The sequence below is a fragment of the Hoplias malabaricus genome, chromosome 9, assembly GCF_029633855.1.
Source record: "Hoplias malabaricus isolate fHopMal1 chromosome 9, fHopMal1.hap1, whole genome shotgun sequence".
NCBI classification, from domain to species: domain Eukaryota; kingdom Metazoa; phylum Chordata; class Actinopteri; order Characiformes; family Erythrinidae; genus Hoplias; species Hoplias malabaricus.
In genome coordinates, this window is record NC_089808.1 from 37,728,863 (window position 1) to 37,800,951 (window position 72,089).

The window sequence follows — 72,089 nt, forward strand, 5'->3', positions numbered from 1 at the left end:
ATACCTGCTGAACACACAGATTTGGAGGTGGACAAAGTACAGTTTTCATGGAGTTATAGCAGGATCTTTCCGTTCATAAAAAGATATTCCACCAACGTGTGAAAGATAATGGTTATCAGAGGGAAGTAATACTCTTAAGCCTCTGATTTAAGTGCAGGGTTCTAGGACTGACTTGATTATGATTCTTTCATGGCCCGGTCATGTGCTCATGTGCATGCACAAATTCAGAAATGGTGTTTATCTGACTGAGTGATTTAATTGTCACATAATGATGCCTACACATTTGTAATGTCACCATGCTTTGTGCCAAATGTGTGATATCAAGGGATATGGAGCCCCAAGCTTTGGGCTGTGGAACAGTGTTCTCTGGTGGTGATTTTATGTGAAATGACCTAGAACTAAATCCGGTAACATCAATACATGATCTAATGGTCTTTTGGCTGAGTGCCATCAAACTCACAGAAATATTGCAGTACATTCCAGGTAAGATACCCCAGTTGAGTGGAAATGGATAACGCTGCAAAGAAGGACTAATTACCTAGTAAATCAAAGAAATATTTTATTAGCTGATGTCACTTTTTGACATTGTAATTATTTCTTGGTCTACCAAGAAACTGGCCAGTTACCTGCGACTTGGACACAGCACACCAAGTAATTTGTGAATGTTTAACAGGTTGTATTTGAAGCAGTGGTTGGAGAAGGCGAAGTTAAGGACATTGCTATTGATGATCTCTCAGTTTTCAATGGGCCCTGCCCCCCTAACGGTAGGATCCATAACTTTATACTTCATTCAATAGTAGAATTTTCATTTACAACACTGCACTAAACAGGCCAGTACAGAATAGGTGACCACTCCTGAAGTAGTTTTACTGTCCAAGTGTAAACACACATTCTTACTGTTGCTTTCCAAATACCTGCATAGAATTGAAAATACAATCCCTAAGTACACTTCACTAAATGTACCTAGATACTAGCCAGCTTTGATCAGCTTAATGCTCGGCAGATGATTTCTAAACTTACTTTTCTTTTCCTTGTTAATGTTAAAAGCATTATTTTTATGTGATGCTCTATATCTGATCTCCAGGGCTGTGTGACTTTGAGATGGACCAGTGTGGCTGGGAGAACAATTTAATTAGTGTCCAAAGCGTGTCCTGGAGCTGGATGTCTGGAGCCAGAGCCACTGGGTTTGCTCCAAAGGTTGACCACACCACCAACTCTGCCATCGGTAATGAATTCAGTTCTGCTGCATGGACCTTTGCAAGGCAGTCATTTATGGCTGATTAACAACTGATTTTCCTCCATGACAAAAAATCTTGCTGTTCCCAGAATACTCTTTTATATGGAAGCCTTGGAGAGGCAGCAGATAAGAAAATGAAAATAAAAAAAACAGCTATTTGGAGGGAAAACTTTGTGGCTACAGCTTCTTCATATTTTTCCGCTATTTAAAACATAACATCGCCCTTTAATTGTGAACACAATTTATTTAATTTTAGCCCAAAATTTATTTATTTGTTTCCACAGTTTATTGGCATTCTCTCATTTATATATTCTTCTTTTTTTTAGGACACTACATGGCCTTTAATTCCAAGTACACCTCTGAGGAGCAGAGAGCTCACCTCCAGAGCGAAATGCTGGAGCCAGTGGAGCGCTCCTGTCTGGAGTTCTGGTGCTACATGGACATGTGGGGAACTGTGGGTAAGCAAGACATTGTCTACAAAGAGTGAAGAATACACTGTTATCTTTCAAACATGAAGTGATTTTGTATTATAAACAATGTTCTCGTGGTAAATTTGCAGGCTGCTAAACGTGAGTGGTCCTTTGCCTCATTAAATCATTCTCCTTATCATGGAAAATCTGCTGTGAAAGTGTAAATTGTAAATCATAAATTGTGCTTTAAAAACATTTTAATATGGTATCATTCAGTCAGAGGACAATGTTTCCTCTTATGAAACAATAAAAATAATATATAACTAATGGCACCACATTGAGGAGGATCTTTAGCTTACTAAACCTAGGTGAGTTACAGTCTCATGAGGTGCTTCACATTGCCACATTAAATGGTTCTTCTCTGTTATCAAAAGCATTTTGGTGAATGTTTTCTTTTAACAATAAATATAAAAAAATTACCCCAATACTGATACAAGTAAACCCTTTTCCAATGCTATATAGAACCCTTTACACTAAATGCATACGCAACTATAGACGACTAAACATTAATTACGATGTTAAACAAGGTACTAAAAATGGTCACCGTCTAAAAAAGCAAGTAACACCAAACCAGTGCTTTTACAGGAGGTGCTGAAAACATTCCTAAATTTTAAAGCAAGTTAAGGTAAATAGATTATATTACAATTCTACTGGACCATCTACACTCTCAGAAAAAAAGGGTACAGTAGATGTACAATACTGGTTACTAAAGGTACAGTGTAGAAGGTACAAAAGTGTTTAAAGGTCCAGTTGTGTTCCCTAAAGGTACATTGAATTGTTTTCTCCAGAAGGAGAGCTGAATATTTTTCATTAAAGTTTTCATTACAGAAATGTGTCAAATAAAAAAAACATAATATAAGTCCTGAAGACGAAATGGGGCGTACAAAATCACAATTTTAAAACCTACAGTTATGATAGAATAAGGTACAGTTATGTTCCCTAATTAAAGATACAAGTATGTACCACCATAGAGACAGCAGACGTACTGATGTGTCCATATTTCCTTTGGATAGGGATTAAACATTAGCTTGATGTTTATGTTCCTTGTTATTGCAGATAAGCTAATACTAACTGTGTATATGAATGAGTCTGGCATGCTCCACTTCCTTTGGAACCAGACTGGGGCACAGGGCAATGTTTGGCACAAAATTACTCTGGATTATAAGGCGTCCAAAAATTACCAGGTGAGGTACCAATTCCACCAATGCGGGTACTCGCAAAATGCACAGGGTTCCACCAGAACCGATGTAATATATCAAAGCATTCTTTAACCGGTATCTGATTAATCTGCTCTGGTTCTCCTTCTTCAGATTGTTTTTGAGGCCAAATGTCCACCTTATGATAAGGGAGTCATTGCATTGGATGATATCTTTATCAGGGAAAATACAGACTGTTCTGACCTCATCCCCACCACACCACCCCCCACTGCCGAGCCAACCACACCCCCTCCATCCTCCATGGTTTGCAGCTTTGAGGAAGGTGAAGAATATGGTCAATATTTATCAGACAATATTATGCATACTGATAATTGACTTTGTACAACAATGATCTAGGTCACGGACTGTACCTGGTAAGTATAAGGGATTTCAGTTAAGTAATGAGTGCAGTACATCCTTACTGATCTACAGTTTTGCTGGTCTTTGTTGTCGGGTGTGGCCATATCTTGTTTTACGCACTCCAGTGGTTTTCAACTCCAGTCCTAGGAATCTACTGCCCCATAGAGATTATGCTACAGCACACCTTATCTAGTAAATCCATTAAATCAACCGTACAGCTTTGTCAGAGTCAGAATTACCTCACTCAGTGGTTGTTAAACTGTGGCTTGTATTGGTCTCCTTGCAGGAGCTGTGATAATTAAGACAGATTTCTGTTTGTAGGGCTGTGTGACTGGTCCCAGGAAATTGGTCAGGGCTTTGCTTGGACCCGGTATCAGGGTCTGGGAATGAACACAAGCACCAAAGGGCCCTTATATGACCACACCATTAAAAACAACTATGGTATTTACTTCATTATCTCCAATTGTCTGTTGTACAATAAGTGTACGGACATTACTCAAACTGTGTTTATTTTGTTTTGACTTTTAGGGTTCTACCTGCATCTAAATATGTCTGGTGCTAAAGAAGATGAGGTAGCAACAATTTCTGCCCCAGTGACCACACAAGGCAGCAGTTTCTGTGTTGAATTCTGGTATTACATGTTAGGAACATCGGTGGCAAACTTGGAGCTCTCTGTTAAAACGGTACCACTGCATTACAGCTATCAGCGCTCAGCTGAGGAAAACTATACTGCCAGTGATTTTTAGATTCAGCCTGGCACATGTGCTATTAAACATTTAAATAACCAGATATGCATAGCATGACTATGAAGAATGAAGCAATTAACCATGAGAAGCCACGATTTACAATGATATTTTACATGGGTAAGGGTGATTGTTAACAGATCTACCACGACCGGGACATTCTTAATCTTGTAAGACGTTTGACTGACATTTTCTTTCACTCTGTTTTGATTTAAATATTTGCCTCTGAAGAGCATCTTAGCTTGCAGAGGGTATTAACTTATGAGTCATTCACTTAAAACACTCTAATGCTGCGGATTTGATGACCACCTTCAGAAAAGAAACTAGATCCTCTTCCTCTGTTTCTCAGGTAACTGCTGAAGCAGTTGTTTGGAAAAGAAAAGGCACAGAAGCTGCTGATTGGTTGAAAGCCCAGGTCACAGTTAACATGAAGGACACACAGAGGGTGAGATGAACATAAATGACCATGACTCAGTGGACAGCAATTCCCATTTCTATTAGCTATACAGGCTGAATAAAACAATTACCTCCTCTAGGTGAAAATCTCTGGTAGCAGAAACACTAACAGCAGTGGTTTCATAGCCATCGATGATGTTAGAGTAACCCCAGGTGCTTGTATAGATCACAGTAAGTTCTCCTCCCCTCTATATACAGCAATCTTCATGTGCACCAAAATGTAGTCACCCGTTATAGCATCAATTATAGACTTTAGCCATATAGACATCAATACCTTACCTTATCGAGGATCACCATAATGTTCCACCCTCTAATCTCAAGGCTCAGAAATACAAGCTGTTACAAGCTCTCCTTTGATCCTATTTACTTAGACTGTACTATGAATTCATTAATTAATAATAATAATAATAATAATAATAATAATAATAATAATAATAATAATAATTCAAATAACTCTGTAACTGCTATTTACAGACACAAAATCTGATTCTGTGGTGAAAGTGAACTAACTCTATCAGTCTGCAACGATTTCTGAAATCCGGAAATTAAAATCCAGCTTCTGGATTTAAACCTCGTCTCATGCAGATCTCTGATGTAGTTAAAATGATATTTGTCTCTGTGTCCAGACCCTTGTGGTTTTGAGGACCCCTCACTATGTGGGTTTGAGAAGGATGTGAGTGACACCATTCACTGGCTCCATGTGAATGGCAGCACTGGACATACTGACCACACTTACCAAACTCAGCAGGGTGAGTGCAACTTTAATAATATATCCTTTGACAGTTTATTAATTTGCATCTCAAATTACATTTAATAGCTGTGGTTCATGTAATGTATTTGCTTTGCATTTCATGTATTCAGATTCACATTTGTTCAATTCCCCCGTCAATTGTCAATAAAACAGCCAAGGTCTGTTGATCAAAATGACATATTTAGAATAAATATTCAAAAGAAAAACCTTACAACTGACTTAGATGTAAATGTGCACTTTACATTTATTCGGTATGCATGCAGCTACGAATATGCCAAGTCCCTGACTCTGTCTCCACCCACCCCTGCAGCTCGAGCTTACCAAACACACAGTTTTATTAGCAACTGTACACAACACAAGGTCAAGTGGTAATACTGGAGTAGTGCAGCCTAATATGTTCTAAAATTAATCAGCAATGATCAATCTACTAAATGAAAAACAATTCAATATGTTTTCAATGTACATGTCAAACTGCTTCACAAAGTTATGTCCGTGTTATTGTAAAGGTTATTTAATGGCTGTTTTTGGAAAGACGCTTGTAAATGGAGGAACCACACATTTGCTTACGCCAGAGTACAGTAAAACTACTGAGGCTTGTCTGCGGTTCTGGTAAGCTACAAAGATTTCAGACCAAATGCACTTCTGAAACCAGTGTGTGAATATCTAAGTGTGGATGATTTTAAACATTTTGCTTAATAAAGAAGTTAGTTCCAACCACACTGTTTAATTGGCTGAGGAGCATTTGTCTAACGCAAGACTGTTATGAGTGTGATTTACTCACCCTTGTGTTGGACCTGTGGCAGAATCATAGCCATGATGTTACAGCAATACAAACCTTCCCTCTGTATGGCTTTATAGACTGTTTGTAAACATATTCAGAAAGAATAAACTAATGCCATGACCAGGGGGTTAGTCCACAAACCCAGATGTCCTAAGTCATAGCCAAGTCTTGGGCTTAATTATGGTGTCTATATGAGGAAAGCCTACTTTGTGGAATACCACACGAGTGATAACTTTCTACTTTGTAGGTATTGGCTATCTGCTGGCCCCTCTGACTCCCTTTCTGTTCATGTTTATGTGAATGGAGAGCTCGGTTCTGGTCTGTGGTCCCTCTCTGGAGCGCCCTCTGGGGGCTGGGAGGTGGCAGAGGTCACTGTGTCCTCACCTTTCAAATATAGAGTGAGTCCTCCAGCTTTTAAAAGCTTACACATAAAAACACAAATTTATTTAATGGAATCCAGTGCTACTATGCTTTGGAAATTTTTGTTTGTCCCATGTATTCCAAGATTCACGTATGTAAACACACACACACACCATATCCCAAACATACCTTTCCCTTCCACACTCCCCAGCTGCTTTTAAATATTAATTTGTGTTGTGAAGTCATAAAGACTAATTTACATACATACACAGATCAACCATGTTATTATGACCGCCTCCTTGTTTCTTCACTCTCTGTCCATTCCCTCAGCTCCACTGACCACACAGGAACATTGGTTGTTCTGTATACTTTATTTTCCCACCTTTCACCCTGTTCTTCTGTGATCAGGACCCACCACAGAACAGGTATGATTTATGTGGTGGATCATTCTCAGCACTGCAGTGACACTGGCGTGGTGGCGGTGTGTTAGTGTGTGTTGTGCTGGTGCGAGTGGATCAGACACAGCAGTGCTGCAAAGTTTTTAAAGCCCTCAGTGCCACTTCTGGACCGCATTGTCCACCAACCAAAAACATCCAGCCGACAGCGTCCTGTGTCACTGATGAAGGAGTAGAGGACAACCGACACACACTGTGCAGCGACAGATGAGCTACTGTCTCTGACTTTACATCTACAGGGTGGACCAACGAGGCAAAGTATGGATTATAATAATTTTACAGTAATTTTAGAAATACAAAGTGCTCCTGTGGTCAGTGGAGCTGAGAGAATGGACAGGGAGTGTAGAATCAAGGAGGGGGTCATAATGTCATGGTTGATCTGTGTATATCTGCCTGCTCATTCCAGATTGTCCATTTACACTGAAGCTATGAGGAAAAGAAAATTACACTGAAGTTATAAGAAGTGCTGCTGCCAGGACTTTAGGAAGCCAGCTATTACTTCTTTTCAAACTGCAGCTAACAGAACAACATAACTGGAGCCTAACACACTTGGGGATCTACTAGGCAACTAATATATGAATTATGCCATGTTGGTTAGCATTGTGCAGGGAGATGGTGGGGGAGACATGTACAACCTTTGAAATGTTGTCTCATCATTTACGTGTAGGTGGCACTCAGAGCAGCTCTAAGCTCCACCCAAGAGTCCTTCATTCTCCTGGACGATGTCTCAATCAGAGACGGAGCCTGCTCTCCCACAGGAAGCTGTGATTTTGAGTCAGGGTTGTGTACATGGGTAAACGCTGCCAACAGAGGTTCAGGGGGTCATGACTGGGTCCACTCAGATGGACAGCCTCTCGGACCGTCTGTCGATCAGACCACACACACTGCATATGGTGAGGACAAAAACACATCACACAAATCTCAAGTGTGGTCTTGTTTTGAAAAAATCCACAAATGCTATCTGTACCTGAAGAAGATTTGCAAAAACAGCACTGGACAGAACATCATGGTTAGAGATAGAGTTTGGTTTGGGCATAGAGACAGGGTTAGGGTTATGGTTTTTTAGTGGCAGGGTAAAAGCTAATCTTTATTGCTTTAATCTTTATGGCATTAGAGTAATTAATATGCAAATCCAAAAAAGGCCAACTATTTTATGTACGTATTGAACAAGGGTAAACTATGTTTTGTACACATTGTATGAATCCGGGTAGTAGTATTTTAACATGAGATAACAAGCTATATATTCATGTATTGTTGGTGTCTAGACAAAACATGTGGTAAACTAAAATGAGAAAAAAATGTATTTTATTTGAAAAATCCCTTCACATTGTGTGTCACGCCATTGTGGAAATATTTCAGGATTGAATCAATAGAAATGCTCCAGAATTGTATTTTTTTTCAATATTTTTTATATATTTATTTTTATTGTTTAATTTTTTACATTGATTTCCATTGAAAGTTAAACTCTTTTACCTTCTCCTCTAAAGTTACTATTTTGGAGATTCAGACCATCACAATATGTATAAAATAATTTTGAGTGTGATTTATATTAACAGTTTAATTCTTCCTATATGCTATAACTCTGCTACTTCATTCACAGAGGTCCTTTAATCAACCACAGTAGAATATATTTCTATATTTAAAATTGCTATGATTTATTTTTTCTATCCTCTATTCCATGTTTTATTCTGCAAACTAAATCTGACCAAAAAGTTAGATACTAGCCCTCCACTGCCCTCTGGTGGAGTAAAGACTTCAGTTTTTTTTATGAGATTCTTATGATTCAAATATTCTGAGCCATCCCTACACTCACCCTAATGTTTTATACCCAGAATCATTTTATTCCCTGAGATGTACCAGCTAGGGTTCCTGTATTCTAAAGGAGAACACTGATCTGGTTTCCAGGCAGGTTTATGCTGAGTCCATATCCAACAGCGGATCCTGGACACCGCAGCAGATCAATGCTTGTCTCTGAGCGGGTTTTACACAAATCAAACTCCTGCTTCTCCTTCTGGTACCACATCACAAACAGGTCAGAGCAAACCATCATCACATTGTTCAGTTGTAACTGGTTTACCTCAGATGTGGTTAACTGAGTTCATTGTGTCTCATTCCTGCAGTGACTCAGGGACATTGCGTGCATTTCTGGAAGCAGAGGGTGGTCGAGAGCTCATATTTGAGACCAGTGAAAATGCACAGAGCTGGACAAACTTTTCTACTACAGTGAATGAGAGCAAGCCTTTTCAGGTTCAGCCAAACTCCCCAAAGCAAACTCTATCACATCCACAGACACACTAACTTCCAAGAAACATTCATCTGTTCATCCAAAATTTCTTCTAAAATGAAGGGTATCAAGAGGATGTTTATTCGTCTTTACAGCTGTGCCATCTCCTAATGTTCCGGGAAGTCGTTATAATTTATATATGAACATTGCTGTGAGGAGCTGATGGCATTCAACTGCATAAACAATAGTGAGGTCAGGCACTAGTGTTGGATGATTAGCTCTAGGGCACAGGCTTTGTTCAGACTCAAAAGGTATTGGATGGAGCTTCACCACTTAAGAGAGCACAGGTCCAATTCTTCACAGTCCAATGCTTTGGGCATTATCTTAGGATCATGTGTGGCTGATTCAGGGCATCCCATTCTTTTGGTCAGCTTTATATATGAAGATTACTGATATTCATCTGGCGGCACGGTGGCGCAGCAGGTAGTGTCACACAGCTCCAGGGGCCTGGAGGTTGTGGGTTCGATTCCTGCTCCGGGTGACTGTCTGTGAGGAGTTGGTGTGTTCTCCCCATGTCCGCGTGGGTTTCCTCCGGGTGCTCCGGTTTCCTCCCACAGTCCAAAAACACACGTTGCAGGTGGATTGGCGACTCGAAAGTGTCCGTAGGTGTGAGTGAATGTGTGTGTGTCTGTGTTGCCCTGTGAAGGACTGGCGTCCCCTCCAGGGTGTATTCCCGCCTTGCGCCCGATGATTCCAGGTAGGCTCTGGACCCCCCGCGACCCTAAATTGGATAAGCGGTTACAGATAATGGATGGATGGATGGATGATATTCATCTGGACACACTTTTAGAAAGTTAGAATATATATATATATATATATATATATATATATATATATATATATATATATATATATATATATTATACAAACACACACAGAGCATTTGAGTTTGTTTATTTTAGGCCTTAATCTTTTCCAGATTCTTCTGGAGGCAGAGTCTGGGAATGGAGGATTCATTGCAGTGGACGACATAACAGTTACAAAAGGGCAGTGTGAAGGTACCGTTTTTTTAGATTCTCTAGATGTGCAGATAATACTGTCTCACCGCAGTCTAGTTCATCACACTCTAGAACAGAAAAAAGATCTGCTGTCATTAAATGCACTGTTACTGTGTGTCTTGTCAATGACTGATGTAGACCTGACTGTGGTCAGTGGGGTGTTTGTGGGATGCCAGTTTGAGAATGACACCTGTGGGTGGAAGGATGTGAGTGTGGGGCAGTTTGCCTGGCAGCGAGATCGCAATGGAACAATTACTGCTAACACCGGCCCCTCTGTGGACCACACTATTGGAACAGAGCTGGGTAACACATACACACACTGCTAGAAATTAACTGCTATCTTGTTTTGTAATACTGTTATGTTATAAACTCACTCCGGACTCACTCTGATCATCTTTAAATGTTCTTAGGTTGGTACATGGTAGTAGAGGCCAGTTACGGAGATGAGAACAGCTATGCAGCTCTGCAGAGTCCAGCCATGAAGGAAGCCAGCGCAGAGTGTGTCCTGGAGTTTTACTACCACATGTATGGAGATGGTAAGACAGCAGAGAACAACAGAACACAGACTTAACAATCAAGGACTGCTGACATGTACACTGTGGATAGACTGGGTATGACTTTTGATGGACTTCAGGTAATCCTTGATTGTTGGGGGGCCAAATGAGTAATTACTGGCCACAGCCACAAACCACACCCCACACCCATCACTGGCCTTGAGTACAGTAAATCATGTTTGGTATTCCCCGCTCTCTGGGCCCTCAGTGTCCCCAATCATGTGCTAGCCTTCACTTTCCCAGCTCGGTAGCAGTGTGTGACTGTGGGACGACGTAGCAAGTGGTGATAAATGAAATTCAATTCAAGAATATTTTAAATAAATAAATAGGGCGGCACGGTAGCGCAGGTAGTGTCGCAGGCAAACAGCTCCAGGGACCTGGAGGTTGTGGGTTCGATTGCCGCTCCGGGTGACTGTCTGTGAGGAGTTGGTGTGTTCTCTCCGTGTCCGCGTGGGTTTCCTCTGGGTGCTCCGGTTTCCTCCCACAGTCCAAAAACACACGTTGGTAGGTGGACTCAAAAGTGACAGTAGGTGTGAGTGTGTGAGTGAATGTGTGTCTGTGTTGCCCTGTGAAGGACTGGTGCCCCCTCCAGGGTGTATTCCTGCCTTGTGCTCAATGATTCCAGGTAGGCTCTGGACCCACCGTGACCCTGAATTGGATAAGTGGTTACAGATAATGAATTAATGAATGAATGAATGAAATAAAACTAAAGAGAGAGTGGGTGTTTGTATGTCGTTCTATACACAGGCATTGGAGAGTTGAAAGTATTCCTCCAGGAAGGCTCAAGAAACACTCTCCTGTGGTGGAAAGCTGGAGATCATGGCGACAAGTGGCTTCAGGCCGAAGTGGCAGTGGGTCGCACTCATCAGGTTTTTACCCTCCTCTTTGAGGCCACCAGAACCTTCAGTGAGCTGGGAGACATTGCCATAGACGACATTGCTTTTTTCAACTGTTCTCTTCCAGGTAGGAAAGCATTCTTTAGCTGTGTTATATTTTTATGGAATACAAATGGACCTGGCCTTTTTACGCTGTTACTCTGCAGCTCATAAGACAGTCTGACAAACTGTGTTTCGACAATACCTGTTTGCAAATGATGTTCAGTTTGAAGCTTGAAAATCATATTCAAAGCCAGGAAATAAATGGGATTTACCTCAATTTAAAATTTGCTACTGCTATTATGTGTATCCATTAGGGGTGGGCGATATGGCCCTAAAATAATATCATGATATTTCAGGGTATTTTGGCGATAACGATATTCTTGATGATATGAAGAAAAACACTGATAAATACTTATATTTATTTCCCGAACACAGCATTGAAACAAATGTTATGTTAATTTTAATTATATCCAATTAATGATATATTTCATTTCTTATTTAAATTATTACATATAACATTATATTTTCATACAAATCGAATGATATCAAATATTCAGAAAGAACAACAAATTAATGTGTAATCACTTGCTTATTTTGTAAACAATCGTAACTTACTAAGGTTGTGACATTGTAAAATATATATATATAGAATATTAATAGGTAACGTTTGAAAGTCTTATTATATTATATGGATTTTTATATTTTACAGATTACAGAGATCTATATATTCATTCATTATTTTTACTGTCACACAGAGCCCATGGAGTCATGTCCAATAGGATCATTCACCTGCTCCAACCTTGCGTGTGTTGAGTCCAGCAAAGTGTGTGACTTCACTGATGACTGTGGAGATGGAAGTGATGAATTAAACTGTGGTAAGAGACTTTGTATTTCACTCAGTGTGAAATAAGTTATATTTCAGCACTGGGAAGGCAGTCGTTCACTTGTGCCAAAAATCTACAGCCCTGCTTTTAGAAGATTTAGCTTGTTTTATGATATTACACTGTGAAACACATTCATTATTTTTTAAAGAATTATTTGACATAGAAGCTATGTATATTCTGTGATATAACCTTTTTCTGTTCTTTTTTTTTTTTTTTTGGTGACTCAATGCAAAGAATCTTTTGAGTCATTCAAGCTTTGTGGGCCAATTAAAGCTGTAAATGCCTGCACCACTAGCTCCACAGGATGAATAAACCTCACACTCTGACCCACACAAGCCCATGTGGTGATTTAAAGCTTGTTAAAGCCAAGCTGTGCTTATATGCTTGCTCTAAAAGCCCTGTCCTCACAAGGCTAAAATAGTGCATCCTTATCAATATAAACTCACTTATTCACTCAAGCTTAAATGTCATAAGCTTCCTCTAGACTGGCCTGTCTGGTAAACAAAGCATGTGTTTAACTGGAATGTGTTGTGTGTGTGTGTGTGTGTACAGATGAGCTGGGTTTTGGTCAACAATGTAGTTTTGAGCAAGGCTTGTGCTCATGGGAGATCAGTAAGGAACACAGTCAGTGGAGACTGGAGAAAGGAGAGTGGGCGTGGCCAGGGCATGGACCACCAAGAGACCACACCCGAAACACAGCTGCAGGTAAATATACACCAAATAGACTAACATCAGTCATACGGTTGTTAATTTGCTGTTTATTATATGACTCCATATAATACAACAATCTGACTTCATGTGGAGCATAACAGACAGGCATGCCAACATATTCAATATTTTGTTTCACATTTTCCAACACTTTCCTATGTTTTAAACAAATCAGAAACAAATTAACATGGAATCTGCGTTAACACATGCACACTCAATATATGATTTGATTATTAAGTACCCAAACTTATGACTAAGGTTTGGATTCCTGGACAAGGATTATGTCTAGCTCTGGACCTACACAGCATTGTGAATGGACATTCTTCATAGAAAGTAAACCACACTAATGGACTACTGTCCCTGCCTGAGACCTGGACCTATACTGTAATGTTCTAAAAAATTGCATTATGTAGTTCATAGATGGTTATGTTTTTGAATCACCCTCCATTGTCATTATGTTATATCTGACAGATCAAATTTGAATAATGAAAAGATAATCAAATAAGTGCAATTATTTTATTTGTCTAATGATTAAAAGCACTATGTTTCAGGTCATTACATTGTCCCTGAGGGTCAGAAAGCAGAGATCCTCTCCAGAACTCTCCTCCCCAGCACCAACTGCAGTGTGAGTCTGATAGATCTAAATACCCTTACAATAGAATAAAAATCACCCCACCCTTACATTTAGAGAAATTTCCAAGGGTGTTCCAAGCAAAGTACACTGTAGTTGTGTAGAATGTGATTCAACTGAAAAAGACTTTGTTCACGCTGCACAGCTGATCAGATTCATTTCTAAACTGTCTTTCCACAGTGCAAGCAAGTGTAGTCACATTTATGATATTCGTACACTACAGAAAACCCATGAAACCAGATATGAGCTGCTAGTGATGGAAAAATGCAAACTAACATTGTAACAATGTATGGTAATCTAAATACTGTGTTAGATATGTAGTGATTATGGTACAGAAGAGAATGTGCTGTGCTTGACCTTGTGTGTACTTTTGAGAAGTGCCTTTGCAGGTAATGCTTAAGTTAGATTTAGGGAAGCTTCATCAAAATGTCAAATATGCATTAAAGGGCAACATAAGAAGAAGTAAGAATTAAGCTTGCAAAATAATATGGAGAAAGTCTAGAACTTGGAGAAGTAATCAGACATAACAAGACAAGTGTATTTGACAAAAACTATATATAAAGTGATGATTGTCCAATTAAACTAGAGATTGGACACTCTGTGTCTTCATTACTCTGGTTTCTCCTCGGATCCGAGCAGAATCTATCTTTCTGGTGGCTAGACTTATTGCCATAACAGCTATATACTTAGTTAAGCAGTAGTCAACTTTGTTTTGAATTCTCTTTTCTTTGCATCACCTCTGATCTTGCAGGTGAGATTCTACTACTTATCCCATGGCAGCAGCTCCCTCTCCACACTGACCACTCAGCTGAGGACGCTCCAGAGTGGGGACGATGACATCACTCTCTGGGGGTGGAGCTCGACTCCTGGTTTCCAGTGGCAGAGAGCGGAGGTCACCTTTTCCTCCTCAGTGAAGGCCAAGGTCTCAGATAAAGCCTCAAACACCAGAAAGACATCTGAGCAGAAGTGTGTGTGTAAGCGATTATGGGTGGTCCTAAGCTTGTACATGTTGTGTGTAGATTGTGTTCCAGTTTGTGCGGAGTGGCGAGAATCATGAGGAGTTCATAGCAGTAGATGATATGTCCTTCTCACCAAGCTGTGCTCATGACCCTGACAACAGTCAGTTGCCAATCATACCTTCAACAGCCCCGCCAACTACCTCAACTGTTACACCCACTACATCCTCAGTCACACCCACAGACCAACCCTGTAAGGTGAGATTCTAATGCTTTCAGCTCTTATACAGTGTTTACTGGTCCATCTACAAATCGCCAGATTCTAAAAACAATTTCAACATTGATTGTGTATTTTATCAAGTCAGCTGACAGAGCCATATTAGATTTATGCACAGAAAGTTGCTTCATTTTTTTCATGTTGCTTAAGTTGCTTCATTGCACACTATATATTGTTTTCACTGAAATTCAAGTCCTCACCAAAATGTTCAAACATCAAGACTGTAACTGAAATGCATTAATACAGAGGTTGTGCTCCAAGGGAGGAAGGTGCCAAATCTTGCCAGAATCTGTTTGGCTGAGTTTTGAAGGCAGCAAAGTATACATCTACACTGCCTTCAAAACTCAGCCGATTTCTAACAGTCCTGTATGTCAATGCATTCCAAAATACTTATCAAAAGATGGTGGCAGAAGCAAGTAGCTGGGATATGGTGGACCCAGCCAACGTTCTGTAGTAAGTTCAGTTATATTTATCTTAATATGTTGTTTCTGAGCAGAAATAGCCAGAGTAAGTAAAGATTTCTGACTTGTATCCTGGCAAAAGTGTGACATATTGCTGCATACAGGGATGTTGCTAGCAGATTTGCGTCGCTGCTTGATTGGACATACATCAGGCTTGTGTACAATCTGCTGATACCTCCGATAATATACTAATTTCTTCTTTGAGCATAATTGTTTTGGTTGAACGACATGTGTGTCCCACGTTGTTTTGCATCATGTTTTGTTTAAACAGAAGTACCTCAACCTGGATATCATCAGTTGTAAATAAACACACTCTGCAACTTCTCCAGTTGTTTAAAAATGTAAAGGACAATGAGGAAAGACTAATTCATGTTTATGTTTGTTTAAAGTTACTCACTCTTAAATATTAAGCTTCTCTTTGGTCGCGGTGGGTCCGGAGCCTACCCGGAATCACTGGGCACAAGGCAGGAACGCCAGTCCTTCACAGTTATATACACCACAGAGAAAAAAAAATATGTTTTTTTTTTTTTATTTGCAAAATTTTATTTTGAAAATATGCTACCATAATTGGCAGCATGTCAGCCAAGGTGGGTCTTTTTCAGCCTTCATTTCACTGGCCTCTCATTCACCTTTTTTTTACCAGCTCTGGGCTTGATGTCAGAAACAAGAGCACAACAGATAACAATGATTGCAGTCTAATTACAGTTATGAAAGTTGCTTCTATATAACGTCTTGTTATGGTAAAAGAGTAAGGGGATGGACAAATGTCAAATTCACTCCTACACCCTTGGCAAATAGGAAGTCCTCAATGTTCCTCTTGACTTCATAAGAAATATTAGGCAAGCAGGGGTCACAAACCTTTCAGAGGGGGGTGGATGATTATTTTTTATTTATTAATTTAGATATTTTTTGCTTTATCAGGAAGGAGAGTTTCACTGCTGGAGGTCAGATGGGGTCAAGTGCATTGCTGGAAGTTCTCAGTGTGATTACATAATAGACTGCCCCCTGGGGGAGGATGAGGAGACCTGTGGTGAGATGCTTCATATGTACTGTTTTTGGGTCTTGGGAAGCAGCTATTAATGTGAATGAGTTAGAGATTTAAAGACTCTTCTGTTCTCTGGGTGTAGGTCCCTGCACGTTTGAGTATGGAATGTGTGACTGGACTGATAAAAGCCTAAACAACAACAAGTGGCAGAGAGTGAGAGCTAGTAACCACACTGAGCCCTCGACTGACCACACCACAGGAACAGGTAATACCATATCTGTAACATAACACAGCAAATAAGAAACTCATTTTTGTAATTATTGCTTTGTATATTGTTGGCACCTTCTTAATGAAATCAATTCTACACTGAAAGGAAATAATGAGTAAAAGTCACAACTTCAAAATAAACTATTCCTCAGGACACTTCATGAATGCGAATTTCAGTTCAGTTCCACCTGAAAGTGAGGCAGTGTTTGAAAGCCCACTGCTGCCCCCCAGCTCACCCTACTGCCAAATACAGTGAGTAATAATAATAATAATAATAATAACAAATTTACAGTGGCATGGTGGTGCTGCAGGTCGTGCTGATGCCACTCTGTTCCAGAATCTCTGGGACATGGGTTTATTCCCTCACTATGGCCTCTGTCTCTAAGGTGTTTGTTGTGACTCTATATCCAAGGTCTGACAACATATGTGTGATTGTGTTCAGGTTTTATTTCCACCTGGGTGATGGAGTTAATGTGAGAAATCTCAGTGTGTTCCTGCAGAACGGAGAAGGGAAGAGGACACAGCTCTGGAGCCGCAACCACAGCACTGCAGCTCCCTGGAGCATCGAGCACTCAGCCATAGGGAAACAACAGCAGTCTTACAAGGTATGTGGGTTCTTTTTAATCTCCAATTTTTGCTCATATGAGAAAAAATATTTTTTGATTACCATGAGTGTGATGATGCACTAGAATTTATTTTCTTATATGAGCAAAAATAAGTTTTTTGTCATAATGTGGCATTGTGTAAGATAATCGGGGAGTGCTTACTGGGAGAACTACCACAGGACTCAAGTAGAGAACAGTTAGATCACAACAGAAAAATTAAAAAACTACCCAAAACCTGTGGACATGGGATTTGAACCTGACACATATATTCTACTGCTCAACCATGGCAGCAGATACAGGGAAAGGTTGAAACAGACTGGTCTGAAATGGCTAGAACCCAACAACAGGTGCTAAATAGGCCACTAACTTGAGAGAGGCAGGACTGCCACAAAATGGAAGAGATGAAAAATACTGCCTGAAAAAACTGGCCACAGAAGAAACAAAGAGGAGCGGGAAAATGGAAGAAACAAAAACCAAAAGGATTTCCTAACTATACATATCAAGATAAAAGGGAGACAGAGTAGAGAAAGCTATAATGATATAGCGTATTCAACTAATTATTATTAAATATAAAATAGGAAAAGCATAATTATGCTCCCTATTGGTGGAGGGGAAAAAGACACAAAGTAGAAAAGAGAAACATCTTGAGTGGAGATTTGTCCTTCTTGTTTAAAAACAAGATAGAGAATCAAAAGATTGAGAAGAGAATAAATGAGGAACTCTCAGCCCTCTACTATTACAGATTGTTTCTTAGTGCTCAAGTTGAGACAAAGACCTAGCACTGAATAGTGTCATTAGAATTTGTATTAGAATCACCTTATTGGCCATTGTGCTTGCACACAGAGGAATTTGTTCGCCGCATTTAACCCAATCCGTGCAGTGAAACAAATATTTACACACACACTAGTGAACACTAGGGCGCAGGGAACACCCATCTGGTGGGCAGCCCTAGCCATAGTACCCGGGAGGCAGTTGGGGGTTAGGTGCCTTGCTCAAGGTCACTTCAGTCATGACCTGCCATCTCTGGTGATTGCTGCAGCAATCTTCCGGTTACAAGCCCAGTTCCCTAACCACCAGGCCGTGGCTGCCCATAAATAATCCTTGGGCTTATACAGCCCTCTGCCCAGGTGTGGGCTGTTGACCTCTGGGGATGGTGCAGGGCCCACTGTAGTGGCTGAAGACGGCCTAGCGCCAGAGCCAACCATTTCATATTGTAAGCCTCTGTTCAATTACACTTTTCCACGAGAGATGTCTCCAAATCCCCAAAAGTTCCACAGTGCAACTTTAAATAACATTTATAAATAATTATTAGGCCTTGATGTCCCATGATTTACTGATTTCTTGTCCAGGGTCTGTTCCTGCCTTGTGGCCCTGGTCCAACCATGATCTTGAACAGATTTAATTAATGCATTTGAAAGCAGATGTGTTCATATTCATTAATTATAACAAAAATAGTGGGCTGTTATACAACTGGTCTGGGGCTGTGGACAGTCAGTCAAGTTCATTCATTCATTGTCTATAACCACTTATTCAGTTAAGGGTTGCCGTGTGTACAGAATCACTGAGCGCAAAGCAGGAACACAACCTGGAGGGGGTGCCACTCCCTCACAGGGCAACACACTCCAGAAAGAGTAAACCAGAGCACCCGGAAGAAACCCACGCAGACACTGAGAGAACACACCTCACAGGTAGTCACTCAGAGTTGGAACTCACAACTTCTAGGTCTCTGGAGCTGTGTGACTGTGACACTACCTGATGAGCCCCAGTAAAACTCAGAAAGAGATAAATCTTGAACTATTTGAAGAATGTTTTATTCCCTTTTCTGAAATCTTAGTGTTTCAGAAGGGGGAAAAGGGTCCTGTGTTTGTATGTTATATTTCTGTCACTGTGTCTTTTCTTAGATGATCTTCAGTAGTCAGAGTTCCTCAACGCAGAGTGTCTCAACACCTGTGAACAGAGCCATTGCTCTGGATGACATTTCCTTCCTGAACTGTGAGACATCGTACCAGCCACCAGGTGGGAGTCAGTGTTTGGTTACTGTGGTATCACTTGGTCTTTTGGCGTATCCTTGGCTAGGCACATTCTTATAGATTTTTCCTTTTCTAACTCCTCCACAATCAGGTTTTCCCCCCAAAATCTGCATAATTAAAAGATTCAAATGGAGGATACATATACAATTTTCCATCCTAGACAGACACACTGAGTCTAAAATGTTCAACATGGTGGCCATAGGAACCAGACATCTCAGAAGCTACATTTCAGAAAGTAATTTGACATACAAACCAGCTGCACTGTTTCCGTTTGTGCCACTGTGGTTCTGGACTCGCTGATGATCTGGTTGAATCAGTTTAGAACACAGCAATGACTTCACTGAACAAGGCTTTTATATGTGTTATGAACCTGTAAAGAAACTGGAAAAAAAGAAACAACAAAACATTTGTTGTTGTTGTTGTTGTTGTGCTCCAGCTTTGTCCACTACTGGCTGCTCCTTTGAGAAAGACCTTTGTGGGTGGATGCAGGGGAGCACTGAGGACTTGCACTGGCTGAGGAAGAGTGGGCCAACTGAGACGGTCAACACGGGACCTGCAGGGGATCATACCAGCGGTCAAGGTCTTTTATTGTGTTTATGAGCCTGAAACAAATGTATTCTGGCCAGAAGTATGTGGGCACCCTTCCTGTATATAATGATTTCAGGTGTGTCAACCACACTAGTTGCAAACTGAAGAGCTCACTGACTTTAAACAGCACTATCAGAGGATGCCTCTTTTGCAACAAATCTGTTTGTGTCTGCATTTCTGGGCCTTTCCAGGACAACTCTAAATGCTGTCACTCTGAAATGAAAGTGTCTAGGAGCAACAGCAACTCAGATACAAAGTGGGTTACCATCAGTGGCGGATGCTGGTCTTTCAAGGAGGGGAAGCTCAATTTCAGCCTACATCATAAAATGTGTCGGTTTATTTATACGTAAATTCTACCCTCCTTTCCTTTTTAAGAAAATGATCTGTGACCCTGTCGTACCAACAAGGCATCTTTTCCAGGGACTTGACTAGTGTCCTCTCAATGGCCAGCTGAGCAAGGCTGTGTAACGGCCTAGGCCCATGTGAAGTGTGTCCGCCTGTGAGTGCTTTGTGACGGGGGGGGTCAGCAGCACCCGCTGGTCAGAAACTGCGATAGAAGTCAGAAAGAGTGATAGAAGTCAGTCTCCAAACAGAAGCAGCTTCAACAAACCCACCAGAAATAAAAGTTCAATTTGTCGCTAGTCGTTTTTAACAAAGAAAATGCCGCTAAGAGGTTTAAGAAAGTGTCAACTCAGAACAGAATGAAAATGTAATGCTACCACGGATCTTTACACCAAAGGATCGCTGATTCACTGATTTCGCTGTCAATCAAAAAGGGATTCAGCCTCAGACAGATCATCCAATCATCATGCAGAAGCTGAGCATCCGGGCCAGCCGAGGCCAGCCCACTGCCCCATAGACCCCCAGAGACGCTGAGCGTCCGATGGGTGGGACAAAGCCCAGCATTTATCCAATGACTTGTCTTGTTTCGCTGGACTTCGCTGCTTCGCTATTGAACTAGGTGGACGCTCAGTGTCCACACTGTTTAAAGCAATGTGAAGCTGCGTTGATGATTGAGAGGAAAGTCTTTACCAGTGATAAGAAGCTGATTCTGAACAAAAGTTGAGCGCGTTGTAGTGCATATTTATTCAATGACATGTACACACAACAGTATATATTTGATCACATATTTTTTGACATTTTAGCGGAAGCTGAGCTATCCTTGAGTATCCTTGTAAAAATGAGCAACAATCGTAACAGTGGTCCAAAATGCCACTGGATACACAAGAACTGTGCATCAGGAGATTGGGCCTCTTCTGTGGGGGTAGAAATTAACTCTACACCAAGCTCAGGTATTTTAGACTTTTAAATGTTTACATGTCTAGGCAACAGAATGGGGAAGACCATTCTTCTGTTCCAGCCTGACTGCTCCTGTGCACATGAAGTCCATGAAGACATGTTCTGATAAGTCTGGTGTAGAGGACTTCCAGCTGCCTGCACTGAGCCCTGACCTCCACCTCACTGAACATCATGAACTGTAAATTGTGAGCCAGGTTTTCTGGTCCATCATCCATGTCTGATATCATCAATAGACACACACCAAAACATTGAAAATTTAGTTGGCATATATGGAGTTAACACCAAATGAATGTCCATGGCTTTGGAAAGGGATTCCAATATGTTTTATTAAGGTTTGTCCACATGCTTATGCCCAAATTTATATATAATCATAATATGAAATGTACCCCACGTTAAGCAAGCATAGTAGTATTGATTCGGTGATGCTTCACAGGATATTATGTGTATGTGGAAAGCTCAACACCTAACAGCAGAAGACATGTAGCTCAGTTGAAGTCTCCTCCGCTGCCCCCTGCTGGAGAGGAAGGCTACTGTCTCAGGTTTTGGTACCACATGTTTGGAGCCACTGTTGGATCTCTCAGACTGTTTCTACAGAGTATTGACTCCAGGAAGACAGCACTGGTGAGGAGGCAGTATTGTTTCTCTAATCAGATTTATGTTACAGTAATAAAAACCCCTCAGGATTCTTGGATTGTAAATTATCTGTCTGTCTCATGCCAACAAAAACCAGATATGGCAGAGGACAGGCTCTCAGGGGAATGAGTGGATGCTGGGCCAGAGTCATGTGACCCTACGAGAAGTCCATCAGATCCTGATAGATGCTTCAGTAGGTGGAGAGGCTGGGGATATTGCTCTAGATGATTTATCGGTTACTGAAGGAGCGTGTTCCCCTGCAGGTATGTAGGAGTATGACTGACACACTGGCTTTGATTTATAACAGGCATCAGCTAAAAGGTGTTGTCTGTTTGGCCTGAGACTAGGTTTAATAAGAGGCCATTTTGAGTTTCAGACAGGATCTGACATCTGGATAATGGCTAGCTAAAAACATATACCCGGTATATTATATATATTCCAAGTACATATATTTTTTTCTATTTTTCAGTTTTACCCTGACATTATGGAAAAGTAGTAGTAGTAATAATAATAATAATGGTATTTTTTTCAATTCTTAATGTTTTAACCAGTCTGAATTTAAAGTTGCTCAATTACCCAATCAATATCTTGCTATATTAAAATTCATCACCATTATAGTGTATGCTAGTCTGTTAAATGCTAAGCATTACATTTCAGATGGTCTGTATGACTTTGAGGAGGGCACTTGTGGCTGGACACAAGAAGCTGATGATGACCTTGACTGGATCAGAGGAGCAGGACATGATCCAGTCCTCAACTCCAAACCAAGCTCTGACCACACAACCAACACAGACAGAGGATACTTCTACTATTTGGGCTCAGGCTCCTCTCGTGTCCGTGGACACAGCGCTAGAATGAGCTCTCCCCTCATTTCAGCAGGTACAGTTATATATTAGGTGGGACCTACAGATTTTTCTCTGCTTGTTTTGATGACAAAATATAGCCAGAATGTTATTACAGAATAGCTAAAGATAAGTAAGGAAACATTAGCACTTAAAGTTAGCATACAATAATAATAAATGTGATTATAAACCATAATAGCAAAAGATTAAATAAAGCACGACTCAGAAGGTGAAGAATAAAGATGCTTTGTAGTCACTGACCGAACACAATTAGGCTCCACATAGTGGGTTTCCCACATGGGGCGGCCCAGTTTCATACAAGTCCTCGGACACACCCTGGCCACTAGGTGTCAGTATAATGGCTGATGATCAAACATGGGAAAAATTGACTATGTGATTTTAACACCTCTGTTTTTATAAAACCTGATTTCCTTTATGTTTGTGTTTTCAGGTAAAGGTCAGTGTGTATATCTGTGGTATTATCTGAGTGGGCAGGACCCTGGAACCCTGAGTGTGTATCAGGAGCTCTCAGGGGGAGGTCAGTCTCAGCTGCTGAGTCAGAGTGGAGACCAGGGCAAGATGTGGAGATTTACACAAGCACCACTTTCCAACAGAGGGTCAGACTACAGAGTGAGTCTCTAATTCTACTTCATCCTGCAGGTCACAGAGCATATTATAGCGAATGCTTTAAAGATGCTGTTAATTAAACATCTGAATGAAAAGTTTGTAGAGTTGTTGAGAATAACGTATTTCAAGGTCAAAACTGTAATGCAATCATAAAATAAAATAAATTAAAATCAGAATAAAATACATGTTTCAAGTATGAAGTTGTAATATTTAGACAACCAAGTCAACATATAAAGAATAATTATGAGGCAGTGCTCTGTAAGTGTCCTTAGTAATCAGCTGTCATTTCAGATCATCGTGGAAGGGACCATGGTCCAGAACAACCAGGGCATCATGGCTATAGATGATATACAATTGTCCAGCTACCCCTGCACTGGCCCAGGCCTCTGTGACTTTGAGATGAACATGTGCAGCTGGAGAAATGTGATGGAATACGATGAAACAGATTGGCTCAGAGACCAAGGAAACACTCAAGCTCCAAGCACAGGTCCCAGCACAGATCACACCACCAACTCTACCACAGGTAAGAAAGTGTCTGGACACCTGCTCAATCAGCAAATTTTCCGTAATCCACGGTATGAATAGGGAGTTTATTCCCTCACCCCCCTGCTGTAGAAAAACCCTGAGATTTTTGTTGTGAGGATTCAGTATCATTCATCCATGAGAATTTCTGAGGTCACTGATGTTAGATGAGTTCTGGATAAAACCATCAATTCAACTCATCCCAGAGGTATTTGCAGGAACTCCATCAACTCAGAGAACACAGGTCCACTGCAACAAAGCTAAATACTGTGGTACTTTATATCTACACCCCTCTAATCCACAATTGGTATTTGGCATGGCTTAGTCTCATGTGCAACTTTAATTTTATTCATTGAAATGTTAAAGCATGTTTCCCTTTTATGTATCGATTAGTGACCTGTTTCCTCCACCTTTATAAAATCTCTTCTACCACTTGCAAATTAGTCTCGCATTGCCAGACTCTCTAGTGAGAGTCAAAACCTCTCACCACTAAATAACTTGTGGGCGGAGCGTCTGTGGCTGAGACAACTTGCAAAGTAACATTAGTCACTCTAGTCTGCTGAAAAAACAGCGCTGCCACTTCCTGTACGTTACTTATGTGTTACCCTTTTCAATATTATGGAAGATGTCCTTATCATAATAGTTTTTTGTTCTTTTCTTCTCTGTAGGTTATTACCTATATGTGGACAGTACGGTGGGGAGGTGGGGAGACAGAGCCTTGCTGATCAGTGAGATATTCTCCCCAGAAAGCACTGGACAGTGTTTCACATTCTGGTACCATATACTTGGCCATAAAATAGGGACTCTCAACTTATATGTAAATAACAGGTAAAAATTCAAAATGCTGCATAAGCAAAATCATAACCTACAGAAGAAATGTGTTTGAAACGTACATACCAGTTTCTTTATTTATATACACTTTTTCTCTCAGGACCATGTATGGCAGTGGGAACAGCCTTGGACAACATATGTGGACAGAGTCTGGAGATCAGGGGAATGTGTGGTGGAAAGGCAGGATCTACCTCCAACACAAAGAACCATTCTGGGTACTTGTATTTGTTATATATTCATGTAATTGACCTTATTGGTTTTATAAATATAATATTCAATTCTGATGAGCTAGCTGTTTTTATACACCACTATGAAATAATTCCTATTTACTTACTGAATTACAGTGCTGGAATTAGTTTTTGCTGGCCTAAAAGAGGCATTTTCGCTTACTCTTTATGTGGAAATGCTCATGCACGTGTAGGAACCGTTAGTTCAACCATATTTCACAAAGAGAACTTAATGTGGCGCTACCACACCATCTGTTGTTAGTTCAGCCATATTTCACATTCCAGTTTTTGAACTAAATTTGGAACCGTTCAGTGCGTTTTCACCGACATAAACTGGTTCACGAACCAGAAGATTTTGTTCCTACCTGGAACCAAAGAATAGCACGTCCTTCACTGGGAACCGTGGCTGAATAATAGAAAATAAGGCAGGAACACGTTCTATTTGTGTGTGTTTCTGGGGCTGTGTTTGGCGTGACACCATGCGCGTTGACCAGAGCCTCAGCATTGATTAGTTCACAAGCTCAGCAGGACAGCTCTGAACTAAACAACATTTACACAGTATTATATCTCACATAGAGAGGAGGACTGCAGATTTTTTGTGTGAGTGTGTCTTTGTGGTAGGGAGAGATTCTGTGGTGTAAGTGTGTTTCTAAATCTCCATATAGCTGCGCACAGCCTCCTTAAACTTAATGTGTTTTACTCTAATCATTGAATAAATAAGTCACTGTAATTCTTAAACCAAATGTTCTTGGTCTTCTTTTTTCTTTGGTGGTAGATCGTCTACTATTTATCTTTAAATAAAACTTTGTGCTCCTTTTTTCATTTCTGCATTTATTAGTCCTGCCCTTCACATATTTTCTCATTCACAGATTAAATACCACATCTAAACAAAGAAACACCTCTGTGACAATAGCTATATGGCTAATTGTGGTCTGGTAAAACTAGACTTAACTAGACCTAGTTTTTTTTTTATTTTGCAGGAAGAATATGGCAGTTATATTAATATTTTTAGGGTTCCTTTGCTTCAATTTTTTTTTTCTAAAGCTTCGGTAATAAGCCACAGCCTCTCGTTGTTATAAACATTCCCTATAACATCACTGTGATTGAGTCACAAGGACAAGCCAAAATACTTTTTGCTTTTTTTAGTTCTCCAAAGAGAATTAAACTCTTGCATAACTAACTCCCTTTCATGCCACAGTTTGTGTTTGAGTATAAGAAAGGCGAGGGTTCTCCCGGAGATGTGGCTATTGATGACCTTCACATTACCCCTGGATCATGTGACCCTGTTGTAGAACCCCCACCTACAGCAGCCCCAACCAACGGTAAGAAATATTATCTTTGTTATTTTCCATTTATATCCAGTCATTGTCTCGTAAATAATCCCAATTTTATTTGCGTGCATGTTAGGTAGAGTGACACTATTAGTTATAAAGTATTATTATGAAGATTAATCCAGGAATCTCAAACCATGACAATGATCAAAACAATAAACTACTTCATATACAAACTAGACATTAATTTGTTACTTTATCATATTGTTGAGGCTGAAACCAACATTTTAACAAGTGTGTTGTATGATAAAATCTGTGGCTCCAGCCCTTACTTTCAAATATAGATTCTACATGTTTTTTAAAGTCATACCTGCAATAGACTGTACTTGATATTACTCAGAGGAGACCTATGGAAAATTCACTAAACAGCAATCTAACAAAACCAAAATGTAATGCTTAAGTTCCCCTTGAAACATGATGGTGATAGCATCTGTTCTGCTTTGTGATTGGGTCACACCAGTGCCTAAATTTAGAACAAAAGAAGAACGGAGTAGCTCACATTTCTGCTCCTGTGCTGATGGAGGCTGGATGTTATCAGAAGTTACTCAAGTTTTTCTTGGCAGTATTTATTTAACCCAGACATCTTTCATGAGTCATATATGATGCCATACACAAGTCTGACACTGATATACTCATTTATGTGTAATTACAGTGATAGCAATAGGAGTGGGAGTAACGGTGATGATTTTAGTGATAGCCATTGCCTGCACCACCTTCTACATTCTACGGAGGAGAAAGGCAAACAGGTTTGTGACAGTGAAGATTGCCCACTGTGATACTGTTTGTAAAATGTTGAGAAGAACATGTCCTTAAACACTTTCTCCACTTTACAGTGAATCCCTAATTGGAAATGACATGATGGAAATAAACGTAGCTTATGATCTCTACGATTGTGAATTACAAGTAAGCATACTTTTAGACATTCTGTCATGCCTGAATAATTTCCTCTTTTGTTTTTATTTGAACTTGATGCCTTTGTTTAAAACACTGATCTGTCAGTATGGACAATGCAGAAAGCTAAATACATTCTTACCTTTTTCTAGGATTCAGTGACATGAACAGAGATCCTCATCAGTCCTTACGTTTCTGGAGGAGAGACAGAATCAACCAAATACAAACCACCGTTCTAGATAACACATCTGTTTGAGGAGTACAATCCATCCTCATATGTTAATATTTATTATTCTTATGTTCCTTAAGATTCAGTTTTGACAGTTTTAAACAGACATCCTTCTTCAAAAGGTCATCTGAAAGCGAGAGAACATGAATTAATGCATGAGCTGTTGACCTGTCAATATACTCTATTTAATCTGAATTAAAAAAAGATGTATTTTTCCTTATGAACATTGGTGGTTTTTAAATGTTCAGTGTTCTGTGATAATGACAGGCTAATGTGCCTACATTGTAGAATGATTTTACTGCTCCACAGCTGAATAGTGGGGAGCAAATTAATACTCCTCTAGACACTGAGCATTAGTGTTACCTCCTGTGCAGCTGCTCCAGAGCTATAGTTTAATACTATGGAGACTATGCAAGCTGGGTATAAGATTGAATGAGAAATGTCTGTACATTAAAGTAGCTGAGTAGAAGAGTCCTGATTTTTTTTTTTTTTTTTGACGTTGTTGTGTGCATATAGGGGCAGCATGGTGGTGCAGCAGGTAGTGTCACACAGCTCCAGGGACCTGGAGGTTGTGGGTTCACCGCTCCGGGTGACTGTCTGTGAGGAGTTGGTGTGTTCTCCCCGTGTCCGCATGGGTTTCCTCTGGGTGCTCTGGTTTCCTTCCACAGTCCAAAAATACACGTTGGTAGGTGGATTGGCGACTCAAATGTGTCCGTAGGTGTGAGTGTGTGAGTGAATGTGTGTGTGTGTCTGTGTTGCCCTGTGAAGGACTGGCGCCCCCTCCAGGCTGTATTCCCGCCTTGCACCCATGATTCCAGGTAGGCTCTGGACCCACCGCGACCCTGAACTGGATAAGCGGTTACAGATAATGAATGAATGAATGAATGTGTGCATAATCAGAAAGGGACAGAATTACAATGGATTTTTGTGAATTGGTAATAGTTTCTCAGCCTCTGGACTGAAAAAGCCCTCTCCCTCAGCTATGTAAGACATGTCACTCTGTCCTAATCCATCTCATTATTTACAGACATAGCTTCCTGCCCACACACACATGCATGCAAACACTTCTAGTTCCAGGTCCCCAGATGAGTCAGAAGTGTATGGAAATTTAGTGTTTTAATGCACCCAGTTCTGAGGGGTCCTGTCTGTTAGACATTCACTAAACTACAGGAGTGTGTTTCAGATTGTTCTTTGGGCTGACACAGTGTTTGATGTTCACATTCTTGATTGATACACAGACTGTGGTCAATATGTCATTAAAAGAGCAGAGACAAAAAAGAAAACAGCTCAAAAATGGCCATGAATCTAATGTGATGGTGAAAAGCTTTGTATATCTTCCCATGGTCAGTTATGTGCATATAACACTGTCTGACTCAGAACAGAAAACCCAATCTTAAGTTTACGTAAAAACTCTGGTGAGTCCATGATTAAGTCTAAGAAAGCCTAAGGAAAACCAGGGATCCTTTATCACTTTGATTTCAACTCACAGCAGAAGAGTGTTTCAAAATGACTGTATCTTCAAGCAAACTTTGATCTAATTGCCAATTTAACACATTTAATTGAATTGAATCTAGCTGCAACCCTCAAAAATGACACATGTAACCAGCCCATGATTTGTAGCATTACAATTTACTATGAAATATAATAATATCCTGCAGTTTTTTTTTGCACTGTTGTGATTACATACCTTATTTTTAATACATCTACAATGATTTAGTTCAAATATACCTTTAATCATATGTCTAGGGTTTCACTCAGTCCTTTTACCTAACATAATGCCTTCTCTGAAAAAAATTCTGGATTTTCCATAAGACACATTTTCAAAAGGAAGTTGCATCAAAGGAACTTCTGGAGGCAATGGGAACCAAAACAAGTTCTCTCAGTTTCTATTATGTGTAAATGGTATTGTTGAAACTATGACAGAGAAGATCAATCTCCACATGATGTTCTGTTGCAGTAACAGATCATGACGGCAATTAATGGCTGCATTTCATACTCCTCTACTTAGTACGATTAAATAGACATTACAATGACCTCATTACCAACAACAAAATATAGGTGAAATATGAAATCCTGCTTTATAGTCATTGTACAAAAGTACAACCATATTTTACCACTTCTTTTGACCCATTTTTGACAGTGAACACACACACACACACACACAAATAATAAAAAATAATTATTAGAGGCAGTGCACCCACACACCTGGCAGTCACACTTGGTGCCCAGAGAGCGTTTTTTGGATTAGCCTGATGTTTCGGCCGGTTGTGGGGACCGACCAGTGACCTGAAGCAAACCCCAGCGGTGGCCTAGTGGTTAGAGGGCTTAGGAATGAAAGGTTGTTGTTTTGATTCCCACGACAAGCCAGAAAATTGTGGAAGTGAAAGAACTGCACTCTCCTCCCTCACTCCACGCACACATTTCTTTGTATGTTGTATAATGATAATTGTACAAGCATATTTACTTTAGGCCATGGCTGCCCCTCTACTGTGTAGTGGATGTTGGTCATACACCCCGATACATATATATATAATTTTATAATTTGTTTTATAGCCTTGACCTTATTCAAACTCCTCCAACCTCTGATATTTGACTTAATGATATTAATTAAGATTTATAATTGGTTTAAGCAATTAAAACATTAATAATTAGTTTGAGAATGAATAATAATCATGCTAAATGAGTTCTTCAGGATTTTCAGAAATTCTAATGAATAAATTGCAAACACTGTGACTTCAAATAATGAGAGTTTTATTAATAAAAAGAAGATATTTAGTTAACATAGCACAACCTTGTAATCTCACGGTGTCCGGCAGGGGGAACTGATTTTGACCTTAAGGTGAGCTAGGCACTTCTAACTTGTGACTAAGGTTACTAACTAAGGTTTAATTAATACAGAATTTATCAAGAACTTAATTCGGTGTTCAGCTCTGGAAGTGCATAAGTTTGGCTTACTTTTTGTCGGGTTTTTACCACTCGTTTGGATGCAGAGGCTCTTTGGAATCCTGGGAATGGAGGCGTCTCACTTAGTCTCGCGGTTCTTACCGCAGAAGCGTCCAGGCTGGTTTAGCGTGGAGGTCTTTCTTGTTGATTGAGTTGTCTCGGGCGTACCCGGAGGGTGATGACGCAGGCGGCAGGATCCTCTCTTCGGCCTTCGGTCCGGAGTGGGAGAGTCCAAAATATGGACGTTTAGACGAAAGTTCGCTGGTTGCTGCAGCTCCAGAACTGAAAAACCGCTTCAATAAACTCACTTATTCTAAGACTCTATGGTACCTCGGCAGTGTTTCCTTATTCTGGCCACGAATAAGTTCCCCTGCTTCGATTAGTCGTGAGATTAAACTTAGGTAGGTAATAAACGTAAACAAGATTAAAAGAAAAGAAAGATATTCAAATTATTCGACTTATTAGTTAAACTTCATACTCTTAGCTAATTTCGAGACGTCTCTCGTAAGCTTTTCTGAAGTCTCTGAGAGGGTTCCTTTGTTTCGTTGTCGGCGTGGAAGAGACAGCGTTTTTTTTTGTTGTTTAAGGTTTCTCGGATCTCCTCGTGGTCCTCTCTTTTTTCAGTGGTCCGTTACTTTGTAGAGTCCTCGCGACTCTTCAAACTTCGAACTCATTGTCTGTCTTGCTGTTTGGCCTTTTCAAGGCTGGCGCGGTCACGCCCTAATGGGAGGCGTCCTCTTTCTGATTGGACGCGAGTCCAGACTCACGTGACTCTCGTGAGGGAGAGAGAGAGAGAGAGAGTAGGAGGAGGGGGTTTGACTCTGTGATTCATACATAAGGAATATGAGTTTCTCGTATCAAAATTCTTATACCTGTTATCAACCTATAACAATGAGTACATTGGACTATTAATATCAGACATTTACATAAGGTCCCATCTTGAGTACATTGTTCACGTCCAATTCGTGATGATACGCTGAAAAATAAAACATTAATCCATTTTCTCTCATTCAGAGCCAAAACTGATCTTTGTAATAGAAACAATCGGCACTATACATCATTTCATTAGGAGGTAGGCATTCATCTGAGGGTACAGAAAGTAACATTAATACATTCGCTTATATACAAATAATTCAGAGATCGACTATTTTCGCTATTGTCTTGCGGCGACTCCGAGCGAGGTGTAGTTCCGCCAGTGTCCATTTGGTGTCGTTGTTAATCCGTGTTTCGGTTGGTGATTCACGGGAGTTCACTCGAGGTCACTTTGGTTTGAACATCTGTTGATCCCCGTGAAAGATAAGGGATATTGAGGCGCCACTTTGTCATAGGCGGCCGTAAAAGCTCTCTTCTTTGTTTGAAGTTCCTGTCTCTCTAAAAGCATCATAAAAGTTATCTCGAGTTCCTGAAGAGGTTAGGGGATCCAGATGCCATATGTTACGTTAAAGGGTTCTTTGATGCTCTTAGCTTATGAGTGTGCGTGTGTGGGGGCTTTGCACCCGTTGTTCAAACAGTCCTGTGGAATGTTGACTTCGGGACCAGACGAAAGTCCTGGTCAGAGTGAGAAAGGTTTAATTTAAAACCTTTCATTTCATTATTCCTTCATTGTCCAATATTCATATTTGGTCCGTACTCCACTACAACTGTACGAGCTAGTGTGCATTACACACCCATTTAGGCCAAGACCATTACATTTCTAGATAGTTCATTTCTACAAACCGGATTCCAAAAAAGCTGGGACACTAAACAAATTGTGAATAAAAACTGAATGCAATGATGTGGAGGTGCCAACATCTAATATTTTATTCAGAATAGAACACAAATCACAGATCAAAAGTTTAAACAGGAACTGTGTTCACTGACAATGCTTTCTGGAAGTATTCCTGAGCCCATTCTGTTATTTCCTTGACAGTGGCATTACTGTTTGAGGTGCAGTGACGTTTAAGGGCCCGGAGATCACGAGCATCTAGTGGAGTTTTATGGCCTTGACCCTTACGCACAGCAATTGTTCCAGATTCTCTGAATCTTTTGACGATGTTATGCACAGTTGATGATGATAACTTAAATTCTTTTCTATTTTACGCTGGGTAACACCATTCTGGTATCGCTGCACTATCTTTCTGCGCAACAATGGTGGAATTGGTGATCCTCTTACCATCTTGGCTTCAGAGAGACACTGACACTCTGAGAAGCTCTTTTTATACCCAATCATGTTGTCAATTGACCTACTTAGTGTTAATTTGTCTTCCAGCTGTTCGTTATATGCTCAATTTCTTTTTTCCAGCCACTCATTGCTACTTGTCCTAGCTTTTTGGGGATTTGTTGACACTGATAATTTTGAATCAACATATTTTTCCTAAAATGTTACATTTACTCAGATTAAACTTTTGATCTGTCATCTATGTTCTATTACGAATAGAATATTGGCATTTGCCGTCTCCACATCATTGAATTTAGTTTTTATTCACAATTTGTTTAGTGTCCCAACTTTTTTGGAATCCGGTTTGTAGATAGTTTACAAAGAATGAAAGCAAAGCAAGATTATTAATAACGCACCTTTAATGCACAAGTGAGTTTGAAAGTGCTTTACACAGTCAAAAGAAACAGTAACAAATGAAGACAATACAAGAAAAAGCATACAATAACCCAGCCAACCCATCTATATTGGGAAAGTATGGGCAGCCAAACTGGGTATCTGTATGTTCTGTCCAAAGGTTAAATATTAACTTTTGTGCACAGGTTAATTTGTCCCACATATGTCATTTGGGGACAATGATGGGACCATGATGGGTTAAATATGTGACCAGTAATTGCAGCCTGCTTGAAAACACAATCCCTCTCCATATACAGAGACAGCTACTAAACTTTTTTTGATATAGGAAGCCCACCTCACTCCCACTAACTGCTCATGTATGAACCTATGTAGTTATAAACACGGAATTGCTATTTTTCTTTCTAGGTAGCACCACTGGCCCTGTCCTGGCTATGTTCGAGTACAGGGGTTGGACAATGAAACTGAAACACCTGTCATTGTAGTGTGGGAGGTTTCATGGCTAAATTGGAGCAGCCTGGTGGCCAATCTTCATTAACTGCACATTGCACCAGTGCATCCAATGGTTCAAACATTGTGTCCTGAAGGCAGTGCCGTGTATCAGGATGACAATGCACCAATACACACAGCGAGACTGGTGAAAGATTGGTTTGATGAACATGAAAGTGAAGTTGAACATCTCCCATGGCCTGCACACTCACCAGATCTAAATATTATTGAGCTACTTTAGGGTGTTTTGGAGGAGTGAGTCAGGAAACGTTTTCCTCCACCAGCATCATGTAGTGACCTGGCCACTATCCTGCAAGAAGAATGGCTTAAAATCCCTCTGGCCACTGTGCAGGACTTGTATATGTCATTTCCAAGACAAATTGACGCTGTATTGGCCGCAAAAGGAGGCCCAACACCACACTAAAAAATTATTGTGGTATAAAACCAGGTGTTTCAGTTTCATTGTCCAGCTATTGTACTAGCTAGGATACAAAATCTTGACTAAACAAAAAGCCATTTTTTGTAAAAAAAAAACATCACTGGGTAAATAAAAAAATGTAAATGCCAACCCACCCAGAGCCCATGTCCAACTTAAAGACAGCTTGCTCATGTTCAAACCATGGGAGCCACATTAGGGGGCCTACCAGGCGTGGTGGTTGTGAAAATGACTTTTTACTGAGAAAGGAAAATGAAAGTATGAAGATGTTAGAGATTTTCCTATAAATCAATTTACCAGAACAGCTAAAAGAAACTTCCTTCCACTTAATTTCTGCATACATTCCGAATAACTGAACGAAACTGCAAGCAATGAAAGAAATTAAAATGAGGAACTGTAAAAGGGCTTGCAGGAAGTTTATAGACACTAGCTAGATACAGTTGGGCTCACCTTTACGCACAGTGTGGGGTCTGGATCCAAACTTCTAAATACGAGTTGGTGTCTCTCCTACTCAGGTACTGCACAGGATGAAAGGTGTAGGATGAGTGTGGAGATACACATGCCCAGCTGGCAGCAGTTAGTGTTTGTCCCACTGAATGATTCATTCAGCTTCATCGTGGTTCTGGAAAACACTCCCACAGCTCAGGAGGTTAAAGGGGGACACTGTTCAAGCTGTATTCGGTAAAGATAGTGAAACTCGTAACTCGAATGAGGGTTCTGTTGGTCATTGGAAGGAGCACACTGGGGAACTCCTAAATCCAAAAGATATGCCTGCTATGTCAAATTCCATTTGCTTGGCTGATAGTTGGGAAGCTTCACAGTGACAAAGTCCATGGAGTGGATGAGGTTTGCCCCTTGGTATTGGAGGATTGTCTTGTCTGACACACATCTACAATATCACTTGTACATCAGGAACAGTGACTTTGGAATGGCAAACAGCGATGATGTTTCCTGTTTTTATAAAAGTGCACCAGAGTGTGTGTGCCACTTATAAGGGCATCATGCTTCTCAGCCTCCCTGGAAAAATCTATGCCAAGAATTGAGGGCTTGGGAATTTGCTGCTCCATTCTACATATGTTTGGAGAAGGTGTATAACTTTGTTCCCTGAGCTATTCTGCGTGGGGAGTATGGGAATATGGCGAGCCAGGGTCGTGAGACAAGCAGTTTGGCTCCTGCTTGCTCTGAGTTTGTAAGTTGTGTTCTAATTGTCTGCAATAAGGTATAAATACACTATATTGCTAAAAGTATTCACTCGTCTGCCTTCCCACACATATGAACTTTAGAAACATCCCATTTTTAATCCAGGGTTTCATACGATGTTAGCCCACCCTTTGCAGCTATAATAATTTTAAATCTTCTAGGTAGGCTTTCAAGGTTTATGGGAATTTTGGACCATTCTTCCAGTAGTACATTCCCAGAGGGGTGCACTGACATCATATTAAACCCTATGGATTATAAATAGGATGTCATTCATTCATTGTCTGCAGTTCAGAGTTGCGGTTGATTTGGAGCCTACCAGGACTCACTGGATGCAAGGTGGGAACACACCCTGGAGGGGGACCAGTCCTTCACATGGTGACACTCACTTGCACTTACGGACACTTTTAAGTCATCAATTCACCTACCAAAGTGATAAAATTATATATATCACACACCTTGCTGACATTTCATATTTTGCAATATATTTTTTGTGTACGTTACTTGTGAAGAGTGGCTAAAGGATTGGCTACTCTGTAGCCAATCACAATCTTTATACTGTCTCTTTAACCTGCTGTCCAGGGATGCTTATATAAACTGTTTTCTGAGGATTATTTTGAGACTTCTTATGGCAAGACAGAACTCCCATTACTGGAATAAAGGTAGGTTTTTTAACTCAACTGAATGACATCTTGCTTTTAATTGTTTTGAATAATTATTCCCTTAAGTATGGGGGAAGAAAACTACCAAAAGTGTAATTACACTATCAAAATGAACAAAACATTTTTATATATTTCATTAATTTGTTTCTATACTTATGCATAAATGGATTTATTATTTTCACATTTCTTCTTCCGGTATTATGACAATAGCACAACATTGTACTCTTGAATAATTGAAAAGAAAGCAGTGTGACTGAGTATATCTTCCTTGAAGAGACAGCACAATATCTAAAGTATCTGAGCAGTTATGCATGCTAGCACATACTATATATATTAAGTAAATTACATTTCTGCCAGCACAAAAATCCTGCTCGCTGATATTTTATTTTTATGGAGGACTAATAAGAATAAAAGTTTCCTGTGTGAGCCAGAAGAGATGTAAATCATTGTCTATTTCAGCAGTTTCAGACTTAGCTTTAAAATAAATACCATATATAAATAATAATAATAAAATATTTTCTGAACATAATTTGTTCTTGTATTATTGTTTTTTTTTTATGTGAAGCATCTAACTCTAACTGATTCACACTCATTCACTCACTGTTAGGAACTAGACCACAAGGTGTGCTACAAATGAAACATTTGTTTTAGTTTTAAATACAATATTTGTTTTTGGACTCTCCCAATACTGGAATACAGGTACAAGACTTTAGACTCAAACTCAACTTCATGACTTGTTGATTTTTATTGTAAAGAATAAAAACTCCCTTACAAAGTTAAACTCAGTATATTTTTACCAGATTATGAGTTTGTTTGGAATGAGCATCTATAACTAAAACACCTTAGGGATAAAGAGACACTGACAAATAAAGTAAGCACCGTTTTTCAACACTTAGGCATGTTTTCACAACATAACATTGTTGGCATTATGAATTATCCATGCATTCATTGTCTGTAATTACTTATCCAGTTCAGGGTTGCGGAGGGTCCGGAGCCTACCCGGAATCACTGGGTGCAAGGCAGGAACACACCCTGGTGAGGGCCATTATGAATTTATCACTGATAATTACATTTATGAATTACTTTTCTAGACTCAAAATGTTTTTATTTTCTTAATAATGTATTATTATTATTTAGATACTTGCCCTAATCACTATCATTTGTAGCAGGGAGATGCATTGACAACCAATCTATGCCCATACAAACCACAATGTCAGGGCTAAATTTCATGTGGTGACGTGGTAGAATTACACAGATTTGTCTTTCAAATGTAACTTAATGGCCACCGTTTTTTTTATATTGATAGGTGACGTTTTCACATTATAGCAATATCAGCATTAAAAAGTGAATTTAAACTTTGGAAATGCATTTATATTTGCTGTTGTGAGAATGATGAAAAGTTATGTAGTTTCCGCTTTAAAAATCGATATAATCTAATGTACCAACTTTCATTGTTCAATAATGATATTTTTGTCATGATGTTATGACAATATAATAATGACGAACTGTATCCTAACACATGTTAATAACACATGGACTTAAACACCACTTACCGGCTCTCTCATCTGTTGTATATATTGCCCACTATTGTACATACTGCATAAATAACCTACATTGTTCATAAGTACACACGCATATATTATATATATTATATATTATTTATTATATATATTTATAACCTGTTCATAGTCTGCACATTCATAACCTGTACATACTTATATTTATTCACATCATACCCAAACAATTTACTGTATATTTGTAATATACATATTTATATTTTTATTTTTTACTTCTAAGCACTTCTGGATGGATGCAAACCACATTTTGTTGCTTTGTACTTGCGACATTTGCAATGACAATAAAGTTGAATTCTATTCTATTCTATTCTAATTCAATACCAAATGCTGTTGGTGAGGTAGCATGGTCGACTAAACTCTGATTTGCTGAATTTACAGACCATTCTTTGAAATATAGTGTCTTAGTGACATGTAATTCAGTCTTAAAGACAAATATGATCTTTTTGACTGAAAGTTTTACAGAAAAAACCCAACAACTCAGACTAATTCTTTTTATTCATTGCTTTGAAGTAGTGTCACCAGTTTTCCTGCATATAGCAAATTAAATATCAAATTTGCATTATTTATCTTTTAGTATATGTTTACATTTTGCAGTTAATAGCTTACGCTAACACAAAGGATATAGTCTTAACATGTGCAGATACTTCACAGGAAGCTTTCAGCAGTCACCAATTTAACCAATTTAAACAACAAATAAAAAGCCTACAAAACAGCAGAACATCAGTGGCACAGGAAAAAAGATTTCATCACAGATCAGTTTTCTGTTTTGCTACATTTTGTCCAAAAAGGTGATATTAGAGAGAATAAAATTGTGTGTGTGTGTGTGTGAGAGAGAGAGACAGAGAGAGAGAGAGAGGAAGAAAAATGTATGTTCTGAATCTCTAAGGCAAAAAGTGACTAAAGATCTAATCATTCCCACAGTCCTACTGGCCTCCCACAATGTTTTTAAAGTGACTACAATACTGGGATTTTCCAGTTTAAATATAAAAGTCTTTTTTTCATTTTTCCGCCTCTGTCCAAAAACCTTTAAACCATTCACAACCATTCATTTAGTCATTCATTGTCTGTAACCACTTATTTAAAATAAGTAAATGAAAAGTATAGTCTCTTAATTGTGGTGAAAAGTGTATATTTATACACTGTCTTTCTTGTAAGAACTTGTATTTCCCATAATCTTTGATTGACTTCGACTTCATGTGTGCCATTCAAACATTTAAGTCCCACTCTTATATATATATATATATTATATATATTAAGGACGGCACGGTGACGCACAAGGTCAGGGTCCTGGGGTTGTGGGTTGTGGAGGTTGTGGGAGTTTGGTGAGCTCCCTCACTGTCTGCGTGGGTTTCCTCCCATGGTCCAAAAACACACATTGTGCAAAAACATTTCCATTCATTCACTCTCATTGCACAAGAAGCCAATAGGAAAGTGACACAACTGACCATTGGTTTCCCCATTGAAGAGTCACTGAGTTCACTTTATATATACTGTTAATGGTACAGAGCATACCCCGTATCACTGGGCACAAGGTGGGATCACTCCCTAGAGGGGGCACCAGTTCTACACAAGGTGACACACACACAAACACACACACACATTCACTCACACTCACATCTATGGACACTTGTTTTTGAGTCACCAATTCACCTACCAGCGGGTGTTTTTGGACCTAGGAAGGAAACCAGAGCACCTGGAGGAAACCTACACGAGGAGAACACACCTAACAATTCATCTGGAGCTGGACTATTACCACAACCAGTTTTAATAAAATAAATTTAATAGCCTACCTTTGTTCAATAAAGCACATCTGTCCATCTTCTACAGCATCCATATTATGTTCTTTATTAGATGTCACAAATTTTGGACTTGAACTGCACTGTGAATTTTCATCATTAACCAGGATACCTCTTTTCAAAATAACGTGTCTTTGTTCCTCATCCTTGTTTAGTCAAGAATGTGCTACTTTTCCAATTTCAGATGCTTTTTAGAGAGCTGACAATCTGATTATGTCCTGACTATATAAGTAAGCTTAACTTCTATTCTTCTCTGTATGTTGGAGCCAAGCACTCAGCTTTCAAAAAGACTTTACTTTCTTTTGTATAAGTGTTGTTACCTACCAACTCCTGGATCACTTTCACTGTTTCTAAAACTTTACTGATACATTTCAGATCACTTCCACCATGACGGACAATAATTCAGAGATTGCTGTTGTTGGCATTGGATGCAATTTCCCTGGAGGTAAGATTTAAATTCATAATGTTAACCTACAGCACTCTATATCCAAATCAATCCTGTGCAGGCATTTATATTTGTGTACACTGCTAATTGCTGCGGTGGTCTAGGTGAGGGGCTCGATAAGTTCTGGAAGGTTCTTTTGGAGGCAAAGAACTGTGCAGTGCATATTCCAGCTGAGAGGTTTGACCGAGCAAAATGGTATGACCAAGATGACTCTAAACCAGGAAAGTCACGAACAGAAAAGGCAGCATTTGTTGAGGGGTGAGTCTTTTACAACTTCTAAATAAAATGAATGATGTCCAACCACATTCATCCAGTAAGAACGGTTAAAACACAGCAGTCTAACCCGTATTAGTTTTATTTTAAGACCTTAGTATTTCTTTAAAATGCAACAACCTCATGTGTTTTCTATTGAACAGATTAAATGAGTTTGATCACAAGTTTTTTGGCATCACTGAAGCTGAGGTAGAGAATATGGATCCACAGCAAAAGATGGTCCTGCAGTGTACCTATAGGGCTCTAGAGAATGCTGGAATTCCTATGGAAAAGGCCAGTGGGACTAAAACAGGAGTCTTTATAGGTAACACAGGACCAAACGCATGAATAAAAAAAACCTTTCCATAATAATGTTAAATCCAAACACTAATGTGGTTCAATGCTGTGGAAAATATGTAAAATACAAGTGCTTAATAAAAATAGGTTAATCTTGACCTGCAACAAATTCATTTTCATGTGGTTTCAGGACTGATGAACCGGGACTATGAACTTGAGGGGGCAAATGTGGACCCTGTCTTCATTAACCACTGCACTGGAACTGGTTTAGCCATGAGTGTAGCTGCCAACAGGGTCTCTTACACCTTCAACTTCACTGGGCCCTCTCTGGCTATTGACTGTGCCTGCTCCTCGTCTCTTGTTGCCCTTCATTTGGCCTGTCAGGCCATCAGAGAAGGTAACAATGGACACATGTCCAACAACAAAACAAACAAAATTTGGTATTTTAAAAACTGATTTGTCCGTTAATAAAATACAAAGATCAGGAAGGATTTTCAGTATTTAGGAGGTTTTTAGTAAAAATAATAAAAATGGCGATATTAAAGGCCGTACCAACAGTGATGACATGCAATCATACAAAGCAGATTTCAGAAACAGTTCTGTAATAATTTTCATAGCTGCCAATGTCCCTACATACATTCATTATCTGTAACTGCTTATCCAGTTCAGGGTCGCAGTGGGTCCAGAGCCTACCTGGAATCATTGGGCGCAAGGCGGGAATACATCCTGGAGGGGGCGCCAGTCCTTCACAGGGCAACACAGACACATTCACTCACTCACTCACACCTATGGACACTTTGGAGTCGCCAATCCACCTACCAACGTGTGTTTTTGGACTGTGGGAGGAAACCAGAGCACCCGGAGGAAACCCACGCGGACACGGGGAGAACACACCAACTCCTCACAGACAGTCACCCAGAGCGGGAATCAAACCCACAACCTCCAGGCCCCTGGAGCTGTGTGACTGCGACATTACCTGCTGCACCAACACCAACAAGGATACTGGGTTAACTCAGTATTGTCCTTCTTAAGTAGTGTTAATGGGTCAAGATCTAATCAGTATTTAAAAGTATGTGCTGAAATGTTATTGATATTATTTAGAGTCATCTTTATATATCACACACATATATATATATACTGTAACATTCCTTTTAAAGTAAGTCTGACTGACACTTTGTTTAACAGGAGACTGTCAAATGGCTGTGTGTGGGGGTGTGAGTTGCTTTATTGAGCCAAAAGTGTTTGTGGCTCTGAGCAAGGCGAAGATGATCTCACCTGATGGCACCAGCAAATCATTCTCCAACAAAGCGGATGGCTATGGGAGAGGAGAAGGGTGTGGCATCATTCTCCTGAAGCCTCTGAAAAAAGTATTTGCCCCCACATAATCCAGATATTAAAATGCATTTTGTATACACACTATTAGGGGGAAAACATTCTATTTAGTACTCACTCTTTGCAAGAGCGAGATGCTTTTGGTGCTACATAGAAACTTAAAAAATGTTCTATATATGGGGCATATTCTATTCCTATTCCTAATCCACAAGCTAATACAGACATTACATTTCATAAAATAGAGCAAAGATCAAACACCACAGCATTCTCCCTCTGTCTATAGACATGTTTAGGATGGTTGTTTCAGCAAAGCTCTGGTTTTTAGCCATTTTTGCTTGGTTCTCTTTCTTCTCCTTTCTCCATATTTAACAAGTGTTCTTATTTCTGCCTCCATTTCTAATGCTCAATTTAAACTCATCTTTGCACATTCACAAACTCTGCACATTTGACAAAATTCAGCACAAAATCAGAATGACTCATTTTATTTACCATTTACTAGTTTAAACAGCACACAAAAACTGACAGGGTGGACTTGTTTCAAGGTTCGTGGGTTGGTGGATTCCAGATCCCTGATCAATGTGTACATGTGTGTGTGTGTGTGTGTGTGTGTTTGTGTGGTTTTTTTTTATATGTCCAAATTTAAAGAGCTGTAATACTATAGTTCTTTGACTGTTAATGTTTCTATAAAAAAAAAAAAACACTGCCTTTCCTAACAAATCCTTGAAGAAATATTTTAGGGCAGACTGGTATATGCACAACCACACACTATATGTAAAAATGCGACACACTAAGTAACAAATATTGTGATTGTTTTGACAGGCTCTGGAAGATCGTGACCACATCTGGGGGATTATATGCAAAACAGCAGTGAACCAGGATGGACACACTGTCACTCCTATGACCAAGCCATCTATGGTCCAGCAGGAGGAGCTGCTGAACAGAATCTACTCAACAGAGACCTGGTCATCTGATGTGCAGTATGTAGAGGCTCATGGGACCGGGACTCCAGTGGGAGATCCAATAGAAGCAGGTAGCATTTCAAAAGTCATTGCCAAGGCCAGACCTGCAGAGTTAGGGCCACTGTGCATCGGTTCTGTGAAGAGTAATATCGGACACACAGAATCAGCATCAGGAATGGCAGGACTCATTAAGGTTCTACTGATGATGAAGCATGAAACTATTGTGCCTACAGTGTTCTACTCAGTGGAAAGCTCAAGTATAGATGCTGAAAGTCTCAATCTAAGAATTCCCACCCAAGCTGAAAAATGGGTCACCAGGGGAAGCACAGCCAAGGTTGCTGCCATTAATAACTTTGGATTTGGAGGGACCAATGCACATGCAGTTGTAAAAGAGTATGTGCAGATAAAACCCAAAATAGAGGTCAAGAGCTCCAAGCATTTTTTTGTAGTTTCTGCAGCAACAGAGAAATCAATTAAAATGACAATAAAAGACACTGTGGAAAATATAAATGCAGACAATATAACAGATCTCAAAAGCCTGGCATATACCTCTGCATGCTGCAGGAGTCATTTGAAACACAAATACAGAAAAGCATTCTATGCGTCTTCTTTGACTGACCTGAAAGAGACCCTTATGCATGCTCAAGACAAAACAGTGGTGCCATCAAAGCAGGAACCTAGAGTCGTTTTTGTTTTCTGTGGGAATGGTGTTACTTACAGAGGCATGTGTAAGCAGCTTCTGAAAGAGGAATCTAGCTTTAGAGAGAAAGTGAAAGAGATTGAGCGTCTTTTTCACAATTGCACAAATATGAGTCTCATGGAACAGCTGGAAAGTGAGTCAGAACAGGATGATGATTTCTCAAAACCAGAAATCATACAGCCTCTCCTCTTTGCAGTCCAGGTTGCAGTTTCTAACCTTCTAATGCACTGGGGAATAAAGCCAGATGCTGTGCTGGGACATTCAGTGGGAGAAGTTGCTGCAGCCCATTGCTCTGGTCTGTTGTCCCTTGAAGATGCTGTAAAAGTGATCTACTTTCGCAGTAGTTTACAAAGTAGAGTAACAGGTGGGAAAATGCTTGTTGTGAGTAACATGCCTGTGCCAGATGTGTTGAAAATGCTTCCTTCTTACTCTGGGAGGATTTGTCTTGCAGCTCAAAATAGCCCTCAATCTTGCACCATTTCTGGAGAAGCAGATGCTATTGATAGTTTGCACAAGCGCTTGAGCAACTCCAGTGATGGCAAAAAACTGTTCCTTCACGTTCTGAATGTGTCTGCTGCTTATCATAGCCATATGATGGATTCTATCATGGCAGACGTGGAGAATAAAATAGGCTTGTTACAGACACAAGACATGGTGGCAGAGTTATTCTCGACAGTGTCAGGAGACAGGGCGTGCTCCACAGATTTTGTTAATGGCAAATACTGGGCAAGAAATGTCAGAGAGCCCGTGGCATTTGAACAAGCGATAAAATCTGCAAAACAGACAAAGAATGCCATCTTTGTGGAGATTGGCCCGAGAAGGGCTCTGCAGAGAAATATCATGGAGACTTTAGGAAATGACACAGTGGTGCTCTCCTCAGTGCAGCCACATAAAGATCTTGAGACAATGTTCAATGTTGTGTCTAAACTTTTTGAAATGGGTGTCAATGTAGACTGGGACCAGTTCTACAAAGGTCATGAGATGGAACCTGGTCCTTTCCCAAGGTATTGCTTTGACGACATAAAGAAAAGTCTGTTTATTAATGGAGGATCCTCAGACACCAGTAGTAGCCACCCTGCCATTACACAGAGGAGTAAAGATGGCTCAATTTTCAGCTGTAACCTTACCACTGGGTCACTGTCGTACCTCCAGGACCACAAACACCAGGGTATTTCCATTATCCCTGGAGCCTTTTATGTGGAGTTGGGCTTAGCAGCTTTCATGATAAGTGCAAAACCAAAGGTGCCTCTCAGTTCACTGCAGATGAGCGTAAGATTTGAAACGCCATGCGTTTTGTCACAGAACACAACAGATATAAAAGTAAAATTGGATCCGACTAAAAGTACAGAGGAAAAGAGCTTCAATTTCAAAGTGCATTCTTTGTCCACAAACTTTGCATCAGGCCAAGTAGAATCAACACCAAGTAGGCGGCCTGAAGAGCAATACATTTCACTCGACTCTATCTACAAACGATGTCAGTCAGTTGTATGTTCTGAAGAGTTCTACAAGAGGCTTTCTTTGTTAGGATTTCAGTATGGTTCTGTTTTCAAAAACAAGGGGGATGTCTTTTATGGAGAGGAGCTTAGAGAAACCTATTCCGTTGTGATTGTCCCTGATGAGTTGCTGCCCCAGCTTCATGACTACTACCTTCATCCTGTGGTCTTAGACTACCTCTTGCAGCTTCTGTCTTTAACAGGAACACATCACTTCTCTGCAAGACCTGGATTTCCCTCTAAAATTGGCAGCATAAGTGTGTTTGAGCCTTTGCAGAAGGAGATGGTGGTGTATTTGAGAGCAATTAGTGTTGGAACAGAGGAGTTGAACATTTGTGGCTGTTTTACTGATAGACAAGGCAGAGTTTTGGTTGAACTGAAACATGTTACAGTCACATACCTAGGGAGCCGCTCTGGTGTGGTAGAGGAGTATTTTTACCAGAACAACTATATCACTGCCTTTGAGCATGCTAAAGAGTCCTCAGCACTAAAATCACTGGTCTTCACTGATGATCTAGGCATTTCTAGAAGCCTTCAACAATACTTAGATCCATCATCTAAATTCATTTCCTCCGCACATGAAAAAGCACTGCTCGAACATGGCTTCCAAGATTTTCTTTCTGAAATGCAAATCACAAGTAACATGATTCCAAATTTCCAGGAAATTTTGTTCATGTGGAGTGATGCAGATGTAACTGAAAACAAAACAGAGAAAGTGTTAGATTGCATGGCAACCTGCTGCGAGATTTTACGAAAAATTGTTGCAGGCCTCAAGATGATGAATTTTCCAAACTCCATCCGAGTAGTTACTTACCGATCATCAGAACTCTCAGTAGACCACATTAGTCCTGGTTTTGTACTGTCAGGAATGGCCAGAGCATGTTCAGCTGAGTTGCCAGATCTCTCCTTGCAGCTGATAGATATTAGTTCAGTCTCTTCGGATGATATAAAAGCACTGGCCCAAATCCTCCAATCATACCCATGCAGCAAATACCCAGAGCTAGTTGTGAAAGATGGTCAGATTCTTAAACCAGAGATTAACCATACACCGAATTTAACAACAAAGCACTCTAACGAAAGCATAAACTCTGGTGAAAGTTTTACATTGCAAACCTCTGACCCCTACAGAATGACAGGTTTGTCAGCGATTGTTTCGGATAAATGTGTTGAATCCATTCATAACAAAAATGTGGAGGTCCAGCTCTCTAAAATATGTTTACACACCTCAGACTACTTCCCGATCAGTGTCTCAGAACTTAACTTTGGTCAGACAATGTACTGGAACAGGCATGTATCTCAGAACCACAGTTGTCTAGCACTTGACTTTAGTGGTACTGTGACAGCTGTTGGGAAGGATGTGGGCAAGCTAAAAATCGGAGATCAGATTGTCGGCTGCTATCCTGTTACAGCTTCTAACAAAGTTGTTATTCCAGCAGCTGCTTGCTACAAAACAAGCAGACTTCCATTTCTGAAGGATTCTCCTTGTGTCTCTTACTTTATACTTGCCTGGGAGATCTTACATGGTGCATTACCCAAGGCCAAACAAAAGATGAAGCTGGGCATTTTCTCTACTACTCCAGACTCAATTCTGGTGAAAGTCTTGAGTCTCTCAGCAGTCAATTTAGGCTGGAGTGTCACAGTGGGCACCAAGGCTGATCAGTTGCATTGTGATTTCAAAGACATGGCTGGAATTGTCCTTCTTCCTCCCTCTGGTGAATCTATCATTGCAAAGGCCAGTAAAATCATGGGAGTTAGATACATTGTGGTTGTAGCTGACAACCACATGAAATCATCTGTGAGTCAACTTGCTTTCAGAGGCCAAAATGACGGAGTTCAAGTAAAAGTCCTTTTCATGTCAATCATAATGCAGAAGCAATCACTAACAGCACAGAGTCTATCGATTTACAACTGGCTGAAGAGCATGCATCTGGAGAGAAAGTCTGTGATGTTTGAAAAGATCCCTGTTCAAAAATTAACTAATGGAATGACTGAGGACTTAGATTCATACTTCAGATGCCGAGGTATGACTGTAATTGTCCTAAGTGAGCTGTGTGACATCCCGCTGATACCTAAATCTCAGAAGTTGTTTCAGAAGACTGCTGTCTACATTGTGACTGGTGGCCTCTCTGGGCTAGGTTTTGAGACAGTGAAGTTCATTGCTCAGAGGGGAGGAGGGAACATTGTTATATTCTCAAGAAGAAGTCCAAGCCAGCTGATGGAACAAGAAATTAAGAATGTCAAAAATCAATACCAGTCAGTAATCACATGTCTACAGTGTGATGTCTCAGTAACAGAGCATGTTTGCCAGGCATTTGCTCAGATCAAAAAAATGTTCCCATCAAATCCAATCAAAGGGGTGTTCCACAGTGCAGTTGTTCTGCATGATGGGCTAATTGAGAGCTTGAACAAATCCCTGTATGAGAAGGTTATGAAGCCAAAAGTGAATGGTGTAATCAATCTTCACCATGCCACTAAGCACTGCAAACTGGATTATTTTGTCTGCTACTCTTCTATATCAGCCTTTCTTGGTAATGCTTCACAGACCAACTATGCATCAGCCAACACTTTCATGGACACTTTCTGTCAGTACCGCAGGAACATTGGTTTGCCTGGACAGTCAATTAACTGGGGGGCTTTAAATCTGGGTCTCTTACAGAACAAAGAAAGTGTCCAAAGATTTCTTGAGGCGAAAGGTATAATGGTCCTGGAAGTAACAGAAATTCATGAAAGCCTTGAGCAGTGTCTTCTCATTAACAGACCACAACAGGCTGTGTGTCGATTTAACATTACCAACATAAGGTATAATGTTCTCTCCCAAAACAAATCCCTCTCAATCCGTTTGATGGCAGTTGTGGTGGAGGCCTACAAAAAGCCCAATATGATTGAGTCCAGACTTGAGAAGACAAACACAGCTGCTTCAGCCAATGAATATGTCAAATCAGTCACAAGTAGCACTATTGGTGTTGAACAAGATGAGATGAGTGATGATACTCCACTGTCATCACTGGGAATTGATTCTATGTTAGCCATGACTCTGCAGAATCGTATCTTCCAGGACAAAGGGGTTAGCATACCCCTTGTTAAATTCCTTGATCCACATAGCACGTTGTCAGACTTAGTTAAACTGTTGGAAAACGGAGGAAACTACCAAGATGAAATTGAATTACTTCCAGAAAACACAAAAGAGATCACAGAATTTTAGACTCATGGCTAGTGACGATTAATCCGTTTTATTATTGTCCATCCATTATCCACAGCTTATCCGGGTCCAGGTCGCAGGGGAAGCAGTCGGAGCAAAGAAACCCAGACCTCATTCTCCCCAGCCACCACCTCCAGCTCCTCCGGGGGTATACCAAGGCGTTCCCAGGCCAGTCGAGACATATAGTCTCTCCTGCGTGTTCTTGGTCTGCCCCAGGGCCTCCTCCCCGTTGGACATGCCTGGAACACCTCTCCAGGAAGGCGTCCAGGAGGCATCCGAACCAGATGCCCAAACCACCTCAACTGGCTCCTCTCGACGTGGAGGAGCAGCGGCTCCACTCCGAGTCTCTCCCGGATGTCCGAGCTCCTAACCCTGTCTCTAAGGGAGAGTCCAGACATCCTGTGGAGAAAACTCATTTCAGCCGCTTGTACCCGCGATCTCGTTCTTTCGGTCACTACCCAAAGCTCGTGACCATAGGTGAGGGTTGGGATGTAGATTGAATGGTAAATCGAGAGCTTTGCTTTTCTGCTCAGCTCTCTCTTCACCACAACAGACCGGTACAGAGCCCGCATTACTGCTGACGCTGCACCGATCCGCCTGTCAATCTCCCGCTCCATCTTTCCCTCACTCGTGAACAAGACCCCGAGGTATTTAAACTCCTCCACTTGAGGCAGGATCTCACTTCCAACCTGGAGAGAGCGCTCCACCCTTTTCTGACTGAGTACCATGGACTCGGACTTGGAGGTGCTGATCCTCATCCCTACCGCTTCACACTCGGCTGCAAACTGGTCCAGCAAGAGCTGGAGGTCCCGGCTCGATGAAGCCAACAAGACCACATCATCTGCAAAAAGCAGACATGGAATCCTGAGACCACCAAACCGGACACCCTCCGCCACTTGGCTACGCCGAGAAATTCTGTCCATAAAAATTGTGAACAGAACCGGTGACAACGGGCAGCCCTGGCGGAGTCCAACTCTGACTGGAAACCAGTCGGACTTACTGCCAGTCATACGAACCAGACTCCTGCTCTGTTTGTACAGGGACTGGATAGCTTGTAACAAAGAGCCCAGTACCCCATACTCCCTGAGCACCCCCCACAGGATACCCAGAGGGACACGGTCGAATGCCTTCTCCAGATCCACAAAACACATGTAGACTGGTTGAGCAAACTCCCATGCACCCTCCAGGATCCTAGCGAGGGTAAAGAGCTGGTCCTGTGTTCCACGACCGGGGCGGAATCCGCATTGTTCCTCCTGGATCCGAGGTTCAACTATCAGTTGGACTCTCTTCTCCAGTACCCCCGCATAGACCTTACCGGGGAGGCTGAGGAGTGTGATCCCCCTATAGTTGGAACACACCCTCCGATCCCCCTTTTTAAAAAGGGGAACCACCACCCCAGTCTGCCAGTCCAGAGGCACTGCCCCCGATGTCCACGCAATGTTGCAAAGACGTGTCAACCAAGACAGCCCCACAACATCCAGAGCCTTGAGGAACCCTTGAGGGGCCCTACCACCAAGGAGTTTCCCTACCACCTTGGCCACTTCAGCCCCAGTGATAGACGAGTTTTATTATTGTGATTATTTTAAATCATTAATCATTTAAGCTTTTTTGTTGTTGTTGATTTTCCTGAATTTTTCTGAATATAGTTCTGTCATTTGGTAAAGTACTTGGTAAATACAGTGGTATGCAAAACATAGGAATTATCCCCTGTTTAAATGCAATCTTCTCCATGAAATAATATTAAAGTCTCCACTACAGGAACAAATATGCTATATTTCTGTCAGTTTTAAAAAATACATTTGATGTTATGTTAATATGTGTTAAATGTAGCAAAGATCTAAAGATGGTACTGGTACTTAGTCATCAAGTTGCACATAGTCAAATTTGATCACAAAATGGTTGCAAAGTACTTCACAGTCCATTTTAATGTTCATCCGTTTCTTTGGTATGTCTATAGGACCAGAGTTATGACTGATACAAGTGTGTGTACATTTGAGTGTAACAGTTAAGTAACATGAAATAATGCCTGAAAAAGATACATAAAAACATTGTATATAATAAGAACAAAGACAGAAAATAACTCAGTTTAAAGGGAGGTTACATAATGTTTAACATGAAAAATGCTTAATGTGGCTCAACGCATCAAAACAACCAAATCACATAAAATCTTGCAGAATACTTATCATAATAACTGTTCACTTTCCAAAAAACAAAACCATCAGCAAAATTATACACTATCAATTTCATGTAAAGCATTTTTTATTTCACAGAAGCTCATTATAAACAAAAAACTTAATGTGGTTTAATGTATTCAGCTTACAAACTTACTTCATCTAATTACTCTAAATATTGGTCATTAACTTTTTTAAAGGATGATGCCTGCATACCCTTTTTACTAAGATTTTTGTTGATATTTTCATGGTCTACTGATGTAGAAATGGTGTACTCATTTGTATGGTGTAGTTAAAAACACAGCTTTGAAACAAATGGTCAGTGTGTACTTTTGGTTTTAGAATATTTTACAAGGTCCCTCTTTAAGAACATTTTACACTTTATACTAACGATAAGACACTGTTTACATCTGTTCACTGTCACTTCATGTGACTTGAATCTGGATTGTATCCTGATAGTGTTTTAGCCACATGCATTTACATTGGTACTCACGTGTGTCAGACTGAAATCTGATTGCTGTGAGGGATGGAATATGCAAATCCTCTCTTTATGCCTCGAGCACTTGTTTATCAGAAGAGTTTCAGTCTCTTCCTGTATCCTGTGCTGAGCAATATATGGTGGCCCATGGAGTCACATCACATTCTCAAAGCACACAAATACATTTCCAGAAATGCAGCATATCCAGATTTAAGCCAGATGCGCAAGATGGATTAAGTGTGCACATGTAAACAGGGTCAAAATGTCAAACTAATACAGCTATAAAAGAGTAAATGTCTCAAATACACTGCAATAATACATTGTGTAAATATAGTGTATTAACAAAAAAATCTGAATTTTTTTTAAAAAAAATTGTTATTAGTATTAAATTCACACTAAGAGATTTTTATAATTAAGCTCATATACTCTAACAAGGTGAGATCCTTTGTTCTTTGTTCACTCAGTGTCAAATTTTTGAATGTGTTATAGCAACTAAGCTCTTCTAACGAATATTGTATACTCAGACAGCAGACACAAAATCAGAGCTAAATCAGTCTCAATTTTGGCATTTACGGTTCAGGTCCGGCACTGACAACTATTGTGTGGGCAGGTCAGGGGCCAACTCCCAGGAACTGGTCTTGACTTGGATTGTGTTGCGTGTTGTCTGTGCCAGACATGGGCCAAATATGCCAGCAGGGCATATCAAGTCATTTCTAGTAATATATTACTCTACCTAATCAATAAGCTCAAATTATGAGGTTCAGTCATATTTTACATTTTGTAACCAATGAATTTTGCATTCCTTATTTTTGTAAACAAATCATAACACCAGTCTTTTATTTATTTTTTTTTTTTTTTGGGGGGGTGGGTACTTAACATGTTGTCATTCCTTTGTTCAGCAGAGATGCTCTGGTTTTGTCAAATGTCATCTCTCTGTCTAGCTGTACCTTTCAATAAAGTACTTTAATATGGAGAAAGAATTATGACTTAGTTTTTGTCTCATGGGGGGCAGCACAATGGCGCAAAGTTAGTGTCACTGTCTCACAGCTCCAGGGTCCGGTCCACTCACGGAGGAGTGAGGTCTGTGGATCTTACCAGTTCTCTGAATGTCACCCATTCCGATCTCGAAGCTGCTGTAATCAGTTATAAGCAGGTTTTACTGTCCTTGAAGAGTGAAGCAGCACCAAGAGGTCAGAGTAGGAGGTTACAACCAGAGCAGGGCTATGATGGATGATTTCTATTATGTTCCACTTCTTCAAAACCAAATAATGTGGGGTTTATACCCCTCCAACTTTGGCATTGGGCCTGGGTGACCTTAAATTCATTTGCAGCTGCTCTAAACCATCGTGTTTAATTTTATATTTTTACTGTGGATTGTTTATATGTGAACAACTTACTATGTCCACAAAATGTCCACATTATCTGAGAATAAAAAATAATAATAATATTGATAAGTAAACTGTCTTAAGTTGAAATTAAATGCAAGTTTAATGGGGTTGACCTCTTCCAGCCACCTTCATTTTTCTGACATAACTTTGCATGTAACGATCCCAAGGTCATTCCCTGAACATACACCCAATGGCAGAGCTGGGATTAAAGCAGGAACTGATCTCGATAGTGATCACTAATTAACCAGATTTTTCTCAAATTGTGATAATTTGAATATAATAAGGTGTTTTCTCAGGCAGTGATAGAGGAAATGTAAAGGCATTACCCACTCTGACCGGTAGACGGCACCAGTATGCAGTCCGGAGATTATTCATGGGTTCCAGCCTAGCGTTCTGGAGTGGCATCGAAGTTAAAACACGTATAAGACGGCGCTTTTATATAATTTCGGCGTCGGTTGGCGAGCACCACAACAGTGGACGAGTTAAAAATAAAGTGTTAGTTTGTGGAGTTTGGTGTGTTCTCCCTGTGTCTGCGTGGGTTTCCTCCGAGTGACTGTCTGTGAGGAGTGTGGTGTGTTCTCCCTGTGTCTGCATGGGTTTCCTCCGGGTGACTGTCTGTGAGGAGTGTGGTATGTTCTCCCTGTGTCTGCATGGGTTTCCTCCGGGTGACTGTCTGTGAGGAGTGTGGTGTGTTTTCTCTGTGTCTGCATGGGTTTCCTCCGGGTGACTGTCTGTAACGGTTTCCTCCCATGGTCCAAAAACACACGTTGGTAGGTGAATTGGCGAATCAAACGTAAGAGTGTGTGTGTGTGAGTGTGTGTGCTGCCCTGTGAAGGACTGGCACCCCCTCCACCACGTCCCTGAACTGGATCAGCACAGAAGTGATGAGTATAATGTGTTTAAGTGTAAGCCTATGCACAAGTGTACATTGCTGTGTTGATCTGTATCACATTATTTATCCAAAGTGGAATATAAAAATATGTTTAGTCCAGTGTTCCAGTGGAGAGAATGGGCTCTGCTCTGCTTCACTGTGACCAAAAGAATAAAGAAAACTGTTCTTGGACGCCGGGGAGTCGCAGTGTAAACACTGGCAACAGTGCTGCTCTGTTGCCTGAGAGGTGGGCACTTAACTGGTCACACACTTCACTCTGGCTCCATGCTGCCGTTCCACCTCAAGGTCAAGGGTTTATGTGTTTGCTCTCACTGTTGTCTCAACAGATACTGCTCCTATCAGACTGAACTGCAGAGAGCTGCCAGTTTTTACAGTGAGTGAGAAAAGGAGAAAAGCCTGGGCACTATCAGCACACACTGCTGCCATCTGATTTAATAGTGTTAGGCAGGAAGGTTTTTCCTCCCTCCCACCACTGCCCACTCCCCTTTCTTTCTTTCTAACTCTGTGTGTATATCTCTCTCCCTCTACATTTCTCTGACTTGCTGTGTGTATCTCTCTCTCTCTCTCTCTCTCTCTCTCTCTCTCTCTCTCTCTCTCTCTCTCTCTCTCTCTCATATAGTGCTAAGTATCTGGTACAAGCCCAGATCACAGAACAAATCCCCTGTGGCAAAACTCTTTGCTCTTGGTAAATGAGGTGGAGAAAAAGCAGATCTTTTAAGTCACCGTGCACCTGACGCACCCCACCAGAAGATTTTCTTGGAAATGCCAGCCTCCGTGTGGGAGTAGCTGTGTTTTGGGTTCAAGTTTCAAATCTGGGATTACATCAGTTGGTTGCAGCGCCGTGTACGGATAACTTCAGCAATTCTGCTTCATACCCCAGACGTTAACGGAGAGAGGACACTGAGCTGGTGGGCTGTTGGCATTCGAGGGATGAGACGCAAGCTGGACCTTTCTAGTCTAACGGAGGAGGAGGCAGAGCATGTGCTGCAGGTGGTGCAGAGAGACATGCGTCTGCGCAAGAATGAAGAGGAGCGATTGAGGTCAGTGTCAAGTGTGTACACAAACACACTTCAGTTATCTCAGCACAAATATATTTATTGGCCTTATCAATAAATATCATCTTATAGATATCATTTTTTCGTGTGTATGTGGTGGAACACTCCATTGAAATATTGTAACATCCTGTGTTTTCAGAAAAGTTTGTAAAAAGCTTGTATTCTCAGATTTCTTAAAATAAAAAAAAAAGTGAGGTACAAGCCCTCAGTGTATTAAATTATATTATTTGGGAATAAAGAATTTGTACTAAATCACTACCAATATGTAATAGAAATTATAGTAAGTTATATTATATTTGTCCAACTATGTCCCTAGTGGACTATATACCTTTCACATTTACTGTTTTTACATCTAGTTACTTTTTTACTATGCATTTTTAATGATGTGTATTCATTAACATTATTTGCCAAGTGCAGTCTTAGAATGGCATTCCAGACATATTCCCATCATATTTCGTCATGCTTTTAAAAGCCACACAAAGGGCAGGAAGGTTCCTCCCTTCCCTGTCTCGCTACAGCTCTCTTCCTGAGACCAAGGATATGCTTTTGGCTTTGTGGGCAGCTGATCTGTGTCATTCCACCAGGAGTGTATACAGAGTCGAAGAATATAGTGAGTTGTTGTTGCTACAGCCACGCACAGATGTTATTTTATGAACAGTATCTTCTCATATCATGCAAACTGTGAATCTGAGGTTATGAAATGTGTCTGGTGTGACCAAGGTCACTATCCATATGAATGAAAGACTGTCTGTTTACAGTTCTTCTGAGAACACAACACCAGGAAATGACCCGTTTTCTAAGTTAAAAATAACATACAGGTACATCTCAATAAATTAGAATATCATCAAAAAGTACATTTATTTCTGTAGTTCAATTCCAAAAGTGAAACTAATATATTATATAGATTCATTACAAACAGCGTGATCTATTTTAAGTGTTTATTTCTTTTAATGTTGATGATTTTGACTTACAGCCAATGAAAACCAATGAGTCATTATCTCAGAAAAGTAGAATTTATATAAAAACAATTTGAACATTTTTAATACAGAAACGTTGGCCTACTGAAAAGTAGGTTCTGTATATGCACTTGGGGCTCCTTCTGAATTAATTACAGCATCAATGCATTGTGGCATGGAGGCTATCAGCCTGTGACACTGCTGAAGTGTTATAGAAGCCCAGGTTGCTTTGATAGCGGCCTCTTTCCCTTGACAAAACTTCACAGATTCTCTAAGGGGTTTAGGTCGGGCAAGTTTGCTGCCCAATCAAGCTTTTGACAATGTGGACAGGTGCCAAGTCCTGCTGGAAAATGAAATCCACATTTCCATGAAACTTGTGAGCAGAGGGAAGCACAAAGTTCTCTAAAATGTCCTGGTAGATGGCTGCGCTGACTTTGGACTTGATATAACACAGTGGACTAACACCAGCAGACGACACGGCTCCACAAACCATCACTGATTGTGGAAACTTCACGCTAGACTCAAGCAGCTTGGATTGCTCCAGACTCTGGGACCTTGATTCCCAAATGAAATGCACCACTGAGCAACAGTACAGTCCTTTTTCTCCTGAAAACATCTGTGTGTGGTGGCTCCTGACGCACTGACTCCAGCAGCAATCCACTCCTTGTGAATCTACCATACTTTTACCTTCCACTGAACCTTCTATTAATATGCTTGGATACAGCAGGTGGGTGTCAATGACATCTGTCAAGTCAGGCTTAGGAAACCTTTGCAGGGGTTTTGTGTTGATTATTCTAATTTTCTGAGACAATGACTTTTGGGTTTTCACTGGGTATAAGCCATAACCATCAACTTTAAAAGAAATAAATGCTTCAAATAGATCATTCTATTTATAAATATATATTATTGTATCTATTTATTGAGATACACATGTACATTATGTTCTTATATAATATAAACCAATTTGTGTATTACTTATCCTTAAAAACATAACAATATATTGAATTACCAAGTTCCACAGATATTTAGCTTCAGTTTGTTTAGCATTTTCCATAGTCCAGTCTCAAGCTTACATAACAATGTCAGTCATCCCAACATCCTTCCAGAATTCAACACCAAAATCAGACCAGCTCGGGCTACCAGAAACCCAGCCTCCTGGACTCTGAAGAACTCCTAAAACTTGAAAGTTGGGAACATCTTTCTAAGGGAATCTCCAACCTGGAGGAAAAGAAAGGCCTTGCCCTTAAGCAAGGGGACACATCACACTTTGAGCAACCCAAAGGCACACCCTCTCAATCCCAGAAAACAGTTATCTATTCACCAACATTTGGAACCCGTACACTATCAGAAGAGCAAATGTTTTTTTGTATGCCACTTTTGGCCAGTTAATTGTTGTATTTTGGGGTGTTCAGGTTCCACGAGGTGCAAGAATTTCCCTTGTTTAAGAGCAAGACTGCCTTGTTCCTCTGGGTTGGAGGTTTTCCTTGCCACATATTCAGAAGGGGCTGGGGCTGTAGTAGTGCAAGCAGACCAGTGGAACCCCCATTCTGGCTGTTTGTCAGATTCTGGTGGATGGTACCTCCTCCTAACTACTGCTCCATTTAATTTGGAAACCAGTTTACTCTGCTGTAGCTCAAAGTCTTTTGGATGATGTTAACCTGATGTTAACCTGAGCGAAGGAACGGCAGCTATTAAATCAACTTTGTTTTATTGATTTGTATCTGCTAAAAGTGATTTGTATTGTTTATCTGCTAAAATAGCTCCTACAACAAGATGAAAACCTCTTAAGCAGCAGTGGCTAAAGAGGTTTTCATCTTGTTGTAGGAGCTATTTTAGCATATTTAGCTATTTTACTGTGATAACACAATTTTATGACTACGTTAGTTTGCCTCTCAGCCAATTAGAGTGTGATCTGAACTGTTGTATAATCTCTGTTAAATAACAGCTCATATACAATGCACAGATTAGCAACACTTTGCAAAGAAGCTTTTAAAGTGCAGCCCCTCTGTGGTAACAGAATTCCCCGACGTGATTAATGACTGTTCCTGGCACCCTTGAGATGTTTGAACGATAATCAGACGTCCTGCCTTGACTAATCTCGCTGGTCCTTTTTTCTTCCTGATGAGATAATCTCAGCAAGCTTTTGGGCAACTACAATGTCAACATGTTTTGGTGATTCCACTGGCAATGGAGCTTTCTTTTAAACCTCTTTCACAAAAGTTCATCTAATGGGATTGTCAAGAATGCCTGTATGATAATTCAAAATAAAAGTTTGGAATAATTGATGTCAGGATAATACAGAGAGAATGCCTCATTTTAATCACAGTTAAGTTTTGTCAAGCTTCTCTGAGCCTTGATTAAAATACCCCACATATATTCAGGGCCTGACTGGCCTCCTAATGAAGGAGGTGTTCACTAATTAAACACATTAAGCATTTCCAGGATAGTCAGTGTGTTTTCCTCTGTACATTTATGGTTAGAATGACAATGGTTTTCAGAACATTGAGTTGTGTGGGTTTGTTTAGTTCAAAGGACACTAGAATATATTTGTAGGAGTCTGTGGCAATGGGAATGCCAGCCTAGGAAGGAGGCCACTGGAGAGAGGATCCAATACACAAGCAGATACTCTTTATTTAAAGGTGTGGTCAGACTTCTCAGTTTTGGTTTCATTAAAAAACGAATCCTGGTGTGATTGCTCTGTTAGTGCGGTTCATTAGAGTAACTGTGAATGCTCCTTTTGAATGCTGGTGTGCACCAAACAAACAGACTAAGACTGCACAGGTGTGTCTCGGTATGTTTCCATACACACACATTCTGGTGTGGTTAGTTTCAAGTGTGAACACAATAATAATCAAATGCATCGAAACTACCAGTTGCATTGCCACTTGGAGACAGAACACAGCAAGTATGCATCTAAACCTTTAAAAAAATGATTTACATTGTGTGTTGTGCTGTATTTGTTTAGAATTTAAATGGTTGATTAAATTTTCCTGTGGACCGTGGAATGTTTTGGGTTGGGGTGTGTCACCAGTTGCAAGAGGTTGGGAACCTCTGGTGTAGGGAAACTAGGAGGCATGTGTGTGTGAACAAGAGAACTGAAAAGAGTCAAACCATGATATGGAATATAACAGACACCATATAACATGACTTAGAAAGGATTGAAATATCCAGGAAAGAAATACAGCAGAACTAAGGTAAAAACAGATATTGACTAAACAAATAAACTGAGTATAGACATGAAATACAGACCACATGACAGAGTTGGGTTAACCTAAATAATATTAGAGACTGGGTCAGAAGATTAGAACCAAGGAACTAATACAGGAGTAAAAGACAAAACTAAACATACAGAAAAAAGGAAAAACTCACAGAACAGAGACAGTGACACACCGAGATCTAATACTAGACCTAAGTCAAAGACAAACAATGAGACAAACACTGGACTGAAACACCTGGAAGGAGGCCAAGAAACATCAGGATCAAACACTAAAACCTGTTCAGACTGAGAATAAGACTCATAAAGCATCAGAGCCAGAAACCTAAACACCAAGTAACCAACAATATTTAGGGGGTTCCTCCATTTTGTAGTAGTGTCCAAAAACATAGTGGACAATTTTCTGTGTACTCAAACAATCCCACAATGCAATGCAAAGAGTAGTGTACAACCCATGTACACTAACAAATATCAGATTACCCATAATCCACAGCATTGTTTGGTAAAAACCCACATGAGGTAGTGTAAAAGTGAATAATATAGGGGATAGTGAATAGGGAGCCATTCCGGACACAGGGCAGGTTTATCAACTGCTGACAAATGGGAAACACCTGTGAGTAAATCACATGCCACAAGAGGGTGGCGTAGCAAGAAATCACAAGAGGAGACAAGATCACCTGACTAGACAAACAACACATGGCATGGCATTAAAACACAAGACAAATGCAGGAATGAAACACAGGACAAGAGCAGAATGTGTCTTTCTGCAGTAGTAGTCATACAGCTGTGAAATCCATCAGCATAATTTCTTTTCTTTTCTTTCTCCTGGTTAAAATTTGGCAGTAGAGGAGACCAGCATGCGTATGTTCACATTGCACAGAGTGAAAAACATCAGAGTCGAATCAGTGTGCTCCATGTCTCTTCTCACTGTAGATGTTATGGACAAGGCTTTTTGATTATTATTAATATTGTTGGAGATGCTGTTTGAGAGCTAACATTGTAACAGCATTGTTTAATCAGAGAAATAATTTAGATTTTCTAGTGACTCCAACAAAATTAAACCTAGGAATGTTTGATTTTGTTCCAAACCTGTTCTTAGCATTTCAATATCACATACACAACATCAGTGTCACGTCACATTATTAACAGAGAGAAACAGATGTGGAACGGCTGTGGAAAACAATACAGTTGGAATATAGAAAAATTCTTCTGACTTGAGTCTAAGTTAGTGCACCGACTTCTTTTCTGTGAGGTTGTTATTGTTTATATCTATGAAATGATTACAGTCCTGGTGCTAGGGTCAAAAAACAGGCTGCAGTACTTAGATTGGTTACTTTATCTAAAGGGCATAAACTTTTATAGCTGTGTCACAGAGGCACAGTCATTAACTGGTTGATACGTGTTTTCAAGAGGAAAAAACACTGGTTCCCAGAAACCCATTAACTACCTAACAGCCAGCCAAGTATTGATGTGTCTTTGCTTGGACAGTATCACTTCATCTGTGACTATGGTATCCTTTTATAGGAAAAGGTTTGCGAACCAATGGGACAGTGTTCTTGATATATATATATAAAAAGAGAAATTCACTTGTTTTTCTTTAAAATATATGATATAATTTGTGTCATTTTTGATGAGTGTATCTTTTACAGTATATTCCAAATGCCCAAACGTTTGTAGACATTTTTTAATGTACTCCTACTTCTCTAATATACACACATTGTGGACACACGTGTTCAACTGAGCAGGCACAAGTGACCCCTATGGAAAAGTATGAAATTACATGGAACCCTCTAGAAATACTGTAAATGCCTCTATGCCCAAGACTTACCTTCGACTAGAATGGTATATTTCCCACTGTCCCTCCCACAGCTTACTTGCCCTCACTAATGTGACAGTACAGTGAACCATAAATGAAATATAGCATCTAGTATCTTTAAAGACTGGTGGAGATATTTTGACTCTACTTTAGACACAAAGGCAAAGAGACCACCCTGTGTAACTGTCGTAGGAAACAATTTTATTACTTTATGTTTGTGGACAAATATCCTTAAATGATGATTAGTTAAAAGAAAGCATTTATAATTACATACTCATTGTGTGAAATCTTGTACCTTATATGCATTTATATGAATGACTAACCAGCATTAACTTTATGTAGCATTTACACATGTAGTAAACATTTTAGATCCTGCACGACTAACTGGCATGATGACACACGTGATATTTACACCTTCTTAATTCTTAAACGTCTAACCTTGAACAGATGTGCACTTTAGGCTTTTAGCACACTGACATTAATCACAAGTGTTGGCTTAGGAGGGCTGAAGTGTAGGGGCATGTTGATGACCTTGAAGTGCATTAGTGACTCCCTAAATTTTGCTCACAGGAGAGGAGTCATGGGAAGAAAAGGTCCATTGTCAGCCTGGCTATAATGAATGTTTTCGGGGTCACGGGATGCATTTGAAACTTGCACGCGAAGAGCTGAGTACTAACACGTGAAATTATGCATATTAATATACGCTAATCAGCCAGAAATGCCTCACCAGCAGGGTATACGTCATATGGGGTATAACTGTCGAGTCAGATCTTGGAGCGGTCAGAGCTATACATGGAAGGGGCATTACACTTTCTCATGTATTAGTTCTCCTGGATCCAGTATTGTTAAATAAATACTTTGATTTGCTTTGAACTTCACTCGACTGGTCTCTGAGACTCTTCCGGAACGAACACATCTCCCCGAAGAGGGTGGGTGTATTTTGGATCTTTTTGATATTTTCTAAATTTTAATTACTTTGAGAACGGTCCAAAAGAACATTTTAATCTTCAGTAACCTGTGTCAGAAGCGACTGCTTCGGAACTTAAATCTCTCTCATTTAATGCAAGCTGTGTGTTCTGTATTCCTGTTTCTCCGGTGGGTTCTGCTGTATGCATCCTACTCTTCAATATCTCCACTGACACTGCAGGAGCCGGACAGAATTTAAAACAGAGATGAATCAGAATGGAACAAAAACATTCTGTATAGACATTGTTTTAAAAATTGATTTTTAGAGTAAAGTCTTAATACTTTGAGAATAAAGTTAATATTATGAGAATACATTTATTTTAATTTTATTTTAATTTTAATAATAAACTTATATTAAAAATGTAATGAGAAAGGGGTTGAAAATAATAAGTAATAATAATATAAATAATAAGTAATTTGTGCCGTTGTAACAGTCGCAGAATTGATGCTAAAACGTGAACTATGAAGGCAGCCCTTTTTGAATGTTAAATTGAGGTTGAGAAATTGACTCCTTCTGATTTATTTTATTCTCAAGGACTTATAACTTAACTATTATACCCACCTGGCAGTACAGATATCCATAGATCATCCATAATTAGATTCATAATTTTGTGCTTTTTTAAAATGGAGGGAGTTCCGAATGTCAAAAAGCATGAGCCGTAATGAAGGTATTGCTCTATTTCTGCTTCCTAGTTGGGTAATATAGATGTATTTTTGTATTTTGTTTTGGATCACTTAAGGTGGAAACGTCACCAAATTCGGAAAGGTCATGAAAAAGGTGATTGTCCACAATCGTAGACGTTCCCTTTAAGGTTAGGGTTAGGGTTCAAGTTAAGTTTAGGGTTAGGGTTAAACTAGTAGTATTTCCAGAAAGGTTAATGGTAAGTCTCCATAAAATGTATGGAAGCGTATGTAATAACCCTCAATTCACAGATACAAGATATATGTGTGTGCTAATTTTTTCACTATTGTATGTGTGCGATGCGTGTTGCACGTATGCATATTCACTGCCAATAATGGGTATAACATGGCATCTCAATTTCCCCAGGATTTATTAATAAAGTTCCACTTCTTCATATGACTTTATTCTGAATATAATGTGACATTTGAATCAAAATATTGACTTTATTATTGAACTGCAACAACTTAATTTTCAAAATTTATATTGAAAATGTTTTGTGCCTGGACAATGCAGAGTACCAGCACAAAAATAAATAATAAATAAATAAAGAAAGAAATAAAAGCAATAACAGCAGGAGATTCTAGACTGAGAGTCTGTGTAGGCTTTTATCAATATGTGTATTGTTACACATCAAAATATTATATCTCACAAACCTTTTTCTGCCCCTCCTGTGTTGTTTACTCTCTGGACTGTGTGTGTCTTCTTTTTGTGTGAAGGAGCTTGGTAAATCAGGCATTTTTCCAGTAAAGTGTTCTGGATGCTGGGAGGCTGGGCACTTTGTTTACAGATCTAATTTGATGTTCGACATGCTGGATCTCACTTTATAGTTCATAGATTTTGTGTGCTAACCATATTAATGACCTAATGATAGCCATCTGAAGACTGAGCTGATGTTAGCGCTTGCAGTTTGACAGCAGAAAAGGGCAAGTCATTACCTTAGAAGAACAATACAAGCCGATTGAAATTCTGGACAGTAAGCCATAATAATACAGATTTAGCCTGCTTTGAATTACTGATGAGAAATCTTGATTCTACACCTTCTCTCATGAGGGATAGCTTTAAAAGTTGCCATTTTATATTCCTATTAAGATAATAATCATGTTACAGGTAGTTGTTGTCCAGAGTAGGGTAGGGCTATTAATTTAAATCAACATTCAGAGCTTGTAATTGATATGATCTTGCCTTTATCGATTATACCGATTTTCTTAATTCTGTTAATATTTTTTGCTAATTCTAAAGTCCCCACAGTGTGTCCATATACTGTCTTAAAAAACATAGAACCATGCATGTAGTCACTTCATTCTGACAACATTCAATCTTCGATATTGAAGCAACGTGGAGGAGAACCTAAACTTTGAGGGCAACCGAGCAACTCAAGCAGCTTGTATCAAGGAAAAATGCTCTATCTGTTGTTTGAATGTATTTAGTTTTTAGCGAAGATGACACTGAACATAAATAAGTCAAATGTCAACACTGAAGAACAGTTTTGGCCTCAATTCACTGACAAGTATTAAAGCTGAACATATGTATAGTACAAGCCTTGTCAGTGAACTGAAGCCAAAAACAAAAATAATCATTCATTAATCATCATTATGGTAAAATGTTCAATTAATCGTGACATTGATTTGCAGTCATATCGCCCAGCACTACTCAGGACTGGTTTTCACTACCATCAGCTACAAGAACCTATGCAGATTTCAATGTTTTGTTAGCACTGGGTCTTGTATCTACACTCATTGTTTATATTATCAGCTCCACTGACCACACAGGAGTGTAAAACTACACTGTAACAACTTATTTTATCAACCATGGATTGATATTGGTGTATCCTGATCCCTCCTTGTACCCAGTATGGTAGCCATTTATCATATGATGTCACATGTAGCCTGTCCATAAGTAGATTGTGAAAGGCTCAAGGAGAAGTATGACCCAGAGTCACCCATTGTAAGGGATTGTTGTGGATGAGGTCCCAGTGGTCCTGGCAAAAGAGACTTTATGTAACTCAACCGATGTGACCCCATATCAAAAGGGAAAGTGTGAGCTATTCATATTGTCCTCACATTGTCTGCCATATCAGCCATAACATTGTGACCATCTGCTTTGTTCTGCATTCACTCTTCATCCTCTCAGTTCTACTGAAAATACGAGAGTGTGTTGTAGTTCTGCAATTACAGAGTGTACACCATCAGAGTGTACACGGAACTGATCAACGCTCTTTGGTGTTTTGGTGATCTGGCAACCCGTTTGGCTGTTTCTGTACCCGTTTGGAAGCTGTTTTGATCGCTCGGGTTTTCCTGTTTACTCGTTTCCACTGTTATTTCTATATTTATATCTGTTTTTATAACCTAATAACCATCCATAGATCTATCTTTTAGATTGTCTCCGCAGGAATATTCATTACAGAGGCACTAAAACTGCCACCGGACCCTGGAGTAAGGTTCTTGGTGTAAGTTACTAAAATCAACCAAAAGCGGTAAGTACCTGCAATTCCATGGCTACTACTGGCTGTTTTGCCTGCTCAGAGTGTGGCATGTTTAGTTTAACCCCCTTTTCCACCTCTAGCGATAAAGATAGTGGTTGTGTTTGTACTAAGTGTCAGCTAGTTAGCTCTCTGGTGGATAAAGTGGACCAGTTAGAAGTGCGCATCCGGAGCTTATTATTGTTAAGGGATAAACAGCGAGATTCTGTGTTAGCAACTCCGGGTGCCTTAGGGAGAGTTAGCACCCCCACGACTCCGGTGTTAGAACCCTCACAGCGGGGTGAATGGGTGACGTCTCGGCGTCATAGCCGGAAAGCTAAGGCTGATGCTAACCCTGAGGCCAAAGCTAGCCCACCGGGACACCACGCTCCTCCGATTCGCGTGTCAAACAGGTTTGCCCTGCTCAGCGAAGCACCCACTGAGGAGCCTGTTAAGAGTGCTCTGGTTATAGGAGACTCTATTGTTCGACACGTGAAATTAGCTACTCCTTTAGGGGCGCCGGCAGTAACAGTTAGCTGTTTATCGGGAGCCAGAGCGCCGGATATTAGTGGCAACCTTAGACTGTTAGCTAATAGGAGATATTCGAGGGTAGTCATTCATGTAGGGGCCAATGATATTCGTCTGCGGCAGTCTGAGGTAACTAAGGGTAATATTACAGAGGTGATTAAACTGGCCCAGACGATGTCCGATGCCGTAATCTGCTCTGGCCCCATACCAATGCGGCGTGGCGACGAAGCTTACAGCAGACTTTGGGCGTTAAACTGCTGGATGTCCAAGTGGTGTTCCGAAAATCAAGTGAGCTTTATAGACAATTGGTTACGTTGTGAGGGCAAGCCTGGTCTTATAGGTAGGGATGGTATCCACCCCACGCGGGAGGGTGCTGCCTTACTTTCTTGCAGCATAGCACATAGTCTTTTAGTTAGTCAGCAGAGTAGTGTAGATAGCTGCTGACAATCCAGAGCCGGGACCAGGCCGCAGACAGACCTAAACCGACCGTCTGCGAACTGTCTTGAGGCATCACCCAGGTTTAACTGTATTAAGACTGTGTCTTTCCCCCGAACTAAATGTAAAAGTAGAAAAACAAAATCAGCCTGTTTCAGCAACCTAATCAATATTAAATCATACACAACACCTAGCAGCAACACCGCAGAACTAAAATTTGGGTTACTCAACATAAGATCACTAAACTCAAAAGCACTCATCGTAAATGATAAGTGATCATAAATTCAATATTTTCTGTCTCACGGAAATGTGGGTTAGACCAAATGAATATTTAGCACTAAATGAAGCCACCCCCCTAGGCTATAATTATGCACATATCCCAAGAATATCAGGCAAAGAAGGTGGAGTATGTGTAATTTACCAATATACCCTAGAAATTAGTCTTAAACAATGTGACACCTTCTCTTCTTTTGAGGTTCTCTCCACTATTATTACAAATCCGGTCACAAAAAAGGACGCATTTTTATTATGCAACATTTACAGACCACCAGGGCCTTACTTAGAATTTCTGAAAGAATTCAGCGATTTTGCTACATACCTAGCGGTGTGCAATCATAAAGTTATAATTGTAGGAGATTTCAATATCCATTTTGAGAAGGAAAGTGACCCACTAAAAAAGGCATTTACCTCAATCTTAGACTCTATTGGTATTACTCAAAATGTAACAGGGCCTACACACTACTGCAGCCACACTTTAGACTTAGTTCTGAAACTAGGTCTTAACATCCTCAGCAATCTCCGATCATTACTTAATTTACGTTTTAGCCATAATATATGTAAGAACCCTCGCTATTCTACAAGGCGTATAATAAAACCATCTACCTAAAACCTACCAGAACTATCGACCCCAGTTCCAACTCCATCAGACCCAAGGGACCTAGATGTACTAACTGATTACCTAGAAAATACCTGTCGATCTACTTTAGAAAAGGTAGCACCACTTAAACATCAAAGTATAAGACAGAAAAAGCTCGCACCATGGTATAATGATAAGACCCGTACTTTAAAACAAACATTACAAAAACTAGAGCGGAAATTGCGATCAACCAAGCTTGAAGTGTTCCATTCTGCCTGGAAAGACAGCCTTATAGAGTATAGAAATGCCCTCACTAAAGCTCGCTCAGCATATCTGGCCTCGCTGATCTCCCATAATAAAAATAATCCGAGAGCACTGTTTAGTGTGTTTTCTAGAATTACAAAAAATCAAGCAGGTTCTGAACAATTAATTCCAGCAACTCTCACCAGTGAAGATTTTATGGACTTTTTTAATAATAAAATTGAGAATATTAGACAACAAACTCAAGCCACAGGATCAAATCCATCCTGGCTGCCACCCGATGTGAATGATATAAAACCTAATATAACTGTAAAAGAAAGACTTGAAACCTTTTACCCACTCCCACAATTAGAACTAGAGAAGATTATCACCTCCGCAAACTGTACAACTTGCACACTTGATGCAATTCCCACAAAGTTGCTCAAAGAAGTACTACCAGCTTTTATTGATCCTCTTTTAACTATAGTAAACTCATCCCTTAGTCTGGGCCATGTACCCAAAGCTTTTAAACTAGCAGTTATTAAACCTATGATCAAGAAACCAAATCTTGATGCTAGTACACTGTCTAATTACAGGCCTATTTCTAATTTGCCATTTCTGTCCAAGATCTTAGAAAGAGCTGAGGCCCAACAACTTAGTTCATATCTACATAAGAATCATTTATATGAAAAATTCCAATCTGGATTCCACCAACATCATAGTACAGAGACAGCTCTAGTCAAGATAACAAATGATCTTCTTCTTGCCTCTGATCAAGGCCACGTATCCCTGTTGGTGCTTCTTGACCTAAGCGCAGCCTTCCATACAATAGACCACAATATTCTCATAGAAAGGTTAGAAAACATGGTTGGAATCACAGGGACAGCCCTATTATGGTTCAAATCTTACTTAACGGAACGTTATCAATCCGTAAAAGTAAACAATCTAAATTCAAATTATTCTAAAGTAAGATTTGGAATTCCACAAGGCTCTATTTTAGGACCATTATTATTTACATTATACATGTTACCGCTAGGCACAGTTATAAGAAACCATGACATTAACTTTCACTGTTACGCAGATGACACACAATTGTATATTTCAGCCAAGCCCGATGACAAACACAGATTAAAGAAAATAGAGGACTGTGTAAAAGACGTGAAAGGCTGGATGTTGCGTAACTTCCTCCTTCTAAACAGCAACAAAACAGAGGTCCTGCTTTTGGGTCCAAAAGTGGCAAGAAATAAATTGTCAGATTTAATTTTAAATCTAGCTGACTTTCCAGTTAAACCTGGTTCAGCAGCAAAAAATCTTGGTGTCATAATTGATCCGGATTTATCATTTGATCAACACATAGGTAGTATCATTAGGACAGCTTTTTTACATCTTCGCAATATTGCTAAGATTAGAAATGCCTTATCCCTTCAGGACGCAGAAACATTAGTACATGCCTTTATTACTTCAAGGCTTGACTATTGTAACGCACTACTGTCAGGATGCACCAGCAGCAATTTAAGAAAACTTCAACTAGTTCAAAATGCTGCAGCTAGGGTCCTCACTAAAACTAGAAAATTTGAACATATCAGCCCAGTTTTATCATCACTTCATTGGCTGCCTGTTAAATTCCGCATTGACTACAAAATTTTGTTATTAACATATAAAGCTCTACATGGGCTTGCTCCTGAATATCTTCAAGATACAATTTCCTACTATGAGCCTCCACGTTCACTCAGATCACAGAATACTGGATTTTTAATTGTTCCCAGAATTCAGAAGGCCTCAGCTGGGGGAAGAGCCTTTTCTTATAAAGTCCCCAGACTCTGGAATGATCTTCCAGAAAGTGTTCGGGACTCAGACACAGTCGCAATCTTCAAATCTAGGCTAAAAACACATTGGTTTAGTTTATCTTTTGGTAGCTAATGCTCCCCCATAGATAAAGGCGGCAGATCCGGGGGGTCCATGGACACAGGGAATTATAGTAAACTGAGACGCTGGTGCTGTCGTCCCGCCGCTTCTCGCGATCACTCAGGTTTGTTGACGGTGGAGCGGAGGGATGCCAGTGTTTCAGGATGCTCCCGTGTCTGTGTGTCCTCCTGGTTCTCTCCTTTTAGTTAAAGCTGTCATAGTCAGATCTGCCGCCACACTCTGGAAATATTCATATTTTCTACTTTACAAACACAAAACAGTTCAAAACTAATTCCATCCCTTTACATCTTTCTGAGTAAACAACTGCCCACCTGTCTGTCTGGACACTGATGGATGACTGTCGAGACCCTCCTCCACGCTTCAGTCCAGCTGCCCACGCTCCAGCAACCACCAAGTGCCTTGAAGCTGTCCCTACACTGAAGTTCTCATGGACTACTAACTATCATCACCAGTAGATTGACCAGAGGAGGATGGGTCACCCCTTGTGAGCCTTGGTTCCTCCCAAGGTTTCTTCCTCAGCTGGGGGAGTTTTTCCTTGCCACTGTCGCCCATGGCTTGCTCACTTGAGGGTTTTACATTTGTTTTTACATTTCATGTCAAATCTTTGTCTTACTGGAATTCTGTGAAGCTGCTTTGTGACAACATCAGTTGTGAAAAGCGCTATATAAATAAATTTGATTTGATTTGATTTGTAACTCTGCATATTTTTTGTCCCCTTTCTCCCTGTTCATCAATGGTTAGGATCCCCACAGAAAATATATATATGGGTGGTGGATCATTCTTTGTGCTGCAGGGACACTGACGTGGTGGTGCTGTGTTAGTTAGTATGTACTGTGCTAGTATAAGTGGATCCGACCAAGCAGAGCTTCTGGAGCTGGAATAGTCCACCAACAAGAAACATCCAGCCAACAGCATCTTGTTATGAGAGTCCTGTGCCCACGGACAAAGAACACAAACTATAAGGCTGAGCTGCTGTCTGAGCACCATTTCCATGGTGGATGTGTATCTAATATGGTAGACAGTGAGTTTAAAAACTTCAGCACTACTGCTGTGTCTGATCCACTTGTACTAATGCAATACACAGGAACAACACCACCACCACCACATCATTGTCACTGCAGCACTTAGAATGATCCACCAACAAAATCATGGCCTTGTAGTATTGTTTATAGTTAGAATATTATTGTTAATTATTGTTTCTCAGACCTTTGCACAGAGATGTTAATGCTATTTTGATCATGTAGTTGCATATTTGTGAGCACAGAGCAGAAAGTACCAGTGCAGTGCCTGCTCTCTGGATGCACACTGTTCTGAGCTGTGGATTTATGAGTCTGTGGTAAAAGCAAAGAGGTGCAGGACAGAAAGTACCTTGTGAAGGAGATTAATCTTGAGCATGTCAGCAAGCCACAACCATACATGGCACAACAGGAGCAAGGTAACTTTCCTGAGAACAAATGGAGGAAATATATTCAGCTGGTTTCTTCCAAAAAAACGTGTCTAAAAACATAAAAAGACAAACTAATGTAGTAAGAGCAAGTTGCTGTTGTAGTTTTGTTGTTGTAACAGCTGGTTTCTGTTGTAGTACACTTGTAGAAAGACCTTGTGGTACTATTGTAGAAAGTATTGGTTGTTTTAGTGCTAGTTTAGTAAAAGCTGATTTTTGGGCATTTACTTCCATAGAAATTGTTGTTAATATTTATGAAAGTGTTTAAAATATATTACATTTTAAAATAACTAACATTCTCCCCTTCAATCACATTTCACATTATCACTGTGGTCTGAGCTTGCAATATATAGGCAGAGTAAATAATGCTGATAATCTTGTTACAGCAACAGCTTGAAGTTGACGTGATGGAAGCAGGAAAAATGGGTGCCATATTGTTTTGTTCAGAGCATCTCAGAAATGGCAGGTCTTGGGAAGCACTCCAGGCAGACAGAGCTTAGGACATCTGACGGTTCTGAGCATTGCATATTGGAAATTCAGACTTGAGGCTGATTGGTTTATACACTGAATATAATGCAAAAACAATTCACATATCCCTCAACTATTTTAAATATATTTCATGCTTTTCATTTTATCTCATTGACTTTGCATATATCTGTATCCCACTCATTTCTTTTCACTACTGTATTGCCCGGCAAGCTCAACCAGACTCCAACAACATTATTGTGAATATTAGGACCAGTGGGACCTGCTAATACAAGTAGTCATGTCCTTTTAATGGTAATTATATTACATTTCTCAGACAGATGGCCACCGTGTAATAGCTGTGATGCTTGACAGTGAGTGCTTATATAACTTATGAAGCTTTGAGCAACATATAAAACCCTGCATGTTCAGTTGCATGCCACATTTAATTCCTATGTCCTTCAAGGTCTGTGTTGAATTACTTTAATAAAGCAGCGGGGGACACTGAATAGCAGTACAGCCACTTTAGTTAAGCATAGCATGAGCCATTTCTGAGGAAAAAGGCAATGTTAGAGTGGGAAGAGGGCAGCTAAGTGCTGAACCTGAGGTTTTTAACTATAGTCTAGATCTGGCTGATGGTGTCATATTGTGAAATCCATCCATTTTTAGGTAGACCATAGCTAATGCTTCAGTTATCAACAAATATGTGTTTACATATGAATTTATCCATAAGGGCTGCAAGACATCTTTTGTTTTTATTGAGATATTATTTTTCACAAATGCACATTGTATCCTCACAGAAACGTTCCAAAAATTTAGTTTAAAGCCTTCAATGACAGACGCTGTTAATGCAGCAAAGGGAGACAAAATTTCCTGCTAATCTCCTTGATTTTAGAAGGATATATAGCCATATGGTGTAGTAGCAATGTAGAAGTCTCTAAGAAGACTGCTGTACCTTTGCTTGATTGTATGAGTGTGCACAGACTGAGCTCTGTGTTCACTTCACCTGGGTTTAATTTGCACCCTTGGCATGGGGCACCTTCTAATTCCTATGTCAAAGAATCAGTGCATAAACCACAGGCCACAGTTACAGTCCAGTACCAACTGTGTGGACACCATTACAGGTTTAGCCATGGCATCTGCAGAAAGGGTTGTTCTTCACATTACCGTTTTTAATGCGTTTAAGAAAGCAAGCTAATGCAGTGTTAGGAGACTAGCCCAAGGACTTATATTGGGCAAACAGTAGGAAAGGGATCCAGGGTCCCAGTGTCAATTACAAGCCAGCAATGCTCTGAAAAACATGAATCCCAAGGACAAGGAAAGGAAATATGCAAATGTTTTATCATTATTATTATCATTATCATTACAATTCACAAGGACAAACATTACAAGGACTTCTGAGTAACCTTTGGATGAACTCAACACCAATCTCCAGGGATACCATAGCAACCTCATAGCATTCACTTAGCAATAACCTAGCAACCACTTGGAATAATGTAACAACTGCCTAGCAACATCAAAACAAACATGCAAAAACACCTTAGCAGCCACCTGAGATGCCATAGCAAATGCCAAGTGACACTGTAGTAACCACTTAGCATCGCTTTAGTAACTACTTGTGATACCATGGCAACTGCATAGCAACCACTTAGCAACATCTTAACATCCACCTGAGATGCTACAGCCACCACTTAGCAACATCTTAGCTACCACTTGGTATAAAATAACAATAGCTTAGTGACAGCATAAAAGAAAACTACATAGACAATTTTTTTTTCTATCTACAACTCTATTTTTCTCTCTATAACTATAGTTATATATGTTTATATAGCTAGCTGTATTAAATATCTAGTTTTTACTTTTTTACTTCATTTTTTCTGCTTTGCAAGCACTGGTATTTCCTTCAGAAATGCACCTAGAAAATTTGTGTCATTGTTTTATTTATAATTATCTTTTTTCTGTCTACTTCGCTTTGTCAGGCAGGTCCTATTTAAGTGATTTCTTGACTGAGAACAGGTGTGGCATTAATCAGGCCTGGGTGTGTCTATAGAAATTGAATTGTTTTAACTGGGGGACAGGGGGTCAAACACACAGGGCCTTGTAAGTTTGGATTTTTTTTTTCTCCCTTAATAATAAAAACCTTCATTTAAAAACTGCATTTTGTGTTTATTTGTGTTGTCTTTGACTAAAATCTAAATTTGTTTGATGAACTGACAAACATGCAAATAAAAGAAATCGTGAAGGGGCAAACACTATTTCACACCACTGTGTGTGTGTGTGTGTATAAAACAGTACTGTGCAAAAGTCTTAGGCACCAGAGATTATGAAATTTAAAAAGCAATTTATCTCAGTAGAAAGTGGTTAATTGCTAAAAACAAAGTAACCATATATAACGCCCAACATTAGAATCATCCAATACCTAGATTTAGCGGTTAATAAATAATGAT

General features: G+C 40.0%; 2 protein-coding genes across 2 annotated transcripts; both read left to right on the forward strand.

Moving 5' to 3' along the window:
• The first annotated feature begins 21,758 nt into the window (after positions 1-21,758).
• si:ch211-106h4.4 (MAM and LDL-receptor class A domain-containing protein 1) lies at positions 21,759-27,720 on the forward strand. Its single transcript, XM_066682195.1, has 11 exons — positions 21,759-21,835; positions 21,945-22,110; positions 22,505-22,726; positions 23,141-23,319; positions 23,608-23,839; positions 24,507-24,666; positions 24,770-24,884; positions 26,095-26,218; positions 26,880-26,973; positions 27,061-27,130; positions 27,271-27,720. Exons 1-11 carry the CDS (start codon positions 21,767-21,769, stop codon positions 27,283-27,285), a joined length of 1,446 nt encoding a protein of 481 aa, XP_066538292.1. The 5' UTR covers positions 21,759-21,766; the 3' UTR covers positions 27,286-27,720.
• An 11,662-nt stretch (positions 27,721-39,382) lies between these two features.
• On the forward strand, positions 39,383-47,675 carry LOC136706687 (phthioceranic/hydroxyphthioceranic acid synthase-like). Its single transcript, XM_066680281.1, has 6 exons — positions 39,383-39,440; positions 39,545-39,698; positions 39,857-40,017; positions 40,180-40,386; positions 41,175-41,356; positions 42,141-47,675. The coding sequence occupies exons 1-6, from the start codon at positions 39,383-39,385 to the stop codon at positions 47,673-47,675; spliced, it is 6,297 nt and encodes a 2,098-aa protein (XP_066536378.1).
• Positions 47,676-72,089: the final 24,414 nt, after the last annotated feature.

What these genes read in the sequence shown, in the direction of transcription:
- si:ch211-106h4.4 (XM_066682195.1), top strand. Translation starts at nt 21,767, where the DNA reads ATGTTTGGAGCCACTGTTGGATCTCTCAGACTGTTTCTACAGAGTATT. An exon ending in CTCTCCCCTCATTTCAGCAG is followed by an intron (nt 22,727 to 23,140) that starts GTACAGTTATAT and finishes TTGTGTTTTCAG; the next exon opens with GTAAAGGTCAGTGTGTATAT. An exon ending in ACAGAGGGTCAGACTACAGA is followed by an intron (nt 23,320 to 23,607) that starts GTGAGTCTCTAA and finishes CTGTCATTTCAG; the next exon opens with ATCATCGTGGAAGGGACCAT.
- LOC136706687 (XM_066680281.1), top strand. Translation starts at nt 39,383, where the DNA reads ATGACGGACAATAATTCAGAGATTGCTGTTGTTGGCATTGGATGCAAT. An exon ending in AAGGCAGCATTTGTTGAGGG is followed by an intron (nt 39,699 to 39,856) that starts GTGAGTCTTTTA and finishes TCTATTGAACAG; the next exon opens with ATTAAATGAGTTTGATCACA. An exon ending in CTGTCAGGCCATCAGAGAAG is followed by an intron (nt 40,387 to 41,174) that starts GTAACAATGGAC and finishes TTTGTTTAACAG; the next exon opens with GAGACTGTCAAATGGCTGTG.